This window comes from Pteropus medius, unplaced genomic scaffold, assembly GCF_902729225.1.
Source record: "Pteropus medius unplaced genomic scaffold, Ma_sr-lr_union100, whole genome shotgun sequence".
In the NCBI taxonomy this organism is placed as follows: domain Eukaryota; kingdom Metazoa; phylum Chordata; class Mammalia; order Chiroptera; family Pteropodidae; genus Pteropus; species Pteropus medius.
In genome coordinates this window covers 4,626,944-4,699,032 of record NW_024345861.1, presented here as the reverse complement: position 1 = coordinate 4,699,032, position 72,089 = coordinate 4,626,944, and the positions used below count along the sequence as shown (strand labels likewise).

Sequence of the window (72,089 nt, the reverse complement as noted above, 5' to 3'; positions counted from 1 at the left end):
ATTGACAAGTCAGTATTACAGAAAATGTTGAAGAGACTTATTTAAGAAGAAAAAAAAAAACATATATCAAAAATATGAATAGTAAAATGCCATTAACTACTTATCTATCAACAAATACTTCAAATGAAAAATAATTAAATGCTCTAATCCAAAGATAGGGTAGCTGAATGGATAAAAACACAAGACTGTTATGTATGCTGCCTACAAGAGATTGGCTTCAGATTAAAAGACACATGCACACTGAAAGTAAAAGGATGAAAAAAATATTTCATGAAAATGAAAATAAAAAATAATCTGGGGTAGCAATATTTATAGCAGACAAAATAGACTTTAAAATGAAGGCTATAATAACAGACAAAGAAAGACTCAATAATTTCACTTCTGGGTATTTACCGAAGAAACCCAAAATACTACTTTAAAGGGACACGTGCATCCATATGTTCATAGAAGCATCATTTACAATAGCCAAGATATGAAGGTAACCTGGGTGTCCATCAGTAGATACATGGATAAAGATGAGGTGGTGCACATATACAATGGAATATTATTTTGCTATAAAAACAAACAAATAAACAAAACAAACAAAATCTTGCCATCTGCAACAACATGGATGGACCTAGAGGGTATTTGTACTGAGTGGAATAAGTTAGACAGAGAAATACAAATTTCGTATGATTTCACCTACATGTGGAATCTAAAGAACAAAATAAACAAACCAAACAGAAACAAACTCATAGATATGGAGAACACTTTGAGGATTGCCAGATGGGAAAGGGGTTGGAGGGTGGGAGAAAAGGGGGAAGAGATTAGAAGTACAAACTGGCAGGTACAAAATAGTCATGAGGATGTAAAATATAGCAAAAGGAATATAGTCAATAATATTATAATAACTATGTATGGTGTCAGATGGGTACTAGATTTATTGGAGTAATCATTTCATAAGTCATATAAATGTCTAATCGCTATATTGTACACCTGAAACTAACATAACATTGAATGCCAACTATAATTGAAAAATTAAAAAATATTAATTAAAAAAAGACATAATGTATATCTATCACTTTAAAAAGTTCATATTCTTTAAAGTCAATACCTCACCCATTGTTTCAGGAAACCATTGATCTGCTACCTATTACTGTAGATTAATTTAGTGTGTTCAGTAAATTTATATACATAGAATCATATAATGTATACCTTTTTATATTGCTTATTTTATTCAGCATAAGGTTTTGGAGCTATGACTGTGTTGTGTGTATCAGTATATTTATTCATTCCCCTGATGTTGGGTATTTGAGTTATTTATATTTGGGGGATTCTAAAAATAAAGCACTAAGAACATTCATGTACAAGTTTTTATTTGGATTTTTTTCATTTAATTAAGGTAGATACCTAGGGGTGGAATTTCAGGGTCAGATGCTTATCTTACATTTAACTTTATAAATAACTGACAAACATTTCTCCAAAGTGCTTTTACTCAAATCTACCAATTTTCCACCACTTGTTTTGTGCTTTGGAAGTCTTATTTTAGAGGTCTTTCCTCACTCCAATGTGAAAAAAAAAGGTCCGTATTTTTCAATGACTTATTCAATTTTATCTTTTACATTTAGATTTTAATCCATCTGCCATTTTCCTTTGTAAATGGCATGAGATAAAAAGAAAACTAGTCTTCTGCTTAAAGTGAGCCAGTTTTAGCTGTACAAGACATTTTATAGTCACTCCTTTCTCCATTGGTTTTGCAGCCACTACTATATTCTACCAAGTTGCCATATATATATGCTCTGCATTTAAAGTGTATAATTTGTTGAGTCTATTCTTGTACCAGTTTTCCCATTTGTTTTAAATTTCTATGCCTTATAGGATGTCTTCATACATTATAGGTCAAAAAGTAGTCACATATCTGCTCTTTTTTGTGTGTGGAAATTTATTTAGTTCTGAGCTCATTTATTCATGAACCCTAATTTTAAATATTTTTATTTACTTAAAAAATCTTACTGAACATTTAATTTTAAGTTCATTTAACATAAAATAAATTTGGAAGATATTAACAATATTAACTCATTTCAACCATAAATAGTGTAACTCTTCATTTGTATATTTTTGAGTCTTCAAATTTCCTTATAAAGCACTTGAGCTCCATTCATTCTTAGATACTTCATAGATTTTTATTATATTTTGAATGATCTTCTATTTTCTATTTTTACTTGTTCAAATATTAAAAGAATATTATGTAAAAGAACATTATTTTTATAGAATTCTCTTATTAGTACTAATAATATAATTTTATATTTTCTATATAATCTTATCACTTGTGAATAATAACAGTTTTCTATCTTCTTCCCTTAACTTTGTACCTTTCGCTTTTTTAAATTTCTTATTATATTGGCCAGGGCCTCCAATTATCTGTAGAATAATAACAGTAATTATAGGCAGCCTTGTTTTATTCCTATGCATCTAAAGTTTTCCAGTTGAATATAAAGTTTGACGTACATTTTTTATATTCTTTAACTCTTTATTATTAGATAATCTCTAATTACAAATAGATTTTGAACTTGAACATATGTCTTTTCTGAATCTACTATATAATCATGGTGATTTTTTTGTTCCTTTCATTTAAGGTAAAAATCCTAAATAGTTATTTATGCATTATTTTTATACATTGTTTATTTTAGGCTTACAGTTTATTTACAGTCTCTACATCTTTGTTCACAAATAAAATGGGTATATATATGTGTGTGTATATATATTTTGGCGCTACATTTACCTAGATTTTGGACCCAAGATTGTATTTCTCTCATAATTTGACATGGAAAAATATATGCCCTAGTATGTTGTATGACACAAAAATTATCTCTTCCTTGAACCCACTTGTAGATTGTACAAATATTTAGATTTTTTTTTTAGAGGAGGAAGAGGGCATCTGTGGACAATAACAGATAATATAACATTTCTGTCATTGAAATCCCAGAAGGAGAGAAGAAAGAAAGTGAAGTTAAAAAAAATACTTGAATAACTATGTCCCCAAACTTTATGAACTTGGCAAAAGACACACACCTGCAGATGTGAGAGTCTGACTGAACTCCAAACAAAATACACCCCAAAACTTCATGTAAAGACACATATAACCAAATATTTGAAAACTAAAGACAAGGAAAATAATCCTAAAAGCAGACAGAAATTATATATTACCTATAAAAGAAAAATAATTTGAATGACAACAGATTTCTCATCAGAAATCATGAAGGCCATAGGAAATGACAGAACATTTTTCAAGTCCTAAAAGAAAAGAACTTCCACCCCAGAATTCTATACCAAGTGAAAATATTCTTCAGGAATGAAGGTGAAATAAAAGCATTCTCAGATGCAGGAAAGTAAATGGAATTTGTCAGCAGACCTACTCTAAAAGAATGTCTAAAGAAATTCTTCAGACAGAAAGGAAATAATAATAGAAAAAAAAAACACATAAGCTTTAAGAAAAAGCAATGCCAAGAGCAAATATATAAATAAATATACTATTCTTCTTGAGTTTTGAAAACTATTTGATAGTTAAAAGTAAAATTATAACATTGTCTTACATAGCTTTTAATGTAACATTTATGACAACTACATTATAAAGGCAAAAGGGGAGGTAAACCTAATAGTGATAAGGTATTTACAATTCTACTTGAAGTGGTAAAATACTGATACTAGTAAACTGTAAAAAAGTTATGTATGTATATTATAATTCCTGAAGCAACCATGAGAAAAACTATGAAAAGCGACTAAAACACACAGACATACACCATAAAATATCTACAGAGAAATTAAAATGGAATCCAAACAAAAATGTTCAAGTATCCCATATGAAGACAGGAGAAGGGAAACAGAGAAATCATAAACAGAAGAAACAAACATAAATCAAAAAGTTAAATGACATATTTAAATCATAATATATCAGTAAATCCATTAAAAGTGAACGTTCTAAAGATACTGATTAAAAGAGAAATTAACAGGGAGGGAAAAAATGGCATAGATGATAGAGGCTCTGTTCATCCCTCTGGCGACCAAATCAAAGTTGGGATGGAAATATGGAGCAGCAGCAAGGAAAAATCGCCTGGGATCTAGATGAAAAAGCCATACAAAAAGGTAGAAAGCCAAGGAATCACACTGCAACGGCAAAAGGTAGGATGGGACGAGGACACAGGCTGCAGGAGCCAAAGCGGCTGAAGGAGACAGAAGCTGCAGCAGAGGCAGACGCCTCTCAAAGGGGCCACTTCCGTGAGCAGATTTTTGCGGTGACCTGCTCACTCTGAGCACCAGTACCTATTCGGCTGCACGCAGGGGTACCAGGGACTTACAGAGAGACGTTGTCGGAGTGAGGGCCCAGGCGAAACTGCTCTGTACAGAAGTGCCTGCGGTATCCATTGTTCCCTGTGGAGCCCTTTCCCCTCCCAGTGTGCCGGACACAGTGCTGCCATAGCCGTGATGTCATCAAACTGGATAACAGAGGTCGCTCCACCCAGAGGAATCCCTGAAACCCCGCCTCCACCAACTCGTGGCCCCATCCATGTCACATCCAGATATATCCTCAGCGAGTCAAGTGCTCCTTGCTGAGCAGCGCCTAGACTCACACTGGAGCCAGCTGGCCTCGGGTTTCCGTTGTGGCTTTTTGAGGCAAATGTAAGCACAGCGTCTGTGGATTGCTTGCTGAATCTTAACAGGTGGCCCCAGAGGGGTAAAGGCTTGGGCTAAATTTGGCTTGCAGCTGAACCCCTCTCAGGACTGTGCCACTGGACACCTACTTCACAAATCCACACTAATAAGACCAGGAGACTTAAGAGCTTTGCTTAGTACATAGAAACAGACACAGAAAGGCAGCCAAAATGGGAAGACAAGGAAGCAGAAACCATATGAGAGAACAGAACAGAGATCCAGATATAATGGAGTCAAGTAATCTAACAGATGCAGAGTTTAAAACACCAGTTATAATGACGCTCAGTGAATTTTTGGGAATTGTAGAGAACTTCACCAAAGAGATTAAAAAAAAAAAACAACTACAACATAAAAATGGAAATGGAAATTATAAAAGATAACCTATCTGAAATGAAGAACACATTATCTGAGATGAGAAGTATATTAAATGGAATAAACAAAGGAATAAACAAAGTGAATAAAGAAAAGGATCAAATGCCCTATCTAGAGGATGGGAAAGCCAAGGACACACAATCACAATGGCAAGAAAAAAAAGAAGCCTAGACTATAAAAATAATTTAAGGAGCATATGGGACACTACTAAGTTTCCAAATATCTGTCTGATTGGCGTAACTGAAGAAAATCAAGATGTTGAACAGCTGTTTGAAGAAGTAATGATAGAAAACTCCCCTAACCTGGTGAAGGAAATAGACATAAAACCCCAGAAAGCTCAGAGAATTCCCAAAATTAAGGATCCAAAGAGGCCCACACCAAGACACATCATAATTAAAATGCCAAAGGTTAAATACAGAGAAAGGATATTAAAAGCAGCAAGAGAAAAACAGATAATTACTTATAAGGGAATACCCATAAGACTGGCAGCTGATTTCTCAAAAGAAACTATGCAGAACAGAAGGGCTTGGCAAAATAATATTCGACAGGATGAAGACCCAGGAGCTACAACCAAAAATACTTTATCCAGCAAAGCTATCATTTAGAATCGAAGGACAGATAAAGAGCTTTCCAGACAAAAATAAGCTAAAGGAATTTATCACCACCAAGCCAGTATTACAGGAAATGTTGGAGGGACTTCTTTAAGAAGAAAAACCATGTATCAAAAACAGGAATAAAGAATGGTAACAACTACATTCCTATCAATAAGTACCTTAAATGGAAAAGAATTAAGTGCTCTAACCAAAAGATAGAGAGGCTGAAAGGATAAGAAAACAAGACCCCTACATACGAAAAGGAAGGAGATGGAAAAAGATATTGCTTTGATGGACCTCGAAGGTATTTAAGTCAGACAGAGAAAGATAAACATTGTTAGATTTCTGTTCTATGTGGAATCTAAGGAATAAAAAAGAACAAACTAATCAAAACAGACTCTCAAATATAGTGTACAATTTGGTGACGGACAGAGGGGAGGGGATTTTAGGGGCTGGGAGAAGAGGGTGAAGGGTTAAAGAAGTACAGATTAGTAGCTGATAGATGGTCACAGGGATCGGGAGCACGGCATAGGGAATGCAGTTAGCATTAATATGTTGGCTAGATGGAGTCGGGGGAAGGAGGGAGCAATTGGGGAGATTGTTTTACGAACTATATAGATGCCTAACCAATGTACTGTATACTTGAAACTAATTAAAATAAATAAATTTAACCAAAAAAAAAAAAGAGAGAGAGAGATTAACAGAATGTATTAAAGTGGATAGAAAATGGAAGAAAATCATGATCTAAGTGTATGTGGTCTATAAGAAACTCATTTTAAATATAATTATAGCAGTAGGTTAAAGATAAAATAATGGGGAGAAAAATCATGCAAACGAATAAAAATAAAGCTGAAGAAGCTATATTAATAATATCAGACAAAACAAACTATGGAGCAAAGAAAACTACAAGAGATCAATAAGGACATTACATAATGATAAAAAGGTTAATTCATTAAGGTGATATAACAATCTTAAATGCATATGAACTGAAAATTAGAGCTACAAAAACTAACAGAACTAAACAGAGAAATAGCATCGGTCAAATCTAAAACTGATACTTTGAAAAAAATCAATAAAGCTGTAAACCTCCAGCATGACTGACAATTCAAAAAATACAACCTAGATGGACCTAGAGGGTATTATGCTGATTGAAATAAGTCCGTCAGAGAATGACAAATACCATATGATTTCACTTATATATGGAATCTAAAAAGAAAACACGTAATAAACAAACAAGCAAACAAAAAATGGACGCATAGAAACAGAGACCAAATGGATGGTTACCCGAAGGGAAGGGATAGAGGATTCGGTGTAAAAGGTGAAGAAGAATATAGTGAATAATGTGATAATTTGGCACAGTGACATAATTACTAGAATTGGGGTGGTGATCACATTGCAAGATATAAAAATGTCAAACCATTACATTGTACACTTGAAACTAATAAAAGTAATATAATATTGTATTCCAACTATCCTTAAATAAAAAGTTAAAATAAATAAAGATAAGATAAAATAAATAGATCAGATAATGTAATGTACAGCATAGGGAATACAGTCAATAATAATATAACTTTGTACGATGACAGATGGTTACCAGACCAATTGCGGAGATCACTTCGTAAGATATATAAATATTTTATACCTGAAACTAATATAACATTGTATGTCAAGTATACTTTAATAAAAAATATCTAAGCAAAAAGCCCCACATATTACCAATATTATGAATAAAAGAGGGGACATCACTACAGAACCCATAAACATTAAAAGTATAAGAACATACTACAAATAACTCAGTACACATAAATTTGACAATTTAGATAAACTTGCCTGATTCTTAAAAAACCACACACTATCAAACTTACAGAATATAAATTAGATAATTTGTATAGCCTAATAATATTAAATTGAATTCATAATTTGTAAAAAAATTATAGACTAATATCTTTCTAAACAGAGATATATCCTCATCAAAATATTAGCAATTCAAATCCAGAAATATATAAATAAAATAGTAACCATAACCAAGTGGGGTTTATTGTAGGAATACAAGACTGGTTCAATCTTTAATAATTGGTTAATATACCTATCATATTAACAGTCTATACAGAAGAAAAATCATATGATTATATGAGTTGATGCAGAAAACAGTATTTGACAAATTTCAATACTCGTTTTAATAAAAATTCTCAGAAAAGTAGGAATAGAATGAAATTCTCTCAACCTGATAAAGATCTGATATCAACCTGAAATTAACATCATGCTTAATGGTGAAAGACTGAATGCCTTTCCCCTAAGATCAACTAAAAGACAAGAATGTCTGCTGTCATTACTTCTATTCAATATAGTATTAGAAGTTTTAGCCACTATAATAAGACAGGAAAAAGGGAATGAAAGGCATACAGATCAGATGACATGTTTTTCTACAAAGAAAACTTCAATAATCTACAAAAAGTCATAGAACTAATAAGGAGTTTAACAAGGTCACGGGACACAAGGTCAACACACAAATTTAGCCATATTTCTATATACCACCAATGAAAAATTGAAAAATAAAATTTAAAACACGATACTAATTACAATCACCCCCAAAATGAAATAAATACTTAGTCATAAGTCCAATAAAACATATACAGAATTTCTATGTTGAAAAGTACAAAATGCTAATGAAAGAAGTCTTGAATAAATGGAAACATATACTGTGTTCAGGGATTAAAAGACTCAACATAATAAAAATGTCAGTTTTCCCCAAATTAATCTATAGGTTTAAAGCAATTCCTATCAAAATCTTTAGAAGGATTCTTTGTAGGATTCTTTGTAGATGTAGACAAGCTGAAATTAAAATTTACATAAAATGACAAAGGAACTACACAGCAAAAACACTATTACAAAGAGTAAAGGTAGAGAAATAACATGACCTGATTTTGGCTTAATATATAGATGTAATAATCAAAACAGTGTGATATTGGTGAATGGACAGTCACATAGATTAATGGAGTAAAATAAAGAGTCTATGGTAGACTCACACATATTCAGTCAATTAATTTTTTTGACAAAATGCAAAAGCACTTAAATGAAAGATAGATTAGTTTTTTCAACAAATGCTTTTAGACTAATTAAATAATCATAGGCAAAACAATGAACCTCAAGCTAAACATCACACCTTATACAAAAATTAACTCATAAGGGATTATGTATCTACATGTAACACAAAACTGTAAAACTTTTAGAAGAAAACATTAGAGAAAATCTTTATGACAGAAGGTTAGACAAAGTTCTTAAACATGTCACCAAAACCATAATTTATAAAAGAAAATGTCAATAAATTAGACTTCATTAAAATTTAAAATTATTGCTCTATGAAATACCCTGCTAAGAGTATGAAAAGTCAAGACACAAACAGGGAGAAAATATTGCAAATCACACATCCAGCAAAGATATTCAGAATATATAAATATCTCTCTAAACTTAACAGCAAGAAAACAATCAAATTAGAAAAAGGGCAAAAAATTTGAATAGACACTTCACCAAAGAAGATACATAGATGGTAAATACATACACGAAAACATATTCAACATCATTAGCCATTGAGAAAATGCAAATTAAAACTCCAATAAGATATCTCCACACATCTACTAGAATGGGTAAAATAAAAAATATTGATAATGAAAATATTGATAATACCAAGTACTGGTATTATTCTGGTAAAGCCACTAGACAATTTGATAATTTATTATGAAGTTAAATATGCACTGATCATATGATCCAGCAGTTATACTCCTGGGCATTTATTCTAGATAAAGGAAAAGTTATTTTCACACAAAAACCTGTATACAAATGTTTATACCAGCTTTGCTCATAATAGCCCCAAACTGGAAACAACCTAAATTTACTTGAACAGGTGAATGGATAAAGAAACCGGTATATTCACATCTTGGAATACTAGTCAGCAAAAAGAACAAACTACATATAAGAACTTAGATGAAGCTCAAAGGTATTATGCTGATTGAAGACAAAAAGCCAATATCAAAGATTTATATACTCAGTAATTTCATATATATAACGTTCTCAAAATGACAAAATTAGAGTGCAAGAGAACAGATCAGTGGTTGACAGGGTTTGGGGGAAAAGGTGTGACCATTAAGGCATACCATGAGGGAATTTCTTTGTGATGATAAAATAATTCTGTATTCTGAGTGTGATGACCATTTAGATGTATGTTAAAATTTCATAGAACTAGAGAGAGAGAGAGAGAGAGAGAGAGAGAGAAAAGGAAAGAAAGGAGGAAAGAAAGAAAACTCCTTGCATGAACACAGTGCATTGAGATGTTACTAAATCTCAGGAATTTTGAGGAATAAATTCCCAGACTTTATCCAAATTATGAAACAAATTCTTCAAACACAAGCTGCCAAGTTCATCAACTTGCTCAGATCCCTGCAACTTTGGTCTCACCAAACTGCTTGCTTAGATCTTCAATTAGCTACTTAACCCTTTGAAGCTGATTGGGGTCGTGGGCAGGGGGAACCTGGAGGAAACAGTTTGACAAACTCAGTGCTTTGGCCTCTCTTGGAAGATCAGACTTCTGGAATCGATTTGGATCCAGAATTGGATTACCTAAAGAATGTGGAGTATGCACAGTCCTCGATGGCTTGTGAACCACACTTCCTGAAGCTGGCCACCAGCCAGAGCTGAGGCCATCAACATCTTAAAAATGAATTTTTTCATGAGACAATGAACAATCCACCCAGTTCCTGAAATCTTTGAAGTGGAAAGCTTGTCTGTAAGTAAGCTAAAACTTGGCCAACATTTAGACTTCTTTGTATTTCTAGTATATGGGGGGACCAAATGTCACCCCAAAAAAGTCTTTTCCTTTCCACAAAAAGGCATTGTAAGGTATTGAATAGCCTTGGATTGTATCTTGCTAAAATTTACCTGCTCTACTTAAAAGTCTGTTTCTCTGTCAAAAATATTGCCTACTAATTTCTCAAATACAGGACAAGCAGGACTAAATGTGGCAAGGAAAGATAAAGAGAAGTAATGATTCTGTCTCTTCAAGAACTTAGTCCAGAGGGCAAGATGAGACTAATATCTGTGCAGGATGCTTAAAAATCCAAAAAGCAATAGTTTGGAGAGGTATCCTACAGCCTTTTTATAGGAAAGGGTAAGTTGTAGAGACATAACTAGAAACAAGGAGAGCATTCTCATTGTTGAAAAATAATGGAGATGCAGGAGCAGAAGCAGGAATCAACAAAATTAGTTATGGATGTGGCTGGCTGGAAAAAAATCCTAGCCCGAGAGTATGAAGAGCTAAGCATGAGGGCAGAGAGGAGGGGCCATGCTGGGACTGAATTTTGCCTTATTTTTCCAAGTAGATTTTAATTATCTTATGGTTGTTTTCTTATTCATTACTTAGGGAATATTTTCATTTGACATCCTTCAGATTATCTTATTTCATTTCTATCTCTTGTTTGGATTATTTCCTTCAAAGCCAAAGTTATGTCGCCTGAATGTGCTATTGGCCCATAAAAACCACTCTGGCTCTCAAATTCTACAATACTATAAAAGTCACCACAGTAAGTAGCTCTCCTTTATCAAAGGAAGGAAGTATATCTTCCAACTCAGGAGATGCATGCAGAATTAGGAGTCAGACTTCTGTCCCAATAATTGAGTAATTGATTATCTAATACTCTCTAGGTGAATCCAACAGTTTTATTCCCCAACTACCAAATTTTAGAATCTTATATGATAATAATAATACTTTACCATCGATGCACATTTCCACATGTATTTGCTATTGAATTCTCCTTTTTACTTATGAAGAGATCTAAGAAAAATTTACCTGAAAAGTAAATATCTTATATTTCTTAGTCAGAATTACATACCTATTTAGTCAATTTCTCATCATATCAATAATGAAAAGTAGCATTCTCAAAGTATATTAATTGAGATTCTAGTGAGGACAATGTTTGCAAATGAACCCCTAATATCGATCCCGATGAGTAGAATTATACCAATTACATGGGAACCTAGAGCCAGCCTGAGGGAATCATTCCAATTGAATGCGTTTTTATAAGTTTTTTTTTAAGTTTCTGCTTTCTAAAATAACACAAGGAAAATTTTTTAATCCTGTTTCTAAACAGATCTATTTTAACCAATAAAATTATCTTGAATATAAATTCTTTGAGGATATAGAAAATGAGGATATCCTCAAAATGTCTTTCAGGATATCCTCAAAATGTCTTTCAGGATATCCTCAAAATGTCTTTCAGTGAACAAATGTGTGATTAAGTAAATAAATAAATGACTTTTTAAAAGAAACTATTTTTCATTAGTCAGGGATAGGCCAATCAATATGAAATGGAGATGGTAGTAAATAAAACTGGTTAAATTACTCAGTGTATCTTAAGGTGGTATTAATAAGAGTGTTGAATAAAATTGTCAGTCCACTTGGTCAGAAATCAAGGTGATTATAATTGTTATTATCATGGACTACTGCAAACTAATTCAACTAACTTTCCACTAAGCAGTACATCTTAAGGCTTTCAAAATACCCCAACATTTCTCACCAGCAGGGAAAACTCACTAAAGATAATCTGATTTAGTCCATGTGTTTAGAAGGAAGAAACAAAGCCCCAAGGATGTGCTATAACTTACCCAATGCCACACATTTATGATAGAGCATGAAGGGACTCCTACTTCCAACACAGCTAATACTCCTTCCACTGCATCATGGTTCCAAGCTATGAACTCATGGGGAGGAAGAACAGCTAGACCAAAGGGAACTGATGAGGCCCGGATGCTGGGCCCAAAAGACTATTTAGGAAAGGCTCAACTGGCTGTAAGTATTCACGCACAACTGAGCAGTTACTGAGAGATGTTAAGCTAGGGTGCACAAAGACAGGAGACCCCTGTCTAGGTGAAGTAAAATTCAGGAAAAGCTTTGTTGGAAAAGCATGGAGAGGGAACATTGTTTAAATTCAGTCAGTAACCTTAACTGCTGCAAGGATCTGTGCAAACAGCAATGTTAGAGGAATTTGAGTTTCTGCTGCAGTTAGCTGGGAGAAGGATAAAGTGGCTCATGAGATCTTCATAGCAAACATTACTGAGACGCCATCATTTTCACTGATGCTAGAGCAAAAATAAAACTGAGGACCGCAAAGAAATGACAGGGTTCTCAAATCCAAGAACAAAAAAGGACAAAAGGACAGAGAATTGTCAGGAGTTAATGCAGTTAGCATTAATACGTTGGCTAGATGGAGTCAGGGGAAGGAGGGAGCAATTGGGGAGATTATTTTATGAACTATATAGATGCCTAACCAATGTACTGTATACTTGAAACTAATTTAAATAAATAAATAAATAAATAAATAAATAAATAAATAAATAAATAAGAACATGTGAGAAATCTCCTTAAAGTTAACTTAGTGCACCTTATCTGATTTATCAGAAACAGGTTTACAAGTGAACATATATAATCCAGAAGGTATAATTCCAACTTTATCCTTTGTATGAGTAATGGTTCAGAGCTTAATTTTGAAGTTAAATATACTTCAAATCATAGTGCTCTTATGTGTCCAGAGGCAAATTGCTTAACTTCTTTGAACCTCAGTCTCCATATCTTTAAAAATGGGGGTGGGGGAGAATAGCATAACTTTATAAAATTATTATGAGCATTAACTGAGATCACACATGTACAACATATATACAGCACCTGGGACACAGTAGACAGTAAATATTATCTATGACATAAACAAGGTTGGATTGAATTGAGGAATAGGATTAAGACTCGCAGATGGGTTTTGATGTTTGTTCATTTGTTTACTTTTAACCATGGATTATTATACAGGAGATGTTTCCATCTCATAGAGCATTGATCTGCATAAATTCTAAGGACCACTCCAATTCTTAAGTCCCAAGATTTATTATTTCATAATTAAACATCTTTGTTATTGGTTGTCCAATCATCATTAATTTGTTATTGAGGATACCCAACAAGTACTGAATCAAATGGGGAACAACTACAGGCATGACAGTGAAGAAGGAACTGAGGAAGAATACTCATTGCCTACAGATCAGCAAATGCATAAATCAAGATGTATATAAATCAAGTTATCATATTGTATGTGCACGCAAAATAATGACTCTGTACTTGGCATTTTTTAGGCATTATCTCATTTAAGTCTCATAACCCCATCGTAGATACATGTTATCCTCATTTCACAGAAAAGGAAGTTTAAGCTTAAAGATATTTAAAAATTTACCTGAGATTATACATAGCTATGAAATGGCATAAACCCAGGCTATCAAATCCATGTTTAACTATTTTGCTACCTGCTATCATACTTCCTCCTCTAGACTTTTAAGATAATAAATGTTACACTGCTTTTTTTTAATTCTTTTTCCTAATTTAATCCAGGCAGTTTTGTAAATAAAGATTATGTTCATAATCACATGAATATGCATTAATGTCTTTGTAAAGTGGAAAATCAGCAAGTACTATGAATAAAGTAATGGACTGGAAAACTAGGTTCCGATTATAACTTGAGCAATAAGAACTGCGCAAGTCATTAAAAATCTCTGGTTTAAAATATAGTTATAGTGTTTTACTTCGAAAATCCAATTCATTCTCACAAATTGACTCAGACTAAGAGTGGTGTCCTCCTGTATTAAAGACATCATTTTCCTGACCATCATAAAATATCTGGGACTACTCTTAGGTATTGACCCAGAAGGACCAGTAAAGCAGAACATTATCTTATTTAAATCTCTAATACTTGGCATATTCTTTTCTTTTTGACATTTTTGCCTCAGGGATTTCATCTACTGCTTTGGACCTTAAATGTCTCTTCTCCTGGGTCTTCATTATCTCTACCCAGTCTCACTTTATAACCAGAGTGTACAGGTAAAAGAGCAAATTCCACAACAATGCTGAGGACTCACTTCAAGACCAAAGATATTGTTAAATTTCTGACTGTCCTACATAGAGTAGCATAGTATTATTAATGGTGACCAAATCATTTCAGATTATTAAAGAGAAAAACTCATTTCCATAGTTGGTCATGGGAGGAGAAAGAAGGAAGTTTCTCTTAATAATTATCAATGTTCTCTTCCCATGAAAATATTCTTTTTTTTTTTTTTTAAGTCCTTTGGGAAGTGTTAACTTCCAACCCTTAGAAATGGCGTAGGGGAGTACAAATGACATTAGCCCAGTGACATTATTTTCACTCTCTCTAATACCACTGGATAGTTTCTTGGCTAGTAAAAGTCATAGCTTTCAAATTTTCTCAATGAAAAATTCTCTGAATCTGACTTTGAATATACATTAACGTTAATGTATTGAACTATCTGCCCCTTTTGTTAGGTTAAAGCTAACATTGTCAATTTGAAAAAGACTAACACATTCTTAGTACAAGGTAATTTTTTGACTCTGGTGACTGACTATGAAGAAGGTCAAAAAAATCACTCCCCCCCCCAAATTTTGATAATACCAAATGATTTTTCCCAAAAGGTGCTCAAAGAAGGAAAGGAAAATAGAGGTGCCATGGGTAGTACATATAATAATTTTGAAAGCCAATATTTCAACCATTGCCAGCCACCCTACGAAGAGTTTACTCACTTTGTTTTAGGTATGATTAATCATTTTGTGCCAGCTGATACAGACAGCACATGTTATCCTTTCTTCAAGGAGTTCACAGTGTGCTAAGGGAGATGGTGAGGTAATCAGACAATTCTAATTTTGAATTGAGTACTTTCCTCACTGCAACTCTACACTCCCCCAAAGAGTTGGACAAATTCTAGCTTTAGGAATCAGCTCAAACCAGCTCTTTAAATAGTTGAATCTGTAGCTGGAAACCACAAGATTAGGAATAAAACTTTGTTTAGACATCTTTGTAACAACTACTTAAGTCATCGGAAGCCCATAGAAGGGTGGAGCTGTGTTGGAGAGTCTGCTGCCAAAGCTTCTAGCTGATTTCATCTGTGTCATCAGCATTAACATCACACCTCCTTAGGAACTCGGGGCAGAGCTCAATTCTGACTTTTCACATTCGGAATGAGTCAGATGCAGAAAGTAATGTTTGTGTTTCTGACAAGGCATCCTTTTTTAGCTCTCTTATATCAGCATGCTATACCTTTTCTACAGCACTCCTCAGTGAGAATCACAAGGTACTTGAAAAACAAGACAGGAAGTAACCTGTCATGGAGTCTATCCACAGCAGTTGAGTAATATGTGAGGAAATATTAGGTGTTCCGAGTGTCCTCATCCCCTCCTCTCCTACTTTCATAGTTAAATCTTGCCAGTCCATGTATTTGATTTAACCACACCCTTTTCTCTGATGAAGAAAAGTTTAGAGAAGTTGGTTTTACTGCTCTTCTCAAGGGCACTTCAGCCTTTGTCTCCAATCCACGAGCCCTTCACTCGGGAAATTACTACTTTGCTTTCTTGTGTCTCATTAGAAGTTTTCCCTTAACAGTTTTTTTCTCTTCAAGATAATAACCTCGGGTCTATGAAAGGCTGCTCCAAACACTTGAGAATGTTTGAATACTGATTGAAAAGATCCAATGCACAAGAATCTCTTCAAAAGACACCAAAAAAAAAGATGTCTCCCAACTTCAAAGTAGACAAAAATATTGTTCTTCCTCTTCGAGTTAAAATATTTTCTTACTCTATCATGTATACAATTTCTATGACTATTACAAAAAGAGCTCAAATTTTATATCTATTTTAAATGCCTATTTTTAAAAAACATTTCTGAATATAAAGGTAAAATTATCAATGATCCTATACTTCAGAGATAATCAGCAATTGCTAAAATTCTGTTTTCTTCCTATAGTCCTATAATTAGCAGCTGGAGACTCATAGTAAAGACAATGAGGAATCAAATACTCCATGTTCCAAAGAAAGTTTAAATTATTTGGGGTCCAGCATTTCCTCATGGTCTTTGACCTAATTATCTCACACAACAACAACAACAACAACAACAATATGCTCCATAGACTGATGAGTGTATAAGCAAATTACTAAGAGGAAGAAAGACTGGGTCCGAATTAAAAAAATTGACTAGAAATGTGGTTCATAGGTCTCAAGGGGAGTGTATGGCTTTTTCTTTCCCTTTCCTTTGGGGTGGGAGATCGACTTTCCCAACCAAACCAGTGGAGGAAATACCAATGGTTTTGAGGGAGAAAGAAGAAAACTAACAGTCCCTTGGGGTAAAACCTTGCTGTTGCTGGGGCAGGGGAGGATTGAAGATGAGTAGTAAATTGGAAATAAAACTGAAATTTTAAAGCCAATTAAATTCAGTGGATGAGACTACATTAACTAATAACTGAAAGTAAACAGAAGCACTTATCTGTCCAAGATATTATTGAGAGGCAAGAAAGAGAAGTTTGAGCATCTTCATATAAAGTTTAATACTCTCGAGGCATCTTTTGAATTTAGAAAATATTATTTTGAGTTTAATAATTTGACTGATATTCAAGTTATTTAAATTATAAGTCTAAAAGCCTCATTAAGTTCAAGTTATAAATCATATTAGTCATTTATATATCTGATAAGTTTTAATAATAACTTTAAGGATCTGTAAATAATGTTTGGTCCCATTTATAAATGTAGTTAATTAGCTACTTTAAATATGTTAAACTGAATTTGTAGATATAGTATATTTTAATTCCTTTCTAATATTCAGTTGTAGGATTCCACAAACAGAATCCTTTTTGAATACTAAAAAATTCTTATATACCTTAAATAATTCTTATAATTTAATAAGATAGTGACCTTAAAATCCTCTTATATGGCTCAATACTTTAAATGGATTTCAACCTAACCCACAAGTATTAATTAACCACTCAATTATATTATTTAAATTTAAGTTGTAAGATTATTAATCTGAGATGAACTCTACAAAGCATATAAAATATATGAAAATATATATATATATGCAGATTCCTTATTATTATAAATATACTTATATTATGGTTCTTATCTTTTAAATCGTTCCATACTTAATTTAACATTTTCCTAGGATTAAAAGACGGACTATCGCCAAGAAAGACATTTACTTGAGACTGCCTATTTATGAAGCAAGACACCATCTTTGTTAATTGAAGTTACCTATAACCAGAGATTTTGGCCAAGTAGAAATCCTGGAGCCCTATATATCTGCTAAGAACAATTTTTCTCACCCACTTCAACTATATATAACCCTGAACCCTTCTTTGTAATATTATGATTTTTTTTATTCTGACTACTATTAGAAATATACAACTTCCTCTTAAACACTTGATTAGAATTTTCATTTTTCTTGCTCTCAATTTATGGACGTGTATTTTTTATATAACTCTAAAGACATTTGTGCTTGATGGGATGAACAGATAAACAAACATATTCGTTTAACAACTAAGAGCGAAGGATTAAAATCTTTCTAATTGTAGATATATTGGTTTCTTCTAGTAGTTCTGTCCATTTAAACTTCATATGCTTTAAGACTATGTTATTAAACACATGTAAATTTTCAATTGTTGTATCTTCACAGTGAATTTAAATTTTAATAATTCCAAAAAAATGCTCTTTATCTCTAGCTTTACCTTTTAATATAAAAGTCTATGTTGTTGATATTAACAAAGCTATACATGTCTACTTTTGATTTGAATGTACATGATTAACATGGTATATCTTTTTCCAAGTTTTTAATTTAATGTTTCTATACACTTATTTTTTGATGTGTCTCTTGTGGACATAGTACATTTAAATTAACTTTAATTTGGTTAATTTAATTCATTTTTATTTAATATAATTTCTGACATGTTTGGGTTTAAGCTTAACATCTTATTTTTGCTTTTTTTTTAAATTTTGTCCTGCTTGTTTTTATATTTCTTTCTCGTTCTCTTTTCTCTCTTATATTCTTCAGTAGATAATTCCATTCTTCTCCTATGTTTAGAAGTTATATAGTAGATTTCTATATTTTTAAATGGTGTACATTTTTCTAAGACTTGCTAAAAGTCATACAGTCTCAACATTTGTGGAAGGTCCCACAAAAGATAAAGTCTTTTGACTGCCTATCCAATGACTTTTCCAAAAACACTACATTATATGTTTATGAAAAATTATTTTTACCTGCCTGGAATACCTTGAATCCTGGAACCATGGCTCTGTTCATCATCCTACATCACTTGTATACAGTAGAAAAGCAATAAAAGTATACGAAATTTAATTCAAAGAAATGTACAATCGATTGGCCTATACTAAGCAATTTATACTTGCCTATTTTTAGATGGGGTTAATGGAATTCATTAGAAGTATGTTTGGCTCAGGATTATCCAGATTATCTGGAACCATGAAAGTACTTTTTTTTTTTTTTTTTTTTTTGTCCAATGGTAATGGACAAAAAAGGAAAAAAAGTAATTCAAAATTACTGCTACCAAAGCATAAGTCAGAGAAAATCAAGTTGAGGTTATTTTATTCATTAAGACTCGATGCTAACAATAATAATAATAATAATAATAATAATAATAATAAGCATTCCATTTCAAATTTCAGAGAATTATCATGGAAAAACATGTTACCTACCACCCTAAGTCTTAATGAAAGATACCATTTCAGAGGATCAGCCATATTACAAACCAACTCCTCTATTAAGCCCTATCAATATGAGGAAAGAACTTGGTAAAAGAGGTTGTTTGTGGCCATTACAGGATTTATTAAAAGAAGCTCTTCCCTACCTAATCTTAGAGAAATTTCTTTCCCCATATTCAAGAGAGAATTACTATTTAAAATTTGAAGGTGCCAGTAACATGGGAAGACTACTATTTTATTCCATGGCTGGACATCTGATTCACCAGGAAACATCTATTGTGCTACTGGATGCAGTAGAAACAAGACCTGAGGAGAGATGACATAGCAGGAGACTACCAGTGATGAGTGGAGACAGGAAGGATTGCCATCCTTTGTTCCCAGTCTTGAGGGATTCAGAAAATAGTTCCACATAGGCATGTACTCTAAGTATAGACCACAGAGTGTTGAAGAAATTAAGAGCTACAATCTCTACACAACCAACATAGCAGGTTGAGAATGGCATATCAAAGCATAATATCACCTCCTAGGAGTCAGCAAGAAGATGAAGCCAAATCTCATATCACCAAGGACTAGGGAAGCTGCTTTGGGGAGAGTTCCTCATCAGCAAGGCATGAAAGAGTGACTATCCATCTTCTTAGAGTTCATGGACAATGAGTTAGAACAGGCATCATGTTAATCTAAGGGCAAGACTGCAACATTGCCAGTCATAAAGGCAAGTTGTCTTATTTTCTTTCTCCTGTTCCAACACCTGAGAAACTACTGCCAGGAATAGAAAAAAGGTAAACTACCTGAGAGACAGCCTGCACAACAATCATTCTCACTCCAAGACAGTAAACTTCCAGCACAAGTTGGAGAGAAAAAGACCACTTTGGATATAATATGAAATGGAAGCTTTAAGATGAAAGTATTGGATTTCAGAAACTGATACAAACCATTTAAAAAACCAGGCCTAGATATCATGAAGTGGGCCACTCTCCTATACTGAGGACAGTTATTAAAAAAATTAAATGCTTTCAAATTTCCACCTCTAGCAAAAGAAAGTGAATCAATAATTTGGTTGTATATATATAAATGCAGCCCTAAAAGATTATAAATTTTATCCTTCTCCAGTCTCTCATTATCTATGTGGTTCTTAAATCAAAATTGACCAAGAAAGAAAAGCAGGTTTCTCAAATTTCTTCATTGGTTACAATCTTAGCTCTGACTAATCTTATGTAAAACTTCTCATCCTGCTTTCAATCATGCAAGTTTTGTGCCTTTAACTTACCCTACCATTTACAACCTCTTTTAGCCCTTAGACTCAACATTTGGCACAACTTTCCTGGATGTGACCTTTCGATTTTCTCTTCAACTGTGATTCATATTTTCCCTTTAGTTCCAGAGCCATCAATCGTCCTGGGTCAACATCTCACCTAATTTGGCTTGACATCTGGGCTCCAGGCTAGAATGCTACTCCAGGCTTCTAAAGGTTCCATTAGTTTTGATGTATACCACCAGGTCTAAGGAGTCCTACAATGCTAGAACATTAAGAGTCCTCTTTCACCAAAGAGACAGCCTTCTTGTTGCTTTTGTTCTTAAATTTTAAGTTACTGTTTGAAACTCTCTTTAGTGCCCAGATATTTCTGTACCTAAGAAGTCATTGTTCAGAAAGTATCAGCCAGGGTTAGCCCCATTAGGACTAAACTCTGTTCAACATTGATAGCTAATCAGAAACATGATCCAGTAGAAACTCAGTTTTATAGTTAGTCAGAAAAGTCATTCAAAGTGAATATTTAATTGAGAACTTTAAAAAAGTAACTTAAATATTAGTTTTAACTAAAAGCAAATAAAAATATAAACTTATTTACCAATCTTACAATATAGGGCCATAATTTTTGAGTATAGATCTGCTGCTTAAAGTTCTGCTTAGTTTTTATTGCATAAATAGCACCCTATGCATATGTGGGGATAAAGGTACATGCTGTGAACCTTAAACTGCTATAAAAAATAAAGTTAATTTTAAAAATATATTACATATGCAATAAATATATATTTATTGCAAATTACATATGCAATAAATTATAAAGTATGCAGCCTTTTCAGATTGGCTTCTTTCACTTACTAGTATGCAATTAAGGTTCCTCCATGTCTGTTCATGGCTTGAATGCTCATTTCTTTTTAGCATTAAATAATATTTCATTGTCAGGATGTAACACCATTTTTTTATCCATCCACCTACTGCAGGACATTATAGTTACTTTCAAGTTTTGGTAATTACAAATAAAGTTGCTATAAATATCTACATGCAGGTTTTCATGAGGACATAAGTTTTCAACTCCTTTGGGTAAATACCAAGGAGTACAATTGCTAGGTTATATGGTAAGAGTATATTTAGTTTTATAAGAAACTGCCGAACCATTCTGTATTCCTATCAGCAGTGAATGAAAATTCCTACTGCTCCATGTCCTCACGAACATTTGGTGTTGTCAGTGTGTTCTGAATTTTGGCAATTTTAATAGGTGTGTAGTGGTATCTCATCAATGTTTTAATTTGCATTTCCCTGATGACATATGATGTGGAGCATCTTTTCGTATGATTATTTGCCACTTGTATATCTTCTTTGGTGAGGTGTCTACTAAGGTCTCTGGCTCATTTTTAATCAGGATTTTTGTTTTCTTATTGTTGAGTTTTGTATATTTTGGATAATTGTCTTTTATCAGATATGTCTTTTGAAAATCTTTTCTCCCAGTATGTGGCTTATCTTCTTCCCAATCTCTTGACATTGTCTTTTATGGAACAGAAGTTTTTTTTGTTGTTGTTTTTGTTTTTATAATTTTAATGAAGTCCAGCTTATCAATACACCTTTTATGAAATGTGCCTTTGGTGTTGTATTTAAAGGGTCATTGCCATATCCAAGGTTATCTAGATTTTCGGGTATGTTATCTTCTAGAAGTTTCATAGTTTGTATTTTACATTTTGATCTGTAATCCATTTTAAGTTAATTTTTGTAAAGGATGTGAGATTTGTGTCTAGATTTTTTTTCTATTTCTATGTCCAGTTGTTCCAGCCCCATTTGTTAAGACTATTTTTGCTTTATTTTATTGCCTTGGCTCCTTTGTCAAAGTTCAGTTGACTATATTTATCTGAGACTATTTCTGGGCTCTCTAATCTCCATTGATCTACTTATCTATTCTTTCCTCAATACCACATTGTCTTGATTACTGTAGCTTTTTAGTATGTCTTGAAGCAGAGCAGTGTCAGTCCTCCAACTTTGTTCATCTCTTTAACATTGTGTTGGATATTCTGGGTCTTTTGTCTTTCCATATAAACACCAGAATCATTTTGTTGATATCCAACAAGATGCTAGGATTTTGATTGAGATTGCTTTGAATCTATAGATCAAGTTGGGAAGGACTGACATCTTAACAATATTGAGTCTTCCTGTCTATGAACACAGAATATCTGTCCATTTATTTACTTCTTTTTGATTTCATTCACCAGAATTTTGTAGTTTTCCTCATTAAATCTTATACATATTTTATTAGATTTATACCTAAGTATTTCATTTGGGGGGGGTGTTGCTAATATAGATGATATTGTGTTTTTAATTTCAAATTCCACTTGTTCATTGCTGGTATATAGGAAACTGATTGACTTTTGTATATTAACTTGTATCCTGCAACCTTGTTATAATCACTTATTAGTTCCAGATTTTGTCAGTTCTTTTGGATTTTCTACATAGCTAATCTTATCATTTTCAAACAAAGGCAGTTTTATTTCTTCCTTCCCAATCCATATACCTTTTATTTTATTATTTCTTATTGTATTATCTAAATTTTCATGATGATGTTGAAAGGAGTGGTGATAGAAAAGATATACTTGTCTCTAATTTTACTGGAAAGCTTCAAGTTTTTCCTAATTATATATGATGTTGGTAGGTTTTTGTAGCTATTCCTTAACAAATTGTGAAAGTTCCTCTCTATTCCTAGCTTACTGAGAGTTTTTATCATGGTGCTGGATTTTATCAAATGTTTTTTTTTTCTGCACTTATTGATATCATTATGTGAATTTTCTTTTTTACACTGTTGAAGTGATTAAGTCAATTGATTTCAAATGTTGAACTAGCCTTGTATACTTAAGATAAATCCTACTTGGTCGTGATGTATAATTATTTTTACACAGTGTTGAATTTAATTTGTTAATATTTTGTTAATATTTTTACTTGTGAGCTCATGAGAGATATTGGTCTGTAGTTTTCTTTCCTTGTGATATGTTTGGTTTCAGTATTAGGGTAATGCTGGCCTCATAAAGGGAGTTAGAAAGTATTCCCTCTGCTTCAATTCTCTGAAAGAGATTGTGGAGAATTGTTATAATTTCTTTCTTAAATGTTTGGTAGGATTCATCTTCACACCCATCTGGGACTGGTTCTGTTTTGAAAGGTTATTAATTACTGATTCAATTATTTAAAATAGATGTAAACCTTTGTGTTTTTATTGAAGTATGATTTTTGGCAAATTATGTCTTTCAAAGAATTGGTCCATTTCATCTAGGTTATCAAATTTTTGAGCATATATTGTTCATACTCTTTCTTTCTTTTTCTTTTTTGTTCCTGGCTTTATTAAAACATAATAGACAATTAGTTGCTCGTATTTACATTGTACAGTTCAATGAGTTTTTTTCAATTATAGTTAGTATACAATACTATACCAGCTTCAGTTGTACAGCATAGCGATCAGAGATCCACATAACTTGCAAAGTGATCAACCCCACTAAATCTAGTACCCCACTTCTCCTTACATATTTATCACAACATTATTAACCGTCTTCCCCATGCTACACTCTACATCTCCATGTCTATTCTGCAACTATCTATTTGTACCTCTTAATCCCTTTGCTTTTTTACTGTCGCCCCCTTAATTGCCCCCCCCATCGAGTAGCCCTCAAAATATTCTCTGTATCGGTGAGTTTATTTCCACTTTTGTTGTTGCTTTTGTTTATTTTGTTCTTTAGGTTCCCACGTATGTGAAATCATGTGATATTTGTCTTTGTCTATCCAACCCATTTCATTCAGCACAATACCCTCTAGGTCCATCAAGCAATATCTTTCTTCATGCCTTCTTTTTATTCTGTGTGTATGTTTTAATCTGAAGTGAGTCTCTTGCAGGCAGCGTATGTAGGGATCTAGTTTTCTTATCCATTCAGCCACTCTATCTTTTGGTTGGAGTAATTAATTCTTTTATACTTGAGGTACTTATTGATAGGAATGTAGTTATTACCATTCTTTATTCATGTTTTTGATACATGTTTTTCTTCTTAAAGTCCCTCCAACATTTCTGGTAATAGTGTCTTTAGCTTATTTTTGTCTGAGAAGTTTTTTATCTGTCCTTACACTCTAGATGAAAGCTTTGGTGGATAAGGGATTCTTGGTTATAGATCCTGGGTTTTTATAAAATCAAATCTTTTGTGTCAAACCCTTCTGTTCTGCATAGTTTCTGTCAGTCTTATGGGTGCTCCCTTGTAGGCAACTAACTGCTTTTCTCTTGCTGCTTTTAAGATTCTCTCTTTGTATTTAACCTTTGGCATTTTAATTACAATGTGTCTTGCTGTGGGCCTCTTTGGCTTCATCTTTCTGGGGACTCTCTGAGCTTCCTGGGGTTGTATGTCTATTTCCTTCACCAGGTGAAGAAAGTTTTCTATCATTATTTCTTCAAAGAGCTCCTCAACGTCTTATTTTTCTTCAGATACTCCTATGACACTGATATTTTTACATTTAATAGTGTCCCATAGCTCTTTAAATTATTATTATAGCCTTGGCTTACTTTTTTCTTGCCATTCTGATTGAGTGTCCTTGCTTTCCCAACCTCTATATAGGTCATTTGATCCTCTTCTTTATCCATTCCGTTTATTTCATCTAATATACTCTTCATCTCAGATAATGTGTTCTTCATTTCTGACTGGTTCCCTTTTATAATTTCCATTTCCATATTTCTATTTTCATCTCTTTGCTAAATTTCTCACTGACTTCATCTACACTTCCCCTAAATTAATTGAGCATCTTTATAACCAGTGTTTTGAACTCTGCATCTGTGAGATTGCTTGATTCCATTATTCTGAGATCTCTGTTCTATTCTCATATGATTTCTGCTCCTTTGTTTTCCCATTTTGTCTGTCTTTCTGTGTCTCTTTCTATGTATCAAGCAAAGCTCCTAAGTCTGTCGGTCTTATTAGTATGGCTTTGTGTAGCAGGTGTCTAGTGGCACAGTGCTGAGAGGGGTTCAGCTGCAGATCAAGTTTAGCCCCAGCCTGTGCCCCCTCTGAGGCTACCTGTTAAGATTCAGCAAGCAATCCACAGATGCTGTGCTTATAGTTGCCTCAAAAAACCATACCAAAAAACGAGGCCCGGTGCCACCAGAGTGGAACGTGGAGCTGCTCAGCAAGGAGCACCTGACTCGCTGAGAATATACCTGGATATGACTTGGGTGGGGCTGCAAGTTCAGGGAGGCAGAGTTTTAGGAAATCCTCTGGGCTGAGCGACCTCTGTTATCTAATTTGATGATGTCTCAGCTATGGAGGCCCTGCGTCAGCACACTGGAAGTGGGTAGACTCAACAGAGGAACAATGGATACCAACAGCACTTCTTTCCAGGAGAGATCCTCACCTCCGGCCCTCGCTCCGACAACTCACTGTCCCCCTGTAAGTCCTTGGTGCCCTCCGCACAGCTGAACTGGTGCTGGTACTCAGAGCGAGCAGGTCCGTCACTCTGAAAGTCAACTCATGGACACAGCCTCTTTAAGAGGCATCTGCAGCTCCTGGCTGCCGCTGCCACAGCCTCTGTCACACTCAGCAGCTTGGGACCAGGAAGCTCTGTGTCTTTGTCCCCTCCTACCTTCTCCCGTTGCAGGGTGATTAATTATTTCTCTCCCTAGTTTTAGTGCTTTTCTTCATCTAGATCTCAGGTGATTTTCCTTGCTGTTTGCTTTGTGTCTCTGTCACAACTTTATATTGGTTGCAACAGGGATAAACAAAGCCTTTATCTATGTCATTTTTCCCTCATACTATTTCTTTACTAATTCCCTTAATGTCCATAGGATCTGTAGTGATACCTTGCTTTCATTTCTGATATTAGTAATTTGTGTCCTCTCTCTTTTTTCTTAATTAGCATGGATAGAGTCAAATAAATTTTATTGATCTTTTCAAAGAACCAGTTTTTGGCTTCATTGATTTTTATCTCTTAATTTCCTATTTTCAATTTTATTGATTTCTCTTCTAATTATTATCTAATTATCTAATTTTTCTTTTGTTACTTTGGATTTAATTTGCTCTCTTTTTACTAGCTTTAAGGTGGAAACATAGATTATTGATTTTAGATTTGTTTTCTAATCATTCAATGCTATAAATTTCCTTCTAAGAGACTGCTTTTATTGCATCTTTATTAAAACAACTTTTAATAAGCAGTTTTTTTTCATTTTAATTTAGTTCAAAATATTATTTTAAATTTTTCCTGAGAGTTCTTCTTTGATCCCTGTGCTATTTAGAAGTGTGTTGTTTAATTTCCATGTATTTGGGGATTTTATACTTATGTTATTGATTTCTAGTTTAAATTCCTTGTGATCCTAGAGCAGACATTGTATAATTTCTTTTCTTTTAAATTTGGTAAGGTACATTTTATGGCTCAGAATGAGGTCTATCTTGGTGAGTGTTCTGTGTGAGTTTAAGAAGAGTGTTCATGTGTAACCTGCTGTTGTTGAATGAAGAATTTTTAAAGCATCATCTACAATCTCCAGTTTTTGTTTTTTTTAAAGTGAAGCCAAAACAAAGTTGTTTATAAAATAAGATAAGTGCAGAATTCTATGTTTTTAGATTTCTTAGTTAATCTGTTAAAATAACCTTTAAAAAATAATCTTTTAAAATAACCTTTCTTTATTGAGTCTTTTGGAAGTATTTCAACTTTGTTTTCCACATTCATAATCCATTGCTTTATACAGTATCAAATTAAATTGTATATTTATAATTGAAGTGTAACTGGAATAAACAGGTTTAAGAATAAACTTAGACAATTCTTAATGAACTCATAATTTTTCTGAGCAGAATTGCATAGACTTACTAAGAAAAAGCCTAGTAGTTACGAGTACTCACTTTTCAATGAGCATCAGTCATAATATCTTTCAGGAGGAATAACCCAGCAAGTCAATTAAGTAGAGGTATGTTAAAAGAGCTCTTACTATACACAATAATATTAATAATATTCTTTATTATTTATATTATTTATTATTATAAAATTATTTATACCATACAGTATATTATCACATGCATTACTAGACACACAAATATATCACTCTTGGCAAATACTTTTTTCAAACGTTTACTAAATATAAAATGATATTCAAACCAAATTATAAATGTCTATAGTTATTTCTCATTCTCTTTGCTTCACTTTAATCTTATTAGAATTGGGGTATCTTTAAAACTTTGATCTTTCTCCAAACAGTTTACAAGGAAACAAGAAGAATCGAAATGGCAAAAGGAAAAAAAAGTGATAGTATAATAACAATTAATATATGTAAAAGAAATTATGTATTTAATTTCTAAAAATCAGGAAAGGTTTCATGAAAGATAAATGAGCTCTCTATACTACACTTTGAATAAAATAATGGTCATTTATGATTTCAATAACTAGGGGAAAGTTGAGAAGGAATGGCAGTTTCTCAGGGGTGAATGTTATAAACAGAATATAGGAAAATATAGAGTGTATTTTAAAACATAAGGTATGCAGGGCAAAGAAGAAAGGAAACCGAGAGGGATGGTTTGGAATCAGGCTGTAGAGCACAGCTCCAACAGCCTAGGAGGGAAATTGTAAGAGCCCAAAAGTTCCATTCTAGAAAGACAGCTGAGTAACTCCAGAAACTACTGGCATAAATGTTATCAGGTTTAGATTTTCTGAATCAAACTGAAAAAGATTTATCTTTTCTCAAGCTGGTGATTTTAAGTTCCTGAAACCAGAGCCTCAAAGACAAACAGAATCATTAGGAAGATGGGCCACCCATTGCAAAGGTGTGAAGCCTCTAGCCAGGCCATTTATTCTAGTCATGTTTTCAGGCATAAGACAATTGTTTGTGATGAAAGTTTGGGATTCCACAACAGTGTAATACAATATAGATAGTGTTGTTAAGAAAAGTTTGTTTTTATAGCGATCAAGCTTTCCAATAATTAAAGGAGTGATCAAATGGTAGTATTTGGAGTTACTTTTGGTATAATTTCTCAGTGGATTATGTAGATGAAATATCCTTCTTTCATAGGATATTTTAGAATTTGGTTTACTATAAAATATGAACTCTAAAGTTAATAAACAAGATGGCATTTGGTGCCAAGGATTAAATATTTACCGATAAAATATACAGTGATGAAAAAGATTTCAAATAGATGATAAATGATATGGTCAAAGTTCTATATTAAATATTATTTTTACTGGAGAAAAAATAAAACTTAGACCAAGGGAAAAAGTTAACTCATTGTTGTGGATCCTGAGGCTGAACTCGTGAAGATCACCAGATATTACTTTTAAAAAAATAAGTAAATGACAGAGGTTTTATTTAATCTTTGAAATGATTCATTTGTTTCAAGAAATAAAGAATATTAATATCCCATACTTCACTCAGCCATGGTTGATTCTTTCTTTCACAGGCCTCTTGCAACTAGCTTTTTCTATTTCATCCATGCTATCTCTCTGTAGTAATCCTATGGCACAATGATTAAGAGAATATGCCCTACAGCTAGTCTGTCTAGGTTCAAATTCTGACTCTGCTAATTCCTATTCGTGCTATTTAACTTCTCTGTTGTTCAATTTACTCACCTACAAAATTAATATATTAATACTACTACATCATAAAATTCTATACAGATTATATTAATAGTAGGACATTGTAGGTATCTATATGGTATATATGTGTGTGTGTATAGTGTATGTGTGTGTGTGTGTGTGTGTGTGTGTGTGTGTGCCAGTCCACTAACACATGGACTTTTTTCAGCTGACTAGGTCAGTTCAAATCAGCATTGTTCAAGGGTCAACTGGCAGTTAGGAATCTACTTTTGCAGAGGGCTGACATAAGTTATATGCAAATGTTGGGTTCAGCCTAGCAGTAGGTTCCCCTAACTCCCATGCTGTTGAATGGTCAACTACATATATGTATATCACTTAGAACACAGCCTAGAAAATAGTAGTTTTCACATTATTGTTTTTCATTTTCCTCTTTAATTATCAAAATGTCACCCATCTTTTAAAATCTAACTTATTTTTTTTAATGAGCTCTCTTGATCAGGGCAAACGTTCCCTAAATATGTATAACCTCTTAGGCCTGTACCTCTGTTTTAAAATCTAATCACTTATTTTGCACTGTTTCAATTTTTTAAAATGATTTTCCTAATACATAATTCTCCTAGAGATAGAGACAGGAACTAACTTTTTAAAAAATCTCTTTTAGCTGTATATACCCCTAGAAAAGAATGATATCAATAGTGTGTGCCACAAATTTTTGTGTTTATGGAGAGACTAGTATGTTCATCCTGCTGAAAACTGAACAAAGCTCCCCATCCTTTAGCTTAGATAGTAAGAGAGGTGAGTATATGTTCCCTATGTGTTAGCTTACAGTTGGTCTGAATAGATCTGCTCTTGACAAACTGTCAGTTAAGATGAACAGATGGACCAACATGAGACCTGAGGGAAAAAATTCCTGCAGAATAAAAGAGAAGAGTTTACCTCTGGAAATGATTTACTACACAAAGTGGAAGCAACTTTTAGAAGATATCTGTTTCACATTATGTGTAAGGCATAGGAAAAAAAAAACTAGGAAAGAAGAATGCATTGGGATGAAAATCCAACAGGCAAGATGCTGATGAGGAATATAAGTCAAGAGAATCATTATGTTAGAGAAGTGGGGGTGGGAAGAGAGTGGGAGGAGAGAGAGAATGAGAGAAAGAAACAGATACTGTGATACTACTCTGAATTTTAATTCTATTTCCTTTAAACTCCATGTCATAGAGAGAAGCTAAGTGATTTTCTGCCATCTGAGACTTATGTTCTTAATTAGACTCATTTATGTAACAACATTAAGAACATGCAACTGGTGGAGGCAATAGAAAGAAATGAGGAACAGTTGAAGGTCAATGCTTTGCCTGGGTAAATAGAGATAATAAGAATGGCTTAGTGTTATGTTCTCTTCTTTTTCTTTTTCATTATGAAGACAAGAAACCATTTTTAAAAATCTCAGTATCATAAGTCATTATCAAGAACATTTTAGACATGTCCTTGCTTCAGGATAGGTAGGCCTTCTTTTAAGTCATATCCAAAAGATAACTTTCTTTATAGGTCTCCAGAGAGGGAGATTCTGGTTATATAAATAGGTTCTATAAACGGAACTATTCTGCCAATCATATTTCCGGCTGAAATCCTATATTCTGCAAAGAGATTTTCCCAATAAGTTAAAGCAAGATACAGATTTGTAGTCAATATCTCATAAAAATCACTAGAGGGAAAGTTATAAAACCTGAATTTTAGTTCCATCCTTTTCTGTTAATTTCTTCAGCAATTCTGTCCAAACCACCAAACTTCTGGGACTCGGTTTCCAGAGCCTGAAAAGAACAAGCATAAGCCTTATCTCCCAAAATGAAAATGAGAACAACTAATAATTCATCAGCATTTTTAGGCAAAAGTTTTAACAAAGCACATTGGGAGAAATGCCAGCTTAGATGACTGTAGAAGTTTTGATTAAGAGTTTGCCCACATCTTAAATAAACACATAGTGACCCTCCTTACCACCTAGAATAATTTTTCCTTGAATGGAATTATTACTCAATGAAAAGACAAACACTGAAATTTGAAGCAATGTTCTATGCATTGAAATTAAATCATAAGAAATAAACCAAGAAAATGAAGAGGTAGAAGAAGCAACTCCTTGTTGCCTGTTGCTTCTCCTTGGTTCACAAACTCACAATTATTTTATGCTATTTTACAGGTTCTTCTCTCAGCGTGGAGTGAACTTCTTACCATCACATTGCCTCCTAGTAAATTCCTCATCTATCTTCAAATACCTCCTTCTCTATGAAACCAGTTCCAGCTCCCTCATCATTGCCCTTTTGTCATAGCTGGCATCTCTAATTCTATTATAGCTCATCTCAGGAGGCAACAGCACTAGCCTGGAGCCAAAATCCCAGGCTTCAAATTCAGACTTTCCCTCACTTGGGCAGGTTATTTAACCTCATGCCTCATCTTAATTTGGGACACTAATAATTGCTTTCTTGGCACGGTGTGGTGAAGAATAAAAAGACAATCTGTGTCCAAAGCTTTATGCAATGTGTAGGACAAAATACTCAAACAATAAATTGCTTACTTTTGCCACATTTTAAAAATTTCTCTATTTGGATATATTTTGTTTATCTTTGTTTCACAGCACCTAGCATGGCACCTAGTACAACATGGGCACTTAAAATATTTTTTTTTCCATTTAACGGATGAATACGTACAGTGTTTTATGCTTTAAAAAGAACTTTCTTTGATGTGGTCTCATTGGTACTTTCCACTAACCCTCAGAGAGTAGCGAGAAAGACCCATAGTTCCTCCTTGGAAGAAATGCCTTTCTCTGTCTCCATATACAACTGCCAATCATGGGACACCTTCTGAGCTCAAAGATGATCACAGGATCAGAGTGGACTAAATAAATTATTTCTGGTGATGTTCTAGTTTGAAGAAACTACCAAGGGACATAAAACAGATAGAGATTTTTCAGTCAATAGTAGCACTGCTAGAAAAGTTTACCAACTCCTGGTATGAAATTCCAGAAGCTGCCCTTATTCAGTCTTTTATCTTGTGTTTCAATTCTTTCTAGAAAATGTTATTGAGTCATATTTTATAGCAGATAGAGCACTGAACTGGGCATCACTAGCCCTGAGACCATCTCTGCCATTAGTAACTGTGGCTAAATCTCTTCCCCTTAGTCTGAGCTTCAATACCTATTGAGTATAAACAGGTGGTAACCTGTTCTGCTTACCTTACTAGGTTGTTGAGGGCACAAATGAGATGATTTTTGCAATGAGACTTGTAAACTACAAAGCAGAGAAAAAGCAGTAGTATTCCCCATTTTCCAGGCAGTAGATCACTTCCCTTGGTGTAAAAGGTAAAAAGTTGAGTTAGACTCAGCACACTTCTGTTGGTCAATACCTAGTAAATACAAACTGTCTCTCACTCTTGCCAGGTTCTCCACTTATGTCCTGAACATTTTTTTTATTTTGACAATCTCACAGTCTACTTCCTGACCTATTGCTGATCTCTTTGGCCCCTAACCTCTAAACATACTGCCTATCTATAGTTTAAAATTCTCTTCACATAGTTGACATTTGATATTGCTCCTCTAGGACTGCTACCTTTGAAAAATGAGTGTGGCAGGAACTTTGGCTTTTCTGAGTACATATGTAACAAGGGTGGGCCTATAGACTCAAGACATAGGCCAGCCACACAGTCAAATGAGGAGCTGTTCTTCTGGTCAGATTCTGACCCACGCCCTTTTATTCTCCTTGCTCAGAATATGTTTTTAAAAGCATTTTTTATTAGCCAATGCTAAGTCGCAATGACACAATCCAAAAGCAAAGCATGGGGACAGTTCATACTGGGAAGTGTTATTAGCTTTCTCTAGCTGTATTATTTTTTATGTTTATGCTGAGGAAATTCTCATGAGATCAAATCACTGGGAAATGTTTCCAGAGCTCAAGCTACTCTTTTTTGTGAGATAACACTTAATGAGGAGAAACAGAATAGATACCCTGGGGCAAATATTTCACCGGCTATTGGGATTGTGTTCCCTTTACCTCTCCCAAACTTTTTTTTCAGAACCTTCTTTGTCTTTAAGGGTTTTACCCCATTTCTGTTGGAGTTCATACAAAGTGTCTTCAAGGGCCTGAGAGAAAATCTACAAGTCAGAGGTAACCAAGGCATGAGGATAAAATCACAATATTTCATAAGGAAATCTATCAAAAGGTAGAATGAAGGCTCAAGAAAATTTGCTCTGGATATCAGGTAATTTTGTTCTATAAGTCCTATTGACTAGTTTGTTTTCATGAGATAAAAGAGAAAGGCAGTGGAAGCCCTGGACAAGCAAATGCAGAAGCAACTATCCATGCTGACAAGTCTTCCACATGTGGTCTCAGAGACTGCAAGCTCAAGTGCACTTCTCCAAGGATCTCCTTACAATACCAGTCCTCCAGCTGTCAGCAGCTGTGTGCCTTCTAACTTCTCACAGCTAGCTTTTCAGATAGAAATGGCTTCTTTCTTCTCTAAGATAGTTTACCAGAAGACATTGTTTTGGATGTACAATATGTTAAAATGTATTAAAAATGCAGCTATTAAACTAAATGAATTGCAGTGTGGAATATTAAGGTGTGCTTTGCCCAGTGCATCACAAGTAAGAGGTACTCACTCAGTGAATGGCAGATTTTTCTTTCATTTCTTTTTCTCTTCTATTTTTTTCACGCTGAAATGAAGAACAGTTGGAAATACCGTAAAAGCATTTTTCCTGGGTGGCTCTAGACATTTCATCACATGTGCTCATTTGTGCTTGCCTAGTGTACACATGTGTGGGTGCCTGAGTTTGAAGAGGAAATTACCTGAAGGCACAAATGCATCTGAAGGCATGTGTGTGAATACATAAAGCATGCCTTAGAATATTTTCCTAATGTCAATCACACATATTTTAAATTCAAAGTTCAAGACCCTGTAGGAAGAAGAAAGGGTTTTAAAGGACTTTTCCTCATGAAAATAGACTGGAAAGTTGAGTTTCAAGCTTTTATGAGGTAGAATGGGATGGTTCAAGATAATGACTGAATTGGAAGTAAGTAATGGAGCAAACAGTGATTCACCTTGTTTTCCATTTTCATTTAAATCAGAAGCTGTTGCTTTCATGTGTTCTTATTGACATACATTTTCATTATTGACTTCTTGTTACTTTGAAGCTTACATGCCCAGAGAAATCTCACAGCATAATCAAGGGAAGTTTGTTGTTGTTGTTTAAAATATTTTAGATGCTATAAACTTTCAACCTGCTTTTTTTGAAGGTTAAGTTCATGTGTATGCTAGGTTGTTTGTTCAGAGTGTAATGATTCTAACAGACAGTGGTGGGAAATTTTGAAATATGCACTTATATTTCTTCTTTCTACTTCCCCCTCCTCCATTTCCTTATCCTCCTGGAGAAGGAAACTTGTTGACAAGTTATGATTCATTTGTCCTTCTTTCTTTTCTCTGTTTTTTCTTCCTCCCTTCCTTTCTTTCTTCCTTCCTCCCTTCCGTCCTTCCTTTCTCCCTCCCTTTATCTCTCCTTTCCTCCCTCTCTCTCTTCTTTTCACCCCTTTTTTTCTTCTCTTCCTTCCTGCCTTTTTCTCATTCTCCTTTTTTTATTTATTTCCAGAGCACTGGCTTCTGTCTTGTGACACAATCTCCCTTTTGCCAGATTATATAAATACCAGGCAGCCTGTTCACTGTCCTTTTGTGAAACACCTTCTTCCAAACAGTGTTTTCTCGCAGATTTAACTCTTCAGAAGTAGTTGAGCTCAGGGGCACTTACAAACCTAAGCATCACGAAAGAGAGACACAAAATATCCTGTTTGGCAGAATCACAGCTCACGCCCCTCCCCCTCAAATAAATAAATAGATAAATAGATAGATAGATAGATAGATAGATAGATAGATAGATAAACAAATCTCACCAAAATCCTTTTCAAATCTGGAATTATTTTTATGCAACTGAAGTTCAGATTGTTGAATTGTTCCTTCAAGCTTCCTTGATCTTCTCCCCTCTCAGAACTTTCTCTGTTGCCCACCTGTCTTCCTCACAGCAGAGAGACACAAAACAAAGCCAACTAAAAGAAGAAAATGGATAATGTAAAAAAGAATTTGAAAACCCAAGGGAAAACAATAAAGCATTTTGAAAATTAGGAGTCAGGTACAAAGCCCAGAAATAAAGTGGTTAATATTTTCCCCGCCTTGCAAATGCTTTGTCTTTCTGAGTCACTAGCTCAGGCTGTGAATTCTGTTATCCCTGGTAGAGCCCCAGTCTGGGTGGATTACACCTACATTCCTTCATTGCCCTGGTGGGAAGGGGGAGTTACAGGGGACTCAGGAGAGGAGGAGGTAGGGCAGGCTTTGAGGATTGTCAGACACACAACCCTGCTCTGCACCACAGCTAGGAGTTCAGCCTGTTCGTTTTTTAAAGTTTACTCAAAGTCACAGAGTTGAAATGCCTGAATTCAATGTCACTTCTCTCACTACATGCTCAGCCAAATGTCTTTGGCTTTTCAATAGACCTAATCTCTTGGCACTATGGAGTCTTGATGTTTTGCATTCTCTTTTTTCAGATTTTTAACCCTCAACTTGCCCTTCTCCGACTTAAGCTTTATAAGTCACTCAAATACCTTACTTCCTAAAAAGAGATCCTTCCTTTTTATTTCCTTCCTTCTTTCTTCCTTTTTTCCTTCCTTCCTTCCTTCCTCCCTTCCTTCTTCTTCCTTCCTTCTTCCTTCCTGTTCCTTCCTTCCTTCCTTCCTTCCTTCCTTCCTTCCTTTTCCTTCCTTCCTTCCTTCCTTCCTTCTTTTTCCTTCCTTCCTTCTTTCTTTCCTTCTTTTCTTCCTTTCTTCCTCCTTCTCTCTCCCATTATTTTTGCTTTCTTGCTTTCTTTTACATTTTTGGTAGGGAACAAGGAAAACAATGGAGGAGTACTTGGAAACTCTGCCTAGGGACATATTTCCAAAGAAGGTGGTTCAATGTGAGGAGACAGTATGGATGATGGCTTAGCCACTTTGCCCAGAGAACAGAATTCTCTTTTTCTACAGCTCTCCAACTCCTTTTTGCTATATTTGTTGAAGTAGCTTCGGAAAGCTACAAACTAATCTTTATCCCCCGGCTTGTCCCAGGTTTTGACACTGAACAGTCTTCAGATGTTGCCCTTGAGTAGCAAAATGGGTTTATTATCTCATTTTTGTCTTTAATATTGGGTTGTTCTTTTGCACCCTTATAAATGTACTTCTGGAGACCTCCTGGCCAGTGTTTACCATGGCCAAGTCCCTAAGTTTACTGACAGCTAGGGCAGGTGTTATTTTTTTTTAAGTTTAGATACTTTTCCTAGCTTTGCCTCCACTTTTTAACCATCCTAGGTTTCTTTCCCCTAGAAAGTCCAGTGGACATGCCAAAGTTCATAATCTTAGTAAAGAGCAGAGCAGCAGTAAACACATACATACGCACCACATTTGCATGCACACAGAGGTAGTGTCTCACTGAAGACAGTGGATGTGGATCAATTATTGTAAATGAACCAGCAAGTGTGATTTTACACATATAATTATCTTTCACAAATCTGACAAGTTGTGAAATCACAGAATTGATCTAATAGTTTTCTTGGGGGAAGGTTGTTTATTTCTGTTTTTGTCATTATGAAGCCTGAGTTTACCTCTTAAACCTCAAGTCAATCTTTCTAGATTTTCATGTCTTTTCAGTAAGAAGCTCTTTCATGGAGTCTATCTACAACTAGTTTGTTACATTCCATTCTTTATGCATACTATCAATAGTTATTATTATTGTACTTATTAAGCACTTTTTATGTATCATGTTATGTTCTAAGGGCTTTATACACACTATCTTATTTAGTCTTCTAAATAATCCTATGAAGTGAGTATTATACTAATTAATTTTACATATATGGAAACTGAGGCCCAAATAGGTTATGTCACTTGTCTAATGTCTATGGCTATTCACCTGTGTCTTCAATTATCTTGTAAGAAGAAGAACATTTTCTTTCTTACCTTCTGTCTTCAACATAGCATATATTACCAGCTCTATACACAAGGGATACCATATTAATATTAGTGTATGTCCACTTCCCAAGAAGAAAATTTTAAACCAAAGAACAAGAGACATCAAGGCAGGTTATATTGTGATTCCTTCCAAATTTTCTCTTTTTAGAGGCCCACAGTCCCCTCCCTGAATGGTGGTGATTCTGCAAGAAGCTAATAGAGAACTTTGTTGTGCTGCAATTGGGGATTACAAACCCAAAGATATGAAAGTGTACATACAGACATTCACCATCCTCTGTAAGCTACAACTATTGCCTTTCTCATGACTCAAATTATGAACCTCTGGACTCTATGTGAGAAATAAGAAACTTGGTTGGTGTAGTATATCTGAGGGAGACATCAAGTCAAGCAAACCCTGGATGTTTACTTTATTCCAGAAACCAGCACACTGATTCCATGTTAAATAGCTTTTTACGCCTAGAAACACAGATATCACTGGCGTTCAGTCTATCTGTATCTGAAATTTCTCTTTCCATCCCCCACTTCATTGGTCAGAACGATATGATCAAAGAAAACACAGAGTCAAGCGAATCTTCAGAACTTCAGAGTTGAGTGGAGATCTTACTATTGTGGTCCCTGTGTTGTGCCAGTTTACTGGAAGCTAATAGTGGATTCCTGAACTATGTCTCAGATTTCTGTCATAGGCTTCATTTCTAGCTCAGGCTCCAAAGAAGCCCCGTACATTGTTCTTCGGTCTCAGGTGAAAGCACTTGCTGCAAACCACAGTGGCTAATTAATTTAGTCTTACTCCAAATTAATAACTGGTTTCATCTATTATCAGAGTCTACTGAATGCCATGGTTAGATACTGACAACCAGAAAGAGCAGAGAAAAGAGAAAAGCCTTCTCTGGAAACACTCAGTTATTCCAGGAAAAGCTCTTCTAAGCAAATAGTCAATACATATAGTGCATTTTGTTGGAGCAAGAGTCAGAAGAAACAGAAAAAGATACAAGGTAGTCCTAAAACATGGGAAGTTTCAAGACTAAGATGGTAGGATGAGCTGGTAGGAAAAACAGGATGCACCATAAAAAGACATTGACCACAAAAGAAACATGATTTTAAATAAATTAATTAAAAATAAATTAAAAAGCATAAGCTATCTGTCTCTTATCTATCTACTAAGAGATGAAATCAGACTATGACCCAAAGTATGGAGCCAGGGTGGCAGATGGATCAAGCAGCTTATTTCATCACCTTGGCATAGCTTTCTGGGCTCTTCGATTTTAATAACCCATATAATTTCAACAGGGAAGAAAATAAACAAAATGTTGCCCTTAAAGAGTTCAGACTATAATTTTACTGCTCTCTCTCAGTACAGTAAAAAAGGCTAATAAGGTCATGGTCCTACATTCTCTGACTTCACCTACTCATACTCCAATGTTTTTTTCTTATGTCCACATGGAATCTCTTTGCCATGTTTCCTTTCAAGGGTTATTTCCTCTGGGCCTCTGTGCTCCAGAAAGCTGATATTTGAGGTACAAAGTGAGCCAGACTTACTCAATGGTCAGTTCCCTTCTAATCCCAGTTTGGAGTCTTGTGCCTTCCCCATCCTTATTTCTGACTTGCTTTCCCCTCATCCAATCAATGGCACAGAGGGAGACATTTTGAGCAGATCTCAAAATAGAATCTCAAGGAAAAGATGCACTGACCTTGAAGAGAAGGCTACACAAATAAGAAAATAAATTAAAACAGGAACTATGATTCAAACCCACTGAAAATTATATCAAAGGAAAGTCTGGAAAAGTTGAGCAAAGAGAACCCACAAGCTCTGAGATAGACAAGTAGAGAGGAACATATAAGTTCTTGCTCCAGAATTGCTGGTTGATTTTACTTGTACTAAAGCATGAAGAAAACTTTTTACAAGACCATACTGGAGCGTGGGAACACTGGTTACAAGCTCAAGCTCTGCCTGATTCCTAGCTGTGCCTCTCACAACTAGGCGATCCCAGGAAGCTGTTGAGCTGTGGGTTACTCTCTGTAAAGTAGGGATAATCACAGTTCCCTTATAGAAATATTTTGAGATTTAAATGAAATCATAACATTAGCATTTCGATGGCACTTATTCTGTGCCAGGCACTGTTAATTAATTAATTTGCCCAAGGTCACACAGCTAGAAAGCAGCAAAGTGGCGATTAGAACCGAGAAAGGCATGCTTCAGTCTGCGTTCTTATCTATCGTGCTTCTCAAAATAATGCTTACAAATTACTCAGCCCAGTGCCTGGCATGCAATAATAGTGTTGTAAATATCAGTTATCATTTTATTATCATTATTCATACACAGGGTATAAAAAATCTTTTTGTCAACAGAGATTAGAGGAGGAAAAAGCAGTTCTGGAATGCAATACCTGGAGCTCTGGATGCCAGAATAGTTTTTCTGGGAGAATTTAGAAAAGACTCACCAGAGATATGTTGCTTTTCCCTAGAGCTGTATCTAGCTCTGACAACTTTTCTTGGTTTAGTACCATCATCTCTTCTGTTTGCCAAGACTGACTTAGAGCTCCAAATCTCAATGGAGAATTATATATTATCCTCACTCTCTCGTTTTATAAACAAGTAAATTGAAGATTCAAGTTATAGTATTTTATTACAGAAGATTTATTAATTAGCAACAAAACTAATACCTGAACAAAAGTCTTTTGATGCTCAGTTAATGCTCTGTCTTAAATCTATAGCCAATACATACACCAGATTTCTAGATTTCACAATTTTTTGTCCATTGTCTGCATAAGTGCAGTTATGTTGGCCAAATAAGTGATTTAATTATAAATCTGAAAAATATGGTACAACAATGATTCATCAATGGAAGACAGTTACAGAGCTTCTCTCTCCATTTACTTCTAATAGCCTGGGGGTGAGGTAGATGGAAGATGGTGATGCTTAAATCAAAAGGTCTCTAATTACTTACCACAATCTTCTTGGTCTTCAATGGTCTTGAGATTTGGGGACCTGTTTGCCAAAGCTGACACCTAAAACCTCACATTAAATTAGGGTGTTTAAGTGCTCCAGAGAGGACATGAAACACTGAAATCAGGTAACTCCTTCCACTTCCCCAAGAAGATTCTTTGCTTTTAAGACTCCTTTTAAAAGCCAGCGAGTTTTCTCTGATCCTCCTTAATAAAGTGTCCCAGTAGCAGTGCTCCTCTTCCTTACTTGAAATCTGTGCAGTCTCATTAAATTTGATGTGTCGCGGGGGGCTTGGATATGTGAAAGGGAGGCTGTGGGAGCAGAACTGGAACTTGCCAGCTTTACTAAGGAAACATAATTCATTATGGCTTTTCAAAATGGACGCCCCTCTGGCTTTCTGCTCCATTGATTATTTTCCCCCTTTGCAAGTAACAACTGAAGGGCCAGCTCAGCCTGAAGATTTAACCCTTATTAACAGCTTTTTAAATGAAAGATGCTGTTTGATGATGAGACAGGAATTTTCGTATATCCTCAGTTAAAGAAAACCCAGAAGAGATGATTAAAGATGAAAGTATGCAAATGTCTGGTGCTAGGCTGGCAATGTAGCATCTATCTCCATCTAAGGAGGGCCTAGCACTACTATTAAGAGTTTATACAAATAATGTTCTCCTACTTTTCCCATATTAAATATTCATGACCTACTCCTTCCTCCCTTTCCCCCTTTGGAATAGTAATAGAGGAAGAAATATTAGCTGTTCTTTGTGAAGTGATGAATACTAGGACAATAGCAGACTGCCGGCATGTTGAACACTGCTTCCTCTGAAGGATTGATCTGGTACAGCTAGAATGACAAGTTTGGCTGCAGGCTTCCTTGAGACCTGGGAGTGAAAATACTGATTTGCTTTAGTACTCCTGAGCAAGGCCTACCTGTTCTGGGAACAGAGTCTGCAGGAAGAAGACAAGACTCACCATGTAAATGCAAGCTTTGCCTCTGTCCATGGGGACCAGTGTATGCTGGAACCCTATAAAATAACCAGGAAGCCAAGTAGCAAGGTCAAGGGCAGCGCTTTGATGAAGCGTGAATGCAGATAGTCCAAGATGTGGCTGCTTATTCAGCCTCTGTTCCTGTTTTACCTAGAGCCTCCTAACTCCTCAGATTCCCCAGGTTCCTAACCCTATGCACAAGTAAGGGTGTTGTCATTGTTCTTCCTCTAAACTTCTCCCTTGAGGGAAAAATATGGGGCATCACACTGGGTATTACAGACAAAACAAAACCGACTTACCCACTGGGGAAATGAACCATGGAAAAAGACAATTTTAGGGAAGGGATGGGGACAATGTAACCCCTCCCACAGTGAAGCCCACTTTGTTTAGATTTTTGTCTACCCCTCCCAAATCTTCTAACCATCCTCATCTTCCCTTAAAAGATAAATAAAATAATCCCCAGAATAATGTCATATTCTTTAAGAAATGAACACAGATATACAACTATGAGGAAGAATAGCATCAAGATGGCTCTCTCATGCTTATACTCTATAAATTTATTTTCCTGACTTGCAGAATCTAACTCAAGGTATCTAAAGAGAAACCTTCTATGACAGAAACAAAACAAGAAAGTACTAAGTGAATCATGCACTGACGGCCCTGGCGTTTACATATTAAGTGAAAGAGGATTTCAGCTCACTCCTTTCTTATTTTATTCTCAACTGAAGTGCATAGATTTTTTTTCTGGAGTCTAAATTTCATCACAGCAATCCAAAGTGCAAAAATCTTAGTATACCCTAGTTTTTACCCCATAAGGAATAATTCTTATTATCTCCCTCCCAAAGTCCCAAAATAAATAAGAAATATATAGAAAACATTACTTCCTTATCTATCCTTCTCAGTTCACTTAGGTGACTTTTAAGCAAGTTTTTTGGCGGGGGAGATTCAAAGTATAAACAGAGTTTGTTATAAATAGGGGTTTCTTCAAACTGTTTTAAAACAAAGTTTTAAGTATTTACCTTGTCAGAGAAACTTATCGCCAATCTGTGCTCACCATGGAGTGGAGAAAATTGGAAATATAGGCCTTCCACTTTTTTACTAATTGACACCATCAGGGAAATGCAAAATAATGAAGCACTAGGAAAATAAACTATACATTTCCAGTGTATGTCCTGTCCAGTGACAGATTAAGATAGGCAAGTGCTGTAAGAGCTACCAAGAACTTTCAGATTGAGAACAAGTGTCCAAGCACAATGCACCCTTGGTTTCAAACTCACCTGTAGGTACAGGGAAATGTAATCCCTGTTTGTTCTGAGAAGCTTTTCCTTTCTAGGACATTCAAGCCCTGCTTTATGAGTATGCACTGCATTCAAACCCTGCTTTATGAGCATGTACTTTATGAGCTAATGATATGGAAGAAACTTGCCTGCCAAACAAGAAAGTTACTCCCACAGCAGTAAGAAGTAATGTTTTGTAATATGGGTGCTTCAAGAAGTATTTTACTCATCTACACCTTACACTCCCCACAGCGAAATAGTTCTCTGATCCCTAAAAATGTACAAAATGATATAGGTAAAAGTGGAGACTTGGGAGGAATTAAAAACTTTTTCTATTATTGAGTACTTAGTATGTCCTAGGAATGTGCATAAGAACTTTATAGATGTTATCTCATTTAATCTCTGTAACAACCATATAAATCAATTACCTTTTTTTGTTTTTTCACTATGGATGAAGACACTGAGGACCAGATGAGTTGGGTAAAATCTCCAATGTCTAAGGGGCTCAGCTATGACAAGGATCACAATCTATCCAATTTTAAAACCACTCACTTTCTTTCCACTATACATGATTGTCTCTAATTGCAAGGGTCTTTAGAAACCATAGAACCAAACACTATTGAAGTCACAAAAGGATTTTGTGGGAGTAGAAACAAGAATATTGATTCTTAACTCAGTCTTATTTCCCATTTTAGCAGAGTGACTAATGCTGTGTTTGCTTCAAAAAGTTTGTTTGTCCCATTAAACTTCTAAAATGAGTCTAACATTCTGTTACAATTTTTAATGCAATGCCATATGCAATCAGACACAAGACATACTATATAACAATGATGACAGTAAAGAAGATCCATTGTATGGATCAATTATTTCAATAAATATTTATCTGTTTCCACCACACTACAAAGCTTTTAGGGTAAAACAAACAAACAAACAAACAAAACAAACAAACAAACAAAAAATAAAAAAACTAATAATAATCCATACAGGCATTTCAGCCTGGCCTCCTATCCCCACTCACAATAACCTTTGCCTACCTTCCACCCAATCACACTATTATCATCAGGAGCATAGAAGGCATTATCAAAGCAAAAACATATATAGACAGGTATTCACATAATACAACAGAGGGGGTAGTTCAAATTCCCACAATGAAGGTAGAATGCCTAGTTACCAGTCTCCTTCTCTGATCAATAACACAGGTCTACAACCTTACCCTGGCCACATACTCAGTCTAACTTCTGCTCTGGTATCCATACTTCCAGTCTAAGCACAGACACCACCCACCTGTCTTCTTCCCCTATTTTTCCATTCAGTCAGCCCCATCAAAACCAGTTTTCATTCCCCCATCATATTCGATACAACCTTCTCAACTAGTCTCTTATTTTGTATCTTATGGGTTTTTGTTCTCTTTTTAATGAGAAAACTCCTACACAGCTGCAAATCCTTACACTAACATTCTTTCTGTTACACTGTCTAATGGAAATATGGCATTCCCTTCATTATAAATAGCTCTCAAACCTCTTTCCCAAAGAAGCTGTTTCTTCTTTCCTGACTCTAATTCATAAGTCACACTTTCTCTCAACCTCCCTTGCAGAGCATTGTCATGCAGCCTTTGAACAAGAGCCCTTCTTCACAACTCTCTTCCCTCACTCCTTGATATAGTCTTCTGATTCTTAATGCCTTGAGCACCTGTTCACCTGAAACTTCATCAGCACACTAAGCTTTTACTGATGATTGATGACCTTGACCTCTCAGGATCTCAACCTCCTCAACATCAATGGCCTTCATCTTTTTTCTTTTTCTCACAATAAGGCAGTGGTTCTCAAAGCCTGGTCTTTGGACCATTAGCATCAGCATGCTATTTATCTGGACCCTGAAATTTGTTAGAAATACAAATTATCTGGCCTTATCTTAGACCCATTGAATCAGAATCTTTAGGGAGTGGGGCCAACAATCTGTGCTTTAACAAGCCATTTAAGTAATTCTGATGCACAAAAGTTTGAGAACCACTAATGCAGGAAATGGCCACACCATAAATTATGTCATCCATTGGAGCTTACTCCTGTAAGTTCTCTCTGCTTAATCTCCTTGTCATCGCTTCTTCTACTCCCTCAATTTTGCTAATTTAATATTTCCATGGTCTGGAGGTCTAGAGCCTTCACCAAGTCTGGGCCCTGGTCAGCCATTTGTATGGTGCCTCTAAGCTTTCAATTGCCACTTAACTTATTTCTCATAAATTTGAATTTTTAACAAAAGCTATGAAATTGTGCTGATTGAATCCAAGCTAACTCTTTTATCTGGACCCTTGCTGCTGATTTAAATCCATATTATTCATTTCTTTTGGATTTGCTAATTTATTCTTTACAATATTTTAACATTTACCAACTTTCTTCAAGGCTGACATTACCACCTGTTTTTTCCTACTTTTGGCAGATGATCTTGACTTTTTCTTCACTAAAAACAAAGTCATTGAACCTAGTTCTAGCAATTTCCATCCACTGCTCTCCAAATTATCTCTAAAGCTGCTCCTCCTGACTCTGAAGTAGAGGTGAGCATCCTCCTCTGTTATGCTCTGACTCTTCTTCCTCATAACTCCACTAGAATCTCACTCTTCAGGAATGCCAGTGAAGTATAAGTTCTCTAAGAAAAGAAGTTCAAGACCATATTTTGCCAGAAGGTAGAGGAAATTGTCAGTGATTAATAGTGTCATATGACAGAAATAGATCCAAGATAATGAAACTTAGGAAAGTTTATTTTGTTGTGGCCATTACTAGATAATTGATTTCAAAATTGCTGTTTCTGTAGACAGATGAGGACAGAAGACAGATTGTAGGAGGTTAAAAGAATGAAGTAAGCATGTAAGGGTGTATATAGCCCACTATCAAAAGAAATTTATTCATGTGGCAAAAGATGAGAGTAGAAATATAGCTGAAGTGACTGAGGATTCAATGGGCAGTCTTCTCTCAATCACTAGTGAGATTTATGGTCTATGCAAAGAGAAAGCAGCCAGTAGAGAAGGACAGAGTAAAGACACTAAAAACATAGGATAATTGAAAGATAAATGTCTTGTAAGGGACAGAAAAACATAGATTAGAGAGCAAAACTAGAGGTATCTATTCACCAGGACTCTTGGCTGCAAGTGACAATATACCTTCTCAATGAACTTAGGCCAAAACAAGAATATGTGGATTCACACAACCAGCAAGAGGAGGAGTGTAACTGAAGATGGCTCTACCCAGAGATTTGACACTTCCAGGATCACTGTCTTGTCTCTGCTGTGCTCTACGTATCTTCCATACTCTTTCTCATGAAGATAAGCATAGGCTAGTCCCATTCCATGGGCTACTCCTAGTACATATTTTTCTTACTTTTCCATCACAAAAATGTTTTCTCCTTGTTTCCAGTTAAATGCTATAAAGACTCTAATTAATCCAGTCTGAGCTTTGTGCAGAGGAAAGGGAGAAAACAGAGTATTAGGGTCCATGGTCCTCATTAGAAAAACATGTATGGATTAAGGAGAAGCTCTTCTTCACTCTCCCACAAAAGCTATGGCACTTTCACCAACAAACTAGGGAGAAATGAGGGCATAAAAAAACAACCAATGTCAAATTGTTATGGCTAGCCTTGGATAAGAACAGAATCATCTTTTCTGACACCAGGATGGGTATGTATGTGTGTATACATATATATATATATATATATATATATATATATATGCATCATATATAAATATATATTTATTATATACATGTATATATATTTTATCTGTATGTATATATACATATATAATGTATTATAGTAGCATACGGTGTGTGTGTGTGTGTGTGTGTGTGTGTGTGTGCTGCATGCGTATGTGTGTATGGTATATATGGTACATACATGAGGTATGTCACAGGCCAGGAGTTCTCTGAAAGCAGATGCTGAGACAGTTTGGTTTGTAAGATATTTACTGGGGATCAACACCTGTTAAAGGAAAGGAGAAGCTATGTTTGGCAGAGGGAGAAGTGAAACTGTAATGCAGACCTCCATCAACCCAGGAAGAGCTCTAGAGTGAGTGTTGCTAGTCAGAGTTGTCTTGCATCAGGTAGAAATGGCTGGACCAAAGTACCTGAGCCTTTATACACCTTTGTTATTTAGTAAATAGATGTGGGCTGCTCCACGAAAAGCATAATCTCCGGCGAGAGCATACTCTCTATAGTTAAGGCAGCCTAGAAAGACACTGACAGCTGAAAGCTACTCTCTGCATTTTCCCAAACTGGGTAGCAGGTCCTTCCTTAAAGAGGGATCCAGATGATGCATCTCTATGTCTACCATACAAAAGTAGAAGAATGCAGAGCACAGAGGACTTTTAGGGAAGTAAAACTATTCTATATGATACTGTAATTGTAAATAATATCATTATACACTTTTCTAAACCATAAAATGTACACCAAGAGTGAACCCTAATGTAAACAATGGACTTTGAGTGATAATGATGTGTCAATGTAGGTTCATTGATTGTAACAAATGTACCACTCTGGTGGAGAAAGCTATGCATATTTATGGGCAGGAGATAAATGGGACATTTCTGTAACTACCTCTCACTTTTTATTTGATCTTAAAACTGCTCTTAAAATAATGAAATCTATTAATAATAATAAAAACAAAAGATTTTTTTTGCAACAAAAGGTTATAACCCAGGCCACAGATCAGAGTGTGGTCATTTTACTATGTCAGTGCCAGTATGGGAGTAGCAAAGGTAATTTAGGCCAAGCTTAGCTGCAATGAATCTATGGAAAATAAATATCCCATTCTAATATAGGTATGTGTAATGAATTAAAACTGCAATAAATTCTGTGACACAACACTCATCAAGAGGTAGAGTCTATTTTCTCCTTTCTTGGATTGAGGCTTCCCTGTGACTGTTTTAATTTCTAGAGTATGTCAGAAGGGGTACTATGTTATTTCCAGGCCTAGCCTTTAAGAGAACATGGTATTCAGGAACCCTGAGGTGTTGAATAAGAAGTCCAATTATGCTTCTGGAGAGGTCACATGAAGAGGCTCTGATATTAGTTGGAGATGAAGAGGAATCCAGCTAAGTTTCAGACTTCCAGCCATCCTCACCAAGGTTCCAGGCATGTGAGTGAAGCTGGCTTGGATTCTTCAGACAAACCTCCAGCTAAATGCTACCAAGCAGCCCAGTTGACACCAACCAGCCATGTTCTGACTTAATATATGACAAAATTGTGTGATATGATAAAACAGTTGTTTAAATCCTCTAATTTCAGGGGTAATTTGATATGCAATAATAACTGGAACAGTATGCACAAGCAGAATCAAGGACATGGCAAGTTCTGGAAGCAGTTAATAGAAGACTGAAGAGGCACAACGCAAGGACAGCCCAAGGAGGATCAAGGATGGACAAAGACTCATAAATAAGCAAATTGGTGAAAGCAATCTGCGATAAATCTGATCTGACTTGTGCTGGGATGAACATCACTGTCATCCAGACTTCTAGTGAAGTAGTAAATGCTGATGTTAATACTAGAAGAAAATAAGACAGTCACTTGGAGAAGACAAAGAAACTTTAAAAAACTATGGAGCAACAATGCCAAGAAAAATGCAAGGCATGAATAACAAGGTCACCAGCAAGGGCCCACTGATATCAGATGGCCTAGATGTTAGTCCATGTCATCAGCATTTTAATACCCTCTCACGTGATGCTGTGCCACCAAGAATTTTGATTGACTCAGTTGTGGTAGATACCACAGCAGGTCAAAGGAGTGAGGATGTCAAGGGATTGAGAGATGTAGGGATGAAAGTAGCCTAGTTGCAGTAAAATGAGTGAATAAAAAGGCTGAGGTTGTTAGCATCTTGCTAAATGTAAAGATCAGCATCTTAAAGAGTATTGTAAGAGTTCACTTATCATTCATTTATGTATTCAACAAATACTTAAAATAAATAATATTGGGCACCTACTATGTGCATGTATAATTCAAAGCTGCTTGGTTTCCATGCCTGAGACTAAGAAAGAATAAAAATAAAAAAAAAAAATGAAATATTTAAGTCTACTTAAGAAAAGTTGAAATTAGAAGACAATATGATCTTCTGCATCATCCATGGGATTGAATTATGTTTTCATTGCCATTAAGAATAAAGGATTTACCACTTCGTAATTATTTCAATGCATTGTAAAAGAAATGGATATAAGGACCCTGTTTGGTTCCCAGCATAGGGTATATATCATATTCATATCATATCATATGCAATATATCATATTTAGAAGAATTTTAAATAATTTTCTAAAAGGTCCAGACAACTTTACAGATGATAGAGAAAACCTGACTTCTGACCACTGCTGTATAATCAAGAATAAATAAACTTTCTGTACTTCAGTGTAATTATCTATGGCAGATAATGATCTTAACTTGACCACTCCTGTTCTGAGCTATCATTTTATAAACACTTATTGACTACCCAAGTATGTGCTAGATGTTAGGCTGAGCCCACAAAAAACAATGATTATTAACACATGTTGCTTATCTTCAAGAAAAGCTTGGTTTAGTATGAGGCATAGGCCTGTAATCAGTTAATCACAATAAAACATGCCAAGTGTTAGGATTATGTACATGTACTGTTCATAGAATGTGTTCAACTAATTAGCCATATTGTAAGAGGAGGAAAAGAAGTTACACTGATTGAATGCCTACTATTTGCTATATACTTTGCATATGTAATCTCATCTATTCTTCACTAAACTTCTACAAAGTAGGTATCGCTTGCCCATGCGCTATGGCTCAAAGAATAAGGTAACTTTTAAATACCTTGGTAGTTATTTAAAAGTGACTAAATAAGGATTTCTCTCTCCAAAGCCCATACTATTTTATTTAATACACAAAGCATCTTGGATATTTTCCTAATACTCAATATCTTCTAGCCTCATAGGGTATTACATTTTTTTGTTTATGCCTATTTCTTAGACTGGATTATAATCTTTTGAGAGTAAGAATCTTGCCTGACTCATCTCTATTTCCTCTTATGCATGCTTATAACATATTAGCTGGTCAACAAATATGCATTTTATAACTTAAAATAAAGTACAAGTTTAACAACAAGATGTTTCCTAGAAGTTCATAATTGGCTTTAACTTATTATTTGTAAGACAAAAAGTGAATGAAAGAGAGGTTGTATGAATGACTAAATGAAAGCATGAATGAAAGACAAATGTGCTCTTGTCTCAGAGAGTTTGCATTTGATGTCTCCCTGTCTGGAAAGGTTTTCCTGCGAATTGTTACATTACTTGCTCCCTCAAAACTTTTTCAGTTCCTAGCTCAAATGTCACCTTATTAGGGTAACCTTCATTGTTGACTCTAAGTAAATAGCATCTACCCCTCTAGCTGTTACTTCTATGTCCTTACCCAGCTCCATTTTTTTTCACAACATTTACTTCATCTAACCTGTTATATATTTGCTAGTTCATTCACCTTCACTTCCCCACTAGAGCTCATACCCAATGTGAGCAAGACCCTTTTCTGTACTGCAGCCCCAGTGTTGTAATGGTCTATCTGTGAATGAATGAACTTGACTATTAAACATAGTCATAGAAATCAAATTTCTTCTTACCTTTCCTCTTGTTTAGCCCGAAAAATCAAATTATATCAATCCTTTAAACAGTATTGTGTTCTCAAAGTGTATTCATTCTACCAAAAAAAAATAAATAAATAATGAGCCCAGTCAAGATGTCGGAGTAGGTGAGCACTGTGCTTGCCTCCTCTCACAAACACATCAAAATTACAACTAAACTACAGAAAAAACATAATTGAGAATCATTTGAAGTCTAGCTGAACAGAAGTTCTACAACTAAGGACATACAGAAGAAGCCACTTGAGATTAATAGGAGTGTGGTGACTCGAAATGGGCTAGACCTATACCTGCATGTGGCAGTTAAGGATCAGGAGAGATGTCTTGGCTGAAGAAGTCCTCCTTCAGGAGTGATGGTCCCAGCCCCACACAAGGCTTCTTATCCCAGGATTCCAGTGCCAGGAAGAAAAGTCCCAACAACTTCTGGCTGTGAAAACTAGTGAAGATTGTGGCTGAGTTAGACAGAGGGCTGTGAGCACACCACTACCTAATCTTAAAGGGCCCATACACAGACTTACTCACTGATGAACTCACTCTGAGCTCCAGTGCTGGGGAAGCAGCTCAAAACACTCCAGAGACATATGGGAAGGAACCGAATTGCCTGGCTTCAGGACAAGGGCTGAAGGAGTAGCATTCTCCCAGATAGAAGTGCTAGCAAAAGGCATCGTTCCCTTGTTAAGCCCTTCCTACCGCCGGCATTCAGACCCAGGCAGCTGCCATATCTGAGTCTCCTGGCTAATACCACTCGTACTGCCCTGGTGATTCCCTGAGACCTCATCCCACCCAACTCGGGGGCCCACCAGTGCCAGTTCCAGTGGCTTTTCCATATAAACAGCCTGTTTTAGCTCATGCTTCAGACTTTCCTAAAATCTCCCAAAGCTTCACAAAATCCAAATAAGCAGCATCTTGCTTTGGCATGTCTCATACCTCTTGCTGAGCCGCCCCAAGCCTGGCACTAGTGGCAGGCAGCCTTGATTCTCAGCTTAGCCTCTCCCAGGCACCTTCAAACCTAGCACAAGTAACAGCCATCTGCAGATCACTTTGTAGCTTATACCAAGTAAACCCAGACAGGGCACAAGCAGGGGCTGATCTTGGCCTGCAACAGAGCTCACTTCCCCCTCCAAAAGGCCCAGAACCAACACATCCAGAAGCCAGCTCAGACCACATCAGAGAACCACCCAAACACCTCTACAAACAACACACCCAAAGGGGAGACTGGACAGGCACCAGAGCCCTGCTAAAGCAAATTCTGCTCCGTAGAGTCAGCTTCTGCACAACAACTCCTTCACTGTAGTTACAGGCAGTCCTCATGACCAATCAGCCTGAGGCTCAATCCCTCCCATTAAGATGCCAACAGCAACTAAAGCTCAACTATGATAGGAAGGCAATCCACACAAGGGATATACCTAGAGCACCCAGCTCAGGTGACCAGGGAGACTGCAACACTGGGCCCCACAGGACACTTATATAAGTTTGCTCTAAAAAACTGGGACACATAGCAGCTCTACCGAATACATAGAAACAAACACAAGTAGGCAGCCAAAATAGAGAGACAAAAACCATGTCCCAAATTGAAAAAAAAAAAAAAAAATAGAACAAAGCTCCAGAAAAAGAACTAAAGAAAATGGAGATAAGCAATCCACCAGATGCAGAGTTCAAAACACTGGTTATAAGGATGATCAACGATCTTAGTGAGAATTTCAACAAAAAGATAGAAAATATAAAAATGGGCTAGAAAACATAAAGGTGAACCAGTCAGAAATGAAGAACACAATAACTGAAATGAAGAATACATTAGAGAGAATCAACAGCAGTTTAGATGATGCTGAGGATCAAATCAGTGATTTGGAAAATACGATAGCAGAAAACACCCTGTGAGAACAACAAAAAGAAAAAAAGAATAAAAAAAATGAAGATAGTTTAAAGGACCTCTTGATCAACATCAAGTGTATCAATCAGTCATATCAGGGGTGCCAAAAGGAGAAGAAAGAATGCAAGAAATTGAAAACTTATTTGAAGAAATGATGGAAAACTTCCCTAAGCTGGCTAAGGTAATAGGCATACAAGCCCAAAAAGCACAGAGAGTCTGCAAGAGACTCATCTCAGATCAAAAGACACACAGACTAAAAGTAAAGGGATGGAAAACGATATTTCATGAATATAGAAACAAACAAACAAAAACTGAGGTAGCAATATTTATACCAGAGAAAATAAACTTTAAAATAAAGGCTATAACAAAAGATGAAGAAAAATTCAGTGATCATATTTCTGTTTATTTATTTCAAGAAATCCAAAACACTGCTTTGAAGGTACATGTGAATCCATTTGTTTATTGAAGCATTGTTTACAATAGCCAAGATATGAAGGCAATCTGGGTGTCCATCAATGGATGAATGAGAAAGAGGAGGTGGTACATATATTAAATGGAATGTTAATTAGCCATAAAAACAAGCAAACAAACAAACAAACAAACAAACAAAAACAAATGAAATTTTGCCATCTGTAACAACACTGATGGACCTAGAGGGTACTGTGCCAAGTGGAGTAAGACAGAGAAAGACAAATGTCATATGATTTTACTTATATGGGGAATCTAGAGAATAGGATAAACAAACAAACAAACAAACAAAAAAACAGAAATAAGCTCATAGATACAGAGAGCATTTTGATGGTTGCTGGTTAGAAGCAAGGATGAGTGAAAAGAGGAGGGAAATAAGAAGTTCAAATTGGTAGTTAAAAATAGTCATGAAGATGTACAACATGGAAAACACAGTAGTATTGTAATAACTATGTATGGTGTCGGATGAGTACTGATTTTATTAGGGTGATCATCCTGATCACCTAGTTTTGGGTATAAAGCACAGTGATTAGATATTTATAATATTGTGTGTCAATTGAAATTAAAATATTAAAAAATATATTTTTAAAAAGTTATGATATTGCCTTTTATTTCTGTCTCTGTGTGCACACACAATGGGGTTTTGTTAAGATGATATGTTGCTATTTTCTCATCTGCAGAATATGGAAATAAAACAAAGCCGTGTCCATTCTCTTCTCAGTAAATTGAAAGGTTAAATGGTGTGCTTCCCACCTACTAACAGGAATGTATTTTGACTCTTAGCCTTTACTTTCCTCCTCTTGACTGCTAGATTTTGGTGGTGGTTTGAAAGTAAAGTGATGTATTGTTTTAGCCACTGTGATATTGTAAAAAGAAAAAGAGGAAATTGAAGGTTAATGTTTACTTCATAGATAAACAAGATAGGTACAAACAACTCAGCTCAGGTTTTTCCTGTCTCCTGCAGATAACTCAATCAAATATTTTCACTATAAAAAAAGGCCATTCACAATCTTACACAGGCTTTTTGTTTGTTTTAAAGTACTTGTCTCAAGACAACATTGAAGCATAATATTTAATAATATTCATTGCAGTGGAATTTTATCTTTATGATAATGTTATTTATGATGGCAACCAATTTCATTCCCCAATTCTCTCTGTCTCTAATTACTCAGAAAACCATCCTAACATTGTGATCTTTAAGTGTAGGTCCTATGTGACTAGGATGTTAACAAAATTTAATGCAGAACCTTTGGGATTAAAATAAACTATAAGCTACTGAGCTCACACTCAAAACCAAAATAGTAATAATTCTTTGTATGATGCTCCACATTTATCATTTTATCATCATCACCCTCTGTGTTAAGAATAAGTCAGAATTGGAATTTTCCCCAAATTACAGATGAAATTTCAAGAAGGCCAACAATGTCCTGTGGTCACACAGCTAGAGATAATAAAGCCAAAACTAAAGCCTGGGTCTTTGGATTCTTATGATGTCTTCTACTTGCTCTAAATAGCTTAGGAAAACTGAAATGGTGCCATGAACCATGACTTTCTTCTTTGGACTCTAATTTCTGGATCTTCAAGTCAATAACATGTCACAGTTTGGACCATATCAAAAAAAGTAAGGATTAGTGGAGGCAATTCATAATGACAGAAAGAGTGAAAATCATACCCCTAGAAAGCCAACTCAAGACAGTGACTATCAGGAAGAAAGTCAGAATCATATACTAACCAGAAGGAAGCAGAAGTCTTCAAATAAGCCTGCCAAAGCAGCTGATTTCTGGTCTGGCCAAGCACTTACTCTGAAACCTTCATAGATTCAGCAATAAATCATTGTTTCCCTTAAATTCTTTTACTGCAATAGAGTTATTTACTTTATGATTAATAGTTTCCTAAAAACATTCATATAAATGTATTTCTTTATCATCTCTCTCTCTCCCTCCCCTTTCCTCTTTCCCCTTTCCATCTCCTACATCCTTCTACTCTCTCTTTTTACCATAAGCTTTTAATCCTCAGTTTTTCTTAGAGTATTAGTATTCTATTGTTACATTTAAAGTTACCACAAAATTAGCATCTTAAAACAACACAGATTTATTATCTCACAGTTTCTGTAGGACAGAAGTCTAGGCATGGCATGACTTGATTCTCTGCTCAGGATCTCACTGGACTGAAATCAAGGAGCTAGCTGGGGCTGCAGTTTTTACCTGGATTTTCTTCCAGTGTTACTGGTTGTTGACAGGACTCGTTTCTTGAGGCCATAGAACAGAGATGCCCATTTTCTTGCTAGCTGTCAGTCAGGGATTGCTCTCAGTTCCTAGAGACTACTCACAGTTCCTTGCCATGGCCCCTCATACCTTTCTTCCAGAGTTGCCAGTGTTAAAGGGTTAATGTGATTAGATCAGGTCCATCAATAGTGCCATATAGCATAAATCAATCACCAGATTAAAATCCATCATAGTCACAGTCCCAGGGATTATGCAGGGCATGCATACAAGGGGCATGGAAAATCTTGGAATTCTGCCCACAACACTTAGCAATAACATACTCATTTGTGTGGCACGTAATATGCACAAAATTTTTCCTTTTCTTTTCAAGAGATGACTCTGCCCTTAAAACATTGTTCATTTGTCCTTTGAGAAGGCACTGCTTCTTGGATCTCTCCTAACTCCTTTGTAAACCTCCATGTTTGTTCCTCGTCATCACTAAATCTCTAAGTGCTAGAGCTCCCGAGGCTCTAACCTCTTTTCTTTACGTATGTGCGTTCCCTGGAGATTTTATTCCACCATAGGATTTGAAGTACCATCTATATACAATGGCTCCCTAATTTATCTTTGCAGCTCAGATCTCTCCTCTGGATTCCTAATTCGCATATCCAACTACTTTCTCAATATCACCGCTTGCTGTCTAATAGAAATATCAAACTTAAGATTTCTAAAAATAACTTGATCTAAGCTTTCCCCAAACTGTTCCTCTTGAAGTCCTCCTCATCTAAAGACAACTCCCTCATTGTACCAATATCTATGGCCAAAAATTTTAGTGTCTTCATTAACTCCTCTTTCTCTCACAAACCCCAAATCCAATACATTAGCAAAGGTTTTTAGATCTATCTTCAAAGTATATGCAGAATCTAGCAATTGCTTACCTCCACTGCTAACAAGCTACATTGCCTGGGGTTTTGCAGTAAATACTAACTACCCTATTTATTTTTGTCTTTATTCCCCCTTCCTCATTTCAATCTATTCTCTGCAGTGGGTAGAGTGATCCTTTTAAAACATTAAATATATCATGCCACTACTCTGCTGAAAATGTGCCAACAGCTTCTCATCTCACCCAGAGAAAATGCTAAAGTCTTCATTTCATGATCTGACCTGCTTTTCTCTCTCATCTCCTGTCACTCAGCTCATCCTTTACTCCACTTCACAATAATTCCCACCCCAATGCCTTTCCTTCACACCAAGCATGTCATGAACATAATAAATATTCAATGGGTATTTGATAAATGAATGAAAAGTATCCAATCGCTTACCCATCAGAGGACATAGATTGTCTTTACATGGCATTTTTTTATTTTTAGTGGAAAATACTAAGGTGGAAAGAATAAAATAAGTTAACCTTGTGATCTGCTTTAGAGAATGAGTAAATTCGACACTTATAACATCAGGTGAGGACAAAGGAAGACCTTCACAGAAGAAAGATATTCTAATGACCTATATATTTCCTTTCTTCTCAAGGGCTGTGGAGTAAGTTTGCATCAAGTGTACTCAGCCCGATGGAAACCAGAAGGTGTTTTGCCTCCCTAACCTTCTCTCCAAAAGCCAAACTAGATTCTCATCTCTACATCTTGGTTCTTATGGTGCTCTCTGGCCTACCTTCACCCCAACTTCTCAAATTCCTATCCATCCTTCAGGATCTATCTGAAACACAATCTTCATCATTAAATATTTCTTGATTCTCCCATGTCACATTTGCCTAAGGCCTCTCACAGCACCCTATCTTGGATGGCAATCTCTGTGTATTTTTTTTCCCCTAGGACAATGACATTTATTTAACATATTCAGTATTTCATAATGTACTAACACTTAGATTCTCTTTATTCACTGGTTCTCTAGGCTGCCCAGGAAATGTGACAACTAATAAATAATTGCATCAGCTCCTCTCAATACAGAGCAACATTTTGGAAACCTTGAACTTTGGTGTTGAACACCAAAAGGGTTCAACAATTGCTTTCCCCATTGCATTTTATGAAACAGGTTGCAGGGAGTAGGAAAAGGGCCATATTATTAAAATGACTAGTTGTACAGAAATGGATTTTAAAAAGTCACTGTTCAAAATTGCTTTTTGTAAAATTCACACACATTTATAAGTATCAAATCACCATCCAGCTCGTTTACTTGGATGTTCTTTGCCATGCTGTGGCTGGAGTTTCTTTTAGGGCTAAATTCTGTGAAGGGGCTAATGATCAGTTTGAAAATTCTGGAAGTTTAGGGCCTGAGTTATCCAAATTAATTCCTTGTTCTCCAAGCAATGGCTGCTGATTGGCCTTCTCCAGACCAGCTGGGTGAGTATCTGGGGTGTTTAGATCTTGCTGACTATTCTTCTTCTGAGGAGGAGGTTTCTTCTTCTTCAGTCTATTTGAGTTAGTATTATGTTGCTTATTGTTTACCCCAAAGTGGTCTGCAGAGATGTCACTCTGCAATAAGTTGACCAACAATAGGCTTGTTAGGTTGACATTCTTATTGATCGGGAAGCCTGGATTTTGACCACAGGATATCTGACTTCCATTGGATGCTCCACTGAAAGATGCATTGAAAGGCAGACCATGACCTGAGGAGTGGTTTCCCAAGACACTGTTTCCCTACACGTACTGCAAGTGGTGGTGGTGGGCTGGTGGAGGGTGAACCATGTTGGTTTGTTGCATGCTAACATCAGGCATCATTTGAGACAAAACAACATTATTATTTGCTATAGGAGCAGGATCACTATGCTGCTGAACCATGTGTGGGCTGGGCCTTGGTGGCCTCAAGGCCTGCCCCTGGATCCCCATAACCTGAGAAGGACTGTTGTTCACGGGCTCTTGCTATGGTGGCATCTGTCCTGACATTTGTCCCTTAAATTGCACCATGTTTCCTTGCATGTTTCGAGTTCGTTTCCTTATTATCTGTGCTGGTCATGGCATGTCATTGATTCTGAGTGTTAAACTGTTGCTTATTCCACTGCATCTGATTGATCATGATTTGTTCTATCATTGGGTTCTGCTAGAGCAAAACTTGCCCTCAAGGCCCAGTCATCTGGTTATGTGGTACCATCATTTGTGGTCCCTGCTGGAAAAGCATCTGCTGAGGTGGGTCATCCTTTGAGGCCAGGGCCCAAGATTTTGCCTTTTATGGTTCACTATCATCTGGCCCTGTGGAATAAGTGGGGCCCTTGAAAGGATCATAGGGTTCTAAGGGTTCAAGCTTCCTTGTTGCTGGACCATCTGGCTCTGGGAGGTACATGCTCATCAGCTGAGACAGTGGGCTCTGCTGGGGCTGGCCTTGCATGTTGCCTAGGTTCACCTGAGGAACCCCAGAACTACCAGCCTATTGGTTATTCATATTGCCATGAATTCTCATGAGGCTGATCTGTATCATATTTGGTGGCCTATGGGACACTTGCATCTGGTTTTGAGGAGGACCAGCTCCTTGATCACCTGCATACCGGACATTGTAATTTGCAGCTGAGGGGCTCCTGAATTTCCAGGGGTGGTGGTTGTGGTTGAAGGCACCTGACCTTATGTAAAGTTTGGATTGGACTGTCCTGCTGACAAACCAGGTGGAGGGTGTTTAGGCATTCCTCCTAGGCCTGGATGTAAGTTCTGTGGCCCCTGGTTTGGTGGTTGCTGCTGCACCAACATGAAGCTAGATGGCCTATTTCCCTATTGACCTGGATTGCTGACAGGCTGCTGGAATTCCTGAATAAGTGGGTTATTTTGAAGTGGGCTTGGTCCCATCTACTGCTAAGTTTGGTTAACCACTGGGGAGGATGCAGGGGATTCTTGCTGGAAGGAGAAGGGTGAGGAGGCAGGAGACTTGTTGGTGAGGGGAGTCTGCTGAAGGTGGGTTGGAACCCTGGAGGGCCCTCCCTGCAAGCTCTTCATCCAAAGAGCCGTGACATGGCCTGGATTAATCATCTGAGGAAAGTTTGTATGAGCTTGTGAAATACGCTGGCTGCAAAAGAGATGTGGAGGGGGAGGTTAGGAAGATGTCTATACTGTGGATAAGGATGTCTTTGCCTGGAGTCGCTGTTGCATTGGGCCAAGCAAAGAAGGTCTAGTTTTCAGTCATTGTACCCAGAGAGCCCTGGACAGGAGGAGTATGAAGGGCTCCAGAAGGCAGCTGGTTCCAGTGTGGAGGAACAGGCACCTGAACTGGGGCAGTAAACTGGGGTTGAATTCCCTATGGCTGTTGCTGCTGATGTTGCTATGGGGGTCTTGCCTGCAACTGTTATTGTTGTTGTTGCTGCTGCTGCTGCTGCTGCTGCTGCTGCTGCTGCTGCCGCTGCTGTTATTGTTGATGTTGCTGCAGCTGGGGGGAATTAGCTGGATTTGTTTGTCTGTTCACAGGGACAGGCTGCATTGAGTGATGTGGGGGAGCTAAAGATCCTGAGGGATGACTTTGCTGCAATATATTGAGCTTAGACAGGAGTAAATCCATTGCATCTGACTGAGAAACAGGGCAAGGAGTCCTGGGTTGCACTCTGAATTAAGGCCTGGTTTCATCATGGAAAATGACATGTTCCACCTCTCATTTTTATTAATCCTGGACTACCTGCCATGGGAAATCTTGTCTCCAACCTAACTGAATTTCTAGCTCCCATGCGTCCATTCATTCTACATCTTGGCTTCGGTTCTAAGCCAAAGCCAGGTTTATAGTACCTTCTCCTTCAATCTGGAGGGAGAGAATCCCCATATCCCAAAGCTGCTGGCTATTGCTCTGAGCTTGAATCTGCAGCCACTCCACTGCTTCCTAGGGGATGTTGAATGGCCCATGCTGTTCCAGGGCTTCACCTTCTGTCCTTTAGCTTGCTGGATTCTATATGGGACAAATTGGGCACATTCTTCAATATTGTGTTAATTTCCATTTGAAGTCTTTATAATCTGTATTTCCTTTGAAGACCACAAAGATTGTGAATTCCTCCAAAATACTCTCACTTTTTGTGTCAAAACCTTCTAGTCCACAGTCAAAACCCATCTCTGAGTCTTCCACTGTTGATGAACATGAGGAAGTATAGATATCTTCTAAGTTTGGAAAGTCATCCAAAACCATGGCGAATATTATTCCAGAAGCATATGCTAAATCGACAATAAAAACGCCAAAATGTCTTTCTTAATTTTTATCATTTATCCGGGTCATCTTCTATATCCAAACAAGTTAACATTTTGAGGGCCTATATTTCAAGATAGTAGCCAAACAAAAATTCTGAGCACCGCGCCAGTCCTCTTGGGCTGGCCTCCTTTAGTGCACCAGTTTGTCTGGCCAACAGTGGGCAGCCCAGCAGCCAAGACCCCTGCAGGACCTTAGGGAGCCAGCAGAGAGGGGGTGGTCCAGACTGGGCTGGGGAGGGAGAGTAAGAGGGAAAGAGTGCAAGAGGGAGTGGTGTGGGGCCTCTGTGTACTTTCTTACCCTTCCTTCCCACCGCACTTCCTAAGTTTAGAGAGTACACTATTGTATTATCTATCCTCCATAGCACTTACCAGCATGTCTTACCAGAAAAGATACTCATTATATATTTGCGGGATGAAATTGGATTGATTCAGTTTATTGCATTTAATTAGGAAATTGAATATTTAGCTAGCAGATACTTTATTGCACTTTCAGGGCTTAGGAACTGAGCAACAGTTCCCTGAGCCTCTGGCAGTTGGCTCAGATAACCTGAGATTACAGTCACCTGTCTGGATTGCTAGGCAGGACTAAGGATTTTAGGATTTTGTTGAATGCAAGAGACAGTAGAGAATGGTCTGGGGAAAAAGTCCTCTTCATAAGCACAATAAACTCTCTACCTAGTTTCCATTTCATGCTCACTAACTATATTTCAAAAAAGGTACTTTTAAAAGCTTTATGAAAAGCAACTTTTTTTCTATTCAAGTGGAATAACACAATTCACCCTGCGCTGACCATGGCCCCTGCAAACGCTTCCAGGTAAGTATAGCAAAGGGCTTCTTTCCGTTACAGTCTTTGATTTATTCTTTCTACATCTCGTAATTTCCCTCCACACCAGAGAGCCAAGTACTGTGTGGGGCTAATTAAACACTATAATTATCCATGAGCTATGGCTCAGAAGCAGAGAGAAAAATGTAATATGTATCTGATTGTAACATCAGGTAAATACTCAAGATGTGTGACTAGAAAAATGCAAAATATTCTATTTACTTAATATTCTTGATGAATAGTGAATTAGTGTAATCACATTAGCTATTCTATTCTTTTATTAGGTGAGAGTGATTAGAAGTGAATAGCTGCAGAAAAAAAATCCTCTCAAGTTGCAAAAATTAGACTTCTATAGTTTTATTATGTTTATTTTCAATTGAAGGTAATTGTCTGTAGCTTTCCCTGAGACTAGTCTATGTTCTTCCCCTATCTTTTCCCCTTGAAAGACTGAGCGCTGGTACCAAGTATAGAGAGTGTGGGTAAGACAATGCAGATCTGGCACACAAATGATCATACAGATTGTATAAACATGTAAAAATATTAATTACATGTACTGAACATCCAAAGACATAACCATGATATATTTTTTAATTGAAGTACAACTTACATACAATAAAATACATAAATCTTAAGTGTATAGCTCAATGAAGTTTTACCTATATATATGCTCATGTAATCACCACACAGTTCAAAATACACATTCTCTAGAAGGGATCCCTTCTGCCCCTTCCCAGTCAATATCCAACCCCTTCTCAGTGAAAACCACTCTTCTAACTTTTATCACCATACACTGGGTTAGCCACTTTCTAACTTCATACAAATAGAATCATACAGTCCCATATTAATTTTTAAAGAACAATATAATTTTAATACAGAAAAGCAAAACAAAGGGGAGTCCATAATCTCACCACCACCAAAAAACAAAAACAAAAACAATTAATAAAATAAATACATACATATTATTAGATATTTCGGACATGACAGAAAAGTACTCATGAAATCCTTCACTTGTTCAGAAGTTGTTCATTACTAAGCAAACTGCTGGGTCTTCTGCATTGGGTCCTTCAGATCTTTTCTCCATCCCTCTGCACCCTGCTCTGGACCCTGGAGGCTGACCATTGTGGGTTCCATCCATGTCTCCTAGTGTCTACTTGGAAACTGTCAAGGGAGGCATTAGCTGTAGAAGGGAAGGGCAGCAATGAGTTAGGGGTTTTTTATTACCTTTGGATCTCTCCCTATTTGGATGCTCTGAGACAGCTGTACCTCAGACAGCATTTCTGCTAAAGCTAGCTACTCTTTTCAGAAGCTGGAACTCTTACCCTTGAATGTTTGGGCCTAGATGGTCACAATTTTCAGCTTAGGCTTTCCCCTGGTTACTTCAACACCTCTGGTTGGTTTTCCTTAATCCTTCCTACACCTATGCAAATAGCCTCTTCATTATCAGTTGCTCTATTTAAATGTGCTGTTTTCTGCCCCGATTACCATCCATGTTAAGTTTTAAATAGACTTTTAGGAAATACTTTTGCATCTATTGTGTACATAGGCTATAAACTGCTCCATGAATTATAAACTGACTATTTTTAGAGGGTTTCTAATAAAGAAAATCACCTCTTTCTAATCAAAGTACACTTACATCATCTACACCTCTAATTCATCCTGATCTTTAAGCACAATAACAAGTGATCCAAAGTTTGAAAAGTACTATTTTGAAGCTTTTATCATTTGAACTTACTTTAGCTCTATGGCCAAATCTCTCTGGTTGCAATTTCAGACCTGTATATATGGGTGCTTTGGAAAAGTCATTTACTCAATGCTAGTAAATACAACAATGAACAAGAGACAAAGCTCCTGATACCATAGAACTTGTTTTTAGTAGGAATAGATAATGAGTAAATAAAATACTATATAATATGTCAGGTATTCATGAGTGCTATAAAAAGTAAGCAAGTTAAGGAGCGTATAAAGAGATGAGAGAGAGTACTTTCTTTTATATAAGGTGATCAGGTTCAGATCTCTGAGAAGGTCTCTTCTCTGAAGAGAGGGACTATTCCATGTAGACATCAGGGCAGGGCTTAGAGGTGGGATTCATGTGGATAGGCAAGAGAAAAATGTCCAGGTAGAGGGAGCAGCATCTACAGAGGTCCTAAGGTAGGTGCATATTTCATTGTGTTTAAAGAATGGCAAGGAGATTGTAACTGAAGCTGGATGATCATACCTATGGTAGATAAAGAAAGGGGTAGAAATTAAGCTTCCATTACAGATAGATTATATAGGGCCTTGGGCCCTTAATCATGCTTTCATTTTGAGTGAGATGGAAAGCTATCAAAAGATTTTGAGCAAAGGAGAGATGTGAAATGACTGTTTTAAGATTATCACTTGATATTATTTTAAGAATAAACTATAACTGAGTAAAGGGGAAGAAAGGAGACAGTTAGGAGGCTGTTAAAATAATCTACATGACAGAGAATGGTGATTTGGACTAGACTCAGTGTGTTAGTAGAAGTGGTAAAAGTGGTTAAGTTCTGGATATGTTTTTAAAGTAGAATCTATAGCATTTGCCATTGGAGTCGATTCAGGGTATGATAACAAATGTTGTGTCAGAGATGATTACAAAGTTTTAAAGATGAGTACATTGTAGAATGTAATTGTCATTTATTGAAACTGGAAAAATTTCAGAGCAACAGATTTCACGAAAAAATCAGGAGTTTGTTTTTGGATGTGATGAATTTTAGATGTTTATTAGACATCCAAGCAGAGAGATTAAGTAGGCAATGGCTATATGGGTCTGGATTTTAGGAGAGGACAAGGTGGATATAGAAATTGGGAGTTTTCAGTATATAGATGATAAAACCATGGAATTAGATGAACACTCCTTTCCTCCCTCAAGTGTCTATAAACTGAGAAAAGAGTCCTGTGTCACTCAAAATTTTAAAAGTCAGGAGAATAAGAAAGAATAAAAACAAACAAACAAACCTGAGGAGGGATTGCCAGTGAGAACTCAGAGAGAGTGGTACACCAGGGGCTTGAGAAGAAAGTATTTCAAAGTGAAGATGTGGCTAATCTTGCTGATAAACCAACATCTTCAAGATGTCAGGCAAACAAACAAACAAACAAACAAATAAATAAATAAATAAATAAAAATCAGAACTAACATAAAGAATCTCATGATGAAGTGCTGAAGAAGTAAGAGTAAGTTACATGCCTGGACCTTTGCAGTGAGGGTTTTATGGAAGTTGTGGTTTGTTTGATAGCTTTTAAAGGCAGATAAGGGCATCAGTACTTGACAATATTATGAGAAAGTCCTGAGAAGAGCTGGATTCCTAGGTGAGGCTGATTCGTCAGTCCCACGTGGACAAGAGGGAACAAAGATATCCACTTGAGCTGAAAGTAAAATTATAGAAATTGTGAAAAGCATTATAGGGCATCTCTTGGTTTTCAGTCACTTCAGTGAACATTTATTATGCTCCTACAAGTACATAGCACAGTGCTTTGGGCTTAGAAGATAAAGAAGAGCAATCATCCTTCCTGAAGTTACTTACACAGTGAACAATTCAAATTCATCATAAGATATCTAATCACCTTTATCAGTCAGAGTTCACCAGAGAGATAGAATCAATAATACATAGATATAATCGAGATGACATAGATATAGATACATATATAAATATTTTTTTATATAAAGGGATGTATTTGAAGAAATTATAGGAGCCGGCAATTCTGAAATTTGTAAGGCAGGGCAGCAAGCTGAAAACTCAGAAGTCGATGTTGCAGTCTTAGAGCAAACTTTTTCATTTCTGAGAAAAACCTCAATATTTTGCTCTTAAAACTGTCAACTGATTGGATACGGCCCACATTATCCAGGGTAATCTACTTAAGGTTAATCAACTATAGTTGTTAACCGTATTCATACAATACTATCACATCAATACCTGGATTAGTGTTCAATTAAATGACCGGGTATTGGTTTGCTCTCAAAGACTTTTCAAGATCTAGAATGGGTGTTGGGAAAATTTAATCCCTAGGAACAACCATGTGACTGATATTTTGGTTAGTCAGTTTTGATGATTCAGAGTACCTAGAGAATAACATTCTGTCTCATGGTGAAAAATTGGAGTCTTTTCTTTCTTCCAATCAGAAGTATAAGAACTCTTGATCAGATATGTTGAAGCTTTAAAAGCTGAGGGAAAAGTCAAAATACATAAAGTTTGTTTCTTTTAACCTCTCAAAAATGTTCTGTCCTTGTTTACAGGTGGCTAATCAGCTCTAGAAATGACTTCTAGAATGAGGCAGAAGTTTCCTTTGGGTGCGTTAGATATTTAAAGAAAAAGATTTTGTGTATCTAATGAAATTACCATTTTGATTCAACCCATAAGCAAGATGCATTGACTTTCTAGCTACAAAATATGTGTCATATCAGGCCATGTATCTTTCTCTGTCTCTGATGTTGCCTCCTTAGTTCAGCTCTCATAATTAATAAATAAATAAATAAATAAATAAATAAATAAAAACTGGCTACTATAGTCTAATAAGGTTGATACATAAAACTAACCACCACAGTATTCTATTAGTTCCCAGATTTATTCCAAAGCTGCCAAAAGCAGGTACTTTAATTTAAAGACATTTTCCTTTGAGAATTGCTATTTCCCAATTGGATTTTAAGCTATAGCCCGGTGAGAGGCCAGAGCAGGGACAGTCACAAATCCATTGTACTGTTAAAGATGGTTTTAAAGGTTCTGATTCGTTGTAATTAATTTTTATTGTGCAGAAGCAGAAGGCCAGAGGAGTGAAAGGGGGTAGTTTCTCAAGTCAAAATAACAACTAAGGAAATCCAAATAGTTTCCAACTTTCCAAGAACAGGTAACTGTCTCCAGGTCTCACCTCTCCAAATGAAACATAGACCCCAGCCTCTATCGCCCCCACAGCAGCCCTACTCTTGACTCCTTCCCACCAGTCTTCCAGGAAGCGAACTCGTTTTCAAATAACCCCCACCTCCATAGCCCCTTTTCTCCCAGACAAGAGACACTGTCATGACCCTTATCAATCAGATGGAGAGCACATTTAAGGTGCTGAAATAGAATCCTTCAAAGATGGGGATTCGCCCCCGGTGGAATTGTGGAGAGGAGCCCTGTTGCTTGTGCTCGTTGCAGACAATGAAGCCTCTTCACGCAAGTTCTTTGTTCAGCTGCACCCTCGGAGGCCTAGTGACCTGAGCGGTGCAGGCACGTGTGCCGGATATTGTCTCATTTCACAGATGCTGCTATGGCGGAATGACGTGGGAGTTGCTGGGCGCAGCGGGTGGGAAGCTGGGAATCACTCTGAGCATCTGTATCGAGGTATGAGAGAGCAAAGATGAAGACAAGTCCGGTGCTGTGGACTTTTCAGAGGGTGAGGGAGGAAAGAGGTCTTGACTTGCTGGGCAGGAAACCCTGTTTTGGAGTCTCAGGAGTCTTGAGTAATGACCAGTGTAGGTTTCTCATGGAGGACTCATTTATCTGGGTGCTATTGGGTGAGTCTGGTTTCCTGAGCTTGAAAATGTAGATTTATTGGGTGCCAGAAACTGGACTGGACATCATTTAATAGGTGCATATACCATGAAAGTGAGGGTGGGGGGATAAGAGTCAAGAGGGCAGAATAGATACGGAAGGGACACAGTGTGAAGAAAAACAGCAAAATCTGATTAGCACCATAAAATTCCAGCTGCAGCAGGTGGGAAATATAAGACTCTGGAGAAACTGGAGGTTTATGAACAGACCTCAGATCAGATAAACCTGTGGGAAGGAAAAGGTGGAGGAGGATAAACAATTAGACGTTCTGAACTTAACGAAGGAGCTTGCTGAAGAGAAAGAGACAGAGAGAGAGACAAACAGAGAGAGGCCCACCACAGACTTCTGAAGTCTGCAGGAAATAAAAAAAAAGGCTGTTAGAAAAGGTGGATCGATAAAAAGCCATTTGCTGGTTACTCTCTCTCTCTATATATATGTATATATGTATATATTATACACTATATTTATATATATTTGTCATACCTCTTGTTCTGTAATAGAAGAAAAGCTTTGGGATTTATGGAATGTGGATTTACATAGAGAGGCCCTGGAATATATAAATACTCAGCAGACTTCTAATGTGAAGAAAAAGGCTGAGGGAGGCACGTTTGCAGAAGGGAAAGAGTGAAGGGAAGTGAAATCCAAACCCTGGCTCTGTGCCTCATTCCCCAAGTGAACACAGGGAATGCATACCCCTTCTCCTGGTGCTTCAATTTTTTTCATAATTTTTATTGATTTTCTCCCTTGAGCTAGGGGAAGCAGTGTAAAAATGACATCTCAGGCTTTGAGACATTTAAACAACAAAAACCCCTGTAATGCAACACAGCTGATCTGAATCTCTGTACTCACAAATATAGATGTTAATTCAATATTTATTGTGATTCTTCTCTTTGCAAGGCATTATATTAGATTCATAGGTGTCTATGTGCATGGTAGGCACTTCATTCGTTCATTCATCCATTCATTCATCTAACAAATATCTGAGAGTAAAAAAGATGAATAAGATCCATCACTTTCCTCAAAATGCTCCCATTCTGTGAGGAGAGATCAGGAAGTAAATTCACATGTATAGTACTCTGGAGATATGAAAGAGGGCCAACTGAATCACGTAGAAGACTCACAGATGCTTTCCCAGAAGAGATAAATGACATACAGTTCACCTGGAACTCAGTGATCTGCTGAAAATCACATTTCTCAGTCACAACTCAGATGTTTGGGCTACATATGGAAATGCCTGGACTTCTGGTGATTATATCCAAATGCCCAACAGCATTTGTAGAAAAGAGAGCATGAATGCACCTTGTAAAAAATGCAAGCATGTATTATGTAATTATTATTTTTATGAGTCATTCTTCTTCCACTATGACACAGATGATCAAAATTCTTTGCTATTTATTATACATTAGTTTATTACTTTCACACAGTTACATGGTGAAATTTATATCTGGCCAGGGTGGTAGGCCCTGTGGCCCAAAGCAATTAGATAAGGCCTTAAAGAAATAAGACTGTGAACAAGGCAGAATTTTAATAAAATTCTAAACCTACAGTTGTCAAGCTACATGAAGCCTCATGCTCACAAATATCAAGAAAACATCACTACGGAACTGGTTAATGTAAGAAGCACTGGTAAAAACTTTGCATCTCATTTTGATGACAGATTTAAAGATTATGTTGGGGTGTGTGCGTATGTGTATATGTGTGTACACATGCATACACACATATATATGTATACATGCAATATATACAGTATTTATATTGTATTTATAGTGATGTAGGAATGTGCTAGAGAGAGGAAAGCAAAATTGCAAAGGCAATGCTTTCTTTTAGCAGTCTTATTACTTGTTTTCTTCTTCTTTCCCCTTTCCCTAATCACTTTCTTATCCCACACAAATCCCCAGACAGCTCAGAATCCTTGAGCCCCTCACCTCTGTATTCTTTTCCCCTAACCCCATGAAAACTTACTCTCGTATCTCTAATTCACATAAATGTCTTTCCCATGGAATATTTAAATTTAAACAGCTAATATAACCTAAAGCTGAAAGATAAAGTTTGATGATGGTAGAACTTCAGGAATGAATTGGCAACAACTCAAGGGTAGATGCAGGGGAGAGAAACAGGAGAGAGACTTTCTTGATCAGGGGAAAGGTACAGAAAAGAAAAGATGAGTCTGAACACCTGGTTCTTAGTTTCAGTGCTGCTTCTTACCACACCAAGCAAGTCATGCTGGCATCATTTTGCTTGTAGTTAGTCTTTTTTGTCTTTCAGAGCCTTCTGAAACCATCTCAGATAGAGTACTTATCAGATTGCATAATCACTTATTAGTTACTTATTTCTGGCCATCTCACCTTCTAGATGGTGACCTCCTGAAACTAGAAGACCACATCTTCCCAGGGGCTAGATGATACCTGGCATGTAGTAAGTGCCCTATGTTCAATGCTTTCCAATGAACTTAATTATTCTGAATCAGTTTCTCATCTGCAAAATGCAAGTTTGTCCACTCATTCATCCATCTATTTACTCGCCATTTACTGGACAACCTGCTAGGTTAAGTGTTGTGGGAAACATACAGATACATAATCTAGTAATTTTTCTAAAGTAACATTCCTGCCTACTTTTCAGAACCATAAGAAGGAACAAAGAGATCAGAGATCATGTGTATGAATGAGCTTTGGAAATTGTATGTGCTCCTTGAGAAAAAAAATGAGTGTTATTCTTACTTATTGCCTATATCTGCCGATGCTGTGTGCTCTCCTGGCCCTGCAAGGCTTATTTTTGCAGTTTCCCCAGTCTCCCTTCTCTGTAGCTCCCAGAAGATATATTAAGTGTAATCTTGGATCTATTCCAGGTTCCCGCTTTAAGACTCAGAATGTTCAATATTTCCTGCACACAGCAGGCTGATCGGGCTTGGTGTGATGCCAGGGACTCTGAAAGGTTCACTTTTCCAAGCACCCCTGATGTCTGGGCCCCAGCCTCAACTTGTCCAGGTTCCAAGGTGCTTGCTTAGGAAGCAGGGACAAAGCTCTAGCAAAGGCTGCCACCACTCCCCTGCCAGCTTGCATCCAAGATTACATGCTCTCTGACTCGGAGCACTAGCTGAGGAAGAAAAGTCTCACTGCCAACTGCCCCTATCTTTCCTGGAGCCTGAGCTTGCAAGAGGCAGTTAGGGCATCTGGGCTGCCCCAAGCTTCTCGCTGGGTTAAGGGTAAAATTAGTAGTTCTGAGAGGTTTCCATAGGAAAATGAAGGAACAAAAGCAAACTGGTTCCCTGGACACCTGCTAGCTTAATACAATAAGAATTGACCCTGCCTACAGTGTGTGGATAATGAGACCCCATCCGGTTTTGCAGTGAAAACTGCCTCCCTGTGCCTGCTCAAGGCCAAAAGCCTCCTCTTTCTTATAGCAGTAGCATAAATGGAATCCATACCCTTCTCCAAACATCTCTGAGGAAGGAAGAGATTCTAACAGATCTTTGAGAGAACTTCCATCTGAACCTAGTGTCCCTTCTCTTCCCCTCTCCTCCTTCTTTTTAATTAATTTGCATAATCACAGGCACTGGCTGAACATGTGACATACTCTGGATTCATGTTTGCATTTAAGCGGGAACCAGATTTATGATTTAAATGTGATCTTTTTCTGACTTTCCTCTACCCTTTGTCTTTCTTTTCATTTACTCTTCCATCCCCTCCTGGCATTTCTTTTTTCTCCTACCCTCCATACTTGCTGGGATTACTTGCAATCTCCCTCCTTCAAATACCTACCCTCTTCCACAACCATGTCAATTCAATCAAATAAGTATATTCCGGAACAGAAAGGAAAGAAATTAAGACTCACTGAGCTCCTAGGAAGTACCAGGCACAGTGCAAATACACAGATTACAGACAGACAAGCTCCCTGCACTCTTGAGCTCACATAGAGTGTGGGGGCCTGAGCTAGTGCTAAAGCACCTAAATTCACAGACCGAGAGAGGCAGGTGAAGGCATATCATGTAACTATAGGGTAAGAATTACAGAGGCCCTTAAAGAGCATGAGATCCAAAGCCCAGCCAATAAAGAGATTCTTCCACAGAAGGTCACTGAGACATGAGCACCTACCCTTGTGGAAAGAACTGCAGTCCCAAGTTCTGCCTTGTGAACTTTGTTAAATTGTAACCTCTTCTCACTTTAGTATCCTCATTTATAAACCAGGACAACTGAACTAAATAACCACTTAACCACTTTTCTCCTGGCTCTGAAATGCTCTGACACTGTGAATTCTTCACTGATCTTTGCTTTGTGACCAATGTCATGATAAAACTATATTAAAATGGACTGTGGTTACAGGTGAATGTCAGCTGTATTTTTTCAGGAGATCAGATTCCTGAATTCTTCTCCTAACAGACTTTTTTGGGGTCTATAATAGTTTATAATCATCGTAGGTATATATTCTGTGTCTGACTATTAAAATGAAGTGCTCTTCTAAGCATTTGAGCCCATGTTATTTAGAAAGACAGTCTGGTATTCAGTCAGTAGCCATCCTTACTAGAATCCCATTTAGACAGATTTTGAGCTGCTTGAGATAATGAGAGAGAACTTTTATCAAACCCTGGTGGTCAGCAAATGTGGGCTCTATGGGAAAAGTAAAAAAAAAAAAAAAAAAATGGGGGAAATTCCATCATGGTCATGAAAAGACACTTACAATAAACTCTGTTATCCATCAAAGGAGAGTAATTGTTCTAGTAAGTGGCGAATAGAGAGCCTTTGTAGATACTGTATGAATTATCAATTTTTGAAATTTGAAAGAAACATGGAAATACACCAAAATGTTGCTATAAATAAATTAACCTTCTTAGAGAATTCCAAAACTCTTTGTACCAGCATTACATAGCAAATGAGAATTATCAGATTTAGAATCTAATTTTTGCTTTTTTGTTGCAAAAACAACAAGATGTGCTTCTGTTTATCAATACTATTACTTTTGAAAACAAAATATTACCAAACATGATTTGGGTTTTCTCTCAATATTTATTTCCACCTACTGCCTTGTTCCTGCTCCATGCTTTAACCATGACCATTTTTGGAAAAAGACCTGTAGTCTCCCACTTGTATACCTGTGCTCCAGCATGTCTTCCCTCTGTCTGGAAGCCCTCCTTGTTCTCACCACCCTACTTTCCTACTTGTTCGAGCTCAACTGTGGTCTCTTTCATGAAGCTCTTTATAATATGCCACAAAAGATGTGACTTTTCTCATTTCGGAACTCCCGTAGCACTTTGTTTTCATCTCTCGTAAGGCATTTTCAATGGTTTGCCTTTTTGACCACATGAATCTATCTAGTCCTGGCACATTCCTTTGGAGGAAGTTTGACACATTATATGCCCTAGGACAGTAATGTTCTCATTTGGCTTAAACCTCTTGACAGGAATAGAAACATGGTACTATTTATCAAATTTTTAAATTTTTGAAAGCATAGATTATAGTCTGTATTCCTTATTGCTAAATGTCTGTGAGCATCTTGAGGGTAGGATCATGTCTAAGCAATCTACACAGAGTCTGGTATGTGGTAGGGAGCAGTCAATATTTGTTTAATTAAACCGAACATAATAAAAGGGTACCTTGGTGCATTAACACAATAGCAAAATGAGAGATGGATGCTTTCGCGAAACTTAAATCTGCCATTTTCAACTTAAAAACAAAAACAAACAAACAAACAAACAAAACACACATTTTACATTTGAAAGAGAAACAATAGCATGTGCAATCTCATTTTGAAGCTCAGATAGTTTACTTTAATAAGCTTCATTAGCCTGTAATCTTTCGGGAATTTATTGACCAAGGCCATTTTGTTGGATTGACTCTTTACAGCTGCAGGTATAGATTCATTTATTCACTCATTTAATAAATATTACTGATCACCAGATATGGGCTAAGAGCTGTTAAAATTTTAGGGTTGCAGCAGTGGAACAAGGCAAGGTTTTTAAACTCATAAAGGTTATATTCTAGAGGAGGAAACAGGATAAGAAAGTAAGCAAATAATAAATATGGTTTAGTGATATAAAGAAAATAAACCAGGGTAATGATAATGAAGGTAGTTGGGTGATCAGTATTTTAGATAGGATGGATGATCAAGGAAGGCTGTTTGACATAAAGGAGGTAAGTGATTCATGCAAATATGTGAG

At 36.4% G+C, this 72,089-nt stretch overlaps 1 long non-coding RNA gene and 1 pseudogene across 4 annotated transcripts; both read right to left on the bottom strand.

The window, feature by feature from the left end:
• Positions 1-27,102: 27,102 nt before the first annotated feature.
• LOC120612228 (uncharacterized) lies at positions 27,103-50,327 on the bottom strand. Of its 4 annotated transcripts, XR_005655402.1 has the most exons (6): positions 50,162-50,327; positions 34,948-35,065; positions 34,705-34,809; positions 33,666-33,719; positions 32,244-32,356; positions 27,103-30,828 (listed from the first exon to the last, which is right to left on the bottom strand). It is a non-coding gene; the product is annotated as an uncharacterized LOC120612228 (long non-coding RNA). The 4 variants fall into 4 exon arrangements; XR_005655403.1 differs by lacking the exon at positions 34,705-34,809 and having other exon boundaries at positions 50,162-50,326; XR_005655401.1 differs by lacking the exon at positions 50,162-50,327 and having other exon boundaries at positions 34,948-35,733.
• A 6,309-nt stretch (positions 50,328-56,636) lies between these two features.
• Positions 56,637-59,590, bottom strand: LOC120612227 (nuclear receptor coactivator 6-like; annotated as a pseudogene).
• Between the last annotated feature and the right edge of the window lie 12,499 nt (positions 59,591-72,089).